Raw genomic sequence first — 72,089 nt, forward strand, 5'->3', positions numbered from 1 at the left:
TCCCTTGAGGAGACAGGCGGGCTGAAGGAATATCTGTGGCCTCCTGGTCTGGTCTTAGTTGGGTGTCTGTCTTGCTCCCTCTGCCTCACCACGTGGGGCCCTTCAGCTGTTTTTCCCTCTTCTCTTGTTCTGAAGGTTAAAGGATTAGAGCTGTGTTTTCAAACTGGATTGCTGTCCTGGCATGGATTTAGATTTTGGCCACACAAGAGAAACTAAAGCCCCAGCACACATGCAGGTGCACATATGTACATGCAAACACACACACACACACACACACACACACACACACACACACACACACACACACACACACACATACAAACATAGAAACCAGCACCACCGCTGAGCAGGAGGTTGTGGGGATTAGCAGGAAATACCACAAGATGGTGGCCAAAGCAATTTTTTTCTCTTTCTTTATGCTGCTAAATAACAAAATGAGAACAAACCAGAGGTGCTTGTACAAAGTTGTTTTTCAGACACCCCCCGCACCAGTGCTCCTGTCTTCCATTTCCCTTCGTCCCATCTAAATGTGCTGACCAAGTGTGTTGTGGCATTTCTAGAAAGAAAGAAAACCTTTAAATATAAACACGACGAGACGTGTGTGCGTGTGTGTTTCCTTTCTTAGCTTTCTGCTTTCATTTTATTCTCTTCTGATTTGCTTAGAAACTTATTGAGATGGTTGTATAGCCAAGCAAAGTTGTGATGAATTATTGATCGATGACAGCTTCATCAGAGCGCCATGTTATACACGTTCTTGGCATTTCTCAGCAGTGAATTTACAGAGAACCGACACTAATGCGCTCATGTCGTCCAAACGTGTTTACAAATTGGGGCAAGTCGGTAGACCTTTTCCTTTAAAAACAACAACAACAAAAACCTGACGTCCAGGTACTGACAGAATGGCCCTGAAAGTGCCAACGAGTGCAGAGGAGAAAGTATGTCTATGTGTATGACTGTATGTGTTTGGGTTTGCATGAGGGAACATACACCAGAGTTTAAAAAATGTATGAAGAACACAGCCTTTTTCTTTCTGAACACAGAGAAAGAGAGCAAACGGTTCCCAGAATGCCAGGGGAAAACACAGTTCAAATAGTGTGAGGGCGAAGGGAGCAGATCAGAGAGAAAGCTGTTTGCAGTTCAGGCCTACAAGGCAATTCTTCCCCCGACTCCCAGGTGAGAGAGCTGAAAGAGAAATAAACCTGAGGTACCAATTTGCTTAGTTTTGTTCAATAGATGGGAGAGCGCCTAGAGATTTTACCCCGAGTGCACAGGAGCCAGGGCCAGTAAACAAAATTACTTAAGGATGGTTACATATTCTCTCTCTGTCTTCCTTCATGCTTGAAGGAGACAAGCTCTTTGTCTTTGCTCCGGCCAACTTGTGTTTCATGCGAGTGGAAGCAGATAGAGCACAGGCGACATTTACTCTATCGTTTCAATCTTGACAACTTCTGGCCTGTTTCCCTTGTCTCTTTTACAAATCTCATTTTTTTCACTCAAATGAAGAGCAGACTCGGAAGCCAAATGGAAAACTTTATCAAAGCAGGTTTAACTTTGGCAGTCTGCGAAACTGCGGGATTAATTTACACTACACGCTGAGTTCTCTGCTGCTTTGCAGGTAGCATTTCTTATCAGCTGTGAGGTTTTATGTAGCTGTGTGTTGATTTTCATAATATGATGCTGATTTATGTGTAAAACTATGAATAACCTTTCATGCGCCATATTTTCTCCTCAGTGCACATAAACACAGACAGGCTCTATTCGAGTTTTAAATAATTGCAGCAATGAATATTCCACAGGAAAGATAACACGCAGTGTCGTTTCAAACCCCGGAGACACTTGATTTTCATCATGCTCAAGATAAAACTGACTGTGACATACATCGCAGGACACCAGTCACATTTTTACATTATGCCCTTCCATGCTAAACAGTGAAATGACTTTCCACACATCACAATTGCTAAACCTTGGACCTCTCTGTTTGCACCAGCCCCTTAGAACAATCCATTAATTTACCCAGATCAGACCATCTGCACAGATTTAATTATTCCCGAAACCATAACCATAATACAAAGCTTTGACAGGGCTATATATTCAAACCAATATTTATTTGTAAAAATGCCAGCACATTCAGTCAAAGCTGCAGAAAACAGGTCACAGTCCATTGAAAGGCCCTGCAGATTTATAAGTGCTTCCCCATTTAAGAGTGACTTCATTTTTCAGTACCTTATGTCCTCCTACACTATAAGTGTGTAGGTTTGTTTTTGTGAATATCCACAGTAGTGTTAACATTTCCCGTTGGTATGCATGGGCTGTATCATTTCAGCACACAACACAACAAACTAAAGGTTCACACAGATCTGAGGACATGAGGTTTCTATTGCTTAGGTTTAAATATTTTGATGAAGCTTGGATACTGGTGATGCTGGAGAGGCTAACTCATAGCTGTGTGATTGGCTGCAAAGGGGGAAAGAGATGGGGTGGAAAAATAGCTGTGAATAAGAGAGAAAGTGAGTAAATGCCTTAGAGACCCACAATGCAGAATTCAGAAGTATGGTAGCAGATGGCAAACCATACAGAAATCAAAAAATAGTTTTTGTTTTTCTTTGATTTTGCAGTGGTAATATTAGATGCAAATGGAACCCATACTACAGAATGGGTAGTCTCGGAAACAAAAGACAAACATTGCTTGAAGTTTGCTTTCCCTGGCACCACATTTTTTTTTTTTTGTTAAAATGAGTATTGCAGATTGCTTCACCTGTTTGTGTTCAGTACATTCATTTGTGGGAGCTGGAAACTACAGAGGAACAGACTCCAAACAATCATCTGTCAAATGCAGAAAAGGCCTGGAAAAAAAAACATCATTGTTTACACTTGACCAACATTACCAAAGCCACATGAAGAGTGAACAAAGTGAAAAAAAAACAAAAAAAATCTTTTAGGACACATGCACACACATGGGCACACAAAGCGATATCACTTCAGCATATAACTCCTCTCCGAGTTGTTTGATCCTAATTGCAATATGTCACCAAAGCCAGGTCCCAGTACCGCATAGTTGTTTTCAGAGTAAGAGAAATTAATTCTCATTGTGTGGCGGTTGTAATGTCACAGATGAGGACCACCCTGACCTGAGCTTGAACTCATCAGTTGAAATGAAGTTGTTCACTCAGCTGTAGAAGACAAACCATAGTTGCTGCGGATTAATCAACCCCATCAGGGCATGTGCAATAGAGGGCTTCTGCTGGAAATGACTTCCACTCACTTCCACTTTGACCCCAGGAAATGTTGGATTAGAGGGAGCGTGCATGAGTAAAGAGCAAGACCCTGACGTATGTATGATATACTAAATTATACAGAGACTTAAATGAGATGTCTCACCTAATATGTGGCTCAGGATCAGTGTGCTTTTATGTGTGAATGTGCTTTATGAAGTGCAGTTCCTGTCTGCCCTCATTTCTTTTGGTTATTCTGTCACTGCGTGCATGTACGGGGGAATTTTTACGAGGCAATTTCGGCACTGGGCATGTTATGATTTCCTTACAATTTCTATGGTGTGCCATGTGCGGCACAGCTGTTGAAGAAAGCATCCATGCAAAGATTATATTCTAACATTTTCTACAGTGCTGCTTTCCAGATGTCCTTGAAAATACACTTCACAAGAGAAAAAAAAAGAGGCAAGCTGGTTTTGGAAAGCGTTGTCATTTCCACTGGAGTTTGGGGTTGGTATTTGTCAGTCAGCAGGAAATATCCCCGCTCAATTTGACTGCTTGTAGGACAGCCAAACGGTGGGATTTTATATGTAAGAAAAGGCTATAATGAATTGCATTATCTGATGGTGATGTAAATTTTTAATTTGTTGTATGAAAATATTTCCACACTTTTCACATTAACACCCACCGTTAATTCGGAGATCCATTGAAAGTCCATTTAAACTTTAAAAGCAGTTGACTTTCGCTTAACTTACTTTTACCTCAACACTCTGTTTACCTCCTAAAACAAACTTCAGTCCTTTGCCTTCTATCCAATGCGACTGGCAGCATGTGTCGGTAAATCAGTGTAGCTGTGGATCCACAGGCTCAATACATTATGTAGCTGTCGAGGGATGTTGATTTGTCAGAGTCTTTAGAATTTCCTGGGTATTGAAAGTAGAGGCTTGTTGCTATTGTATGAAACTTTGATAGGCGGAAGAGAATGGAATATGATCCCGTTATTTTCTGGCTTTGCACAAGCCTGACCATATGATTTACTCACCGCCTTCTAAACACAGAAGGAGGAAGCGTGAGGAAAAGAAAAGAAACACGAGAGAGAGAGAGAAAGAGGGCGAGAGAGAAACAGGCAGCCTGCTCGACTCCTTGCATTTGCACGCATTAGAGTTAGCAAGACTAATGTTTTGGAAAACAAGAATAGGGAAAAGTAGAATGCAGCAAATGGCTCCGCGTGACTGGATTTGCTTTGAAAAGAATATGTTCGCTTCTGATTCAAGGTTCCCGATGATATATCCAACTGAAAATTTTTAATCTCACAGCTGAAAACTTTAAATACGAAATCTGCTCTTTAGGTTCACTCACACTGGCACTGGAATCACAATTGCCACAGCTTACAGTCTTAACAACTGATTATTCATCATCATTCAGACAACTTATAGTAGTGTTTGTGTAAACTTAGACAACATGCTTGTCTTAAAATACTTTTTATGCTTTTGTTTTCTTTGTCATTCTTTCTGCTTCCAAACATTTATTTAAGAAAAAAAAAATACTGACACAAACGGTTATTTCCACAAGCTGCCTGTAATACAGTATTTTTCCCATTACATGAAAGAATCAGTAAACATTGGCTAAGGATAAGTGCAGTTGGATTGTTGTTTTCCAAAGCTGTTGGGAGATGTTACAATGCAGGGAGCACTTCACGTCTCCATCCAGCACCAAATCTCATCCAGTGTTTGTCATACACACCATTGTTGAAGTACTTACAAAGATTGAAGATTATCTCCCCCTCACTGGGCAATGCATGTTTGCAGCAGAGTCTCACATGTATAATTCATTGGGAAAATAAATTGTCACGACTTTAAAGAACACAATGCATTTTGTACTGGGCAAGACTTTGCTTTTTACCCTCCAAATTATTTATTGTTTACTCCACTCCCTTGGGCTCTGGCCTGACCTTATACAACTTCTAATTGGCTCTGCTGCCAGGGTGCTCTGTGTTTACCCACCCCTCTAGTGCTATGAATGTCGGAGTACAAAATTAAACCAAAAAAAAGCCTTTCTTTTTGTTGCTTCAGTATCAGTTGATAGATTACTACGTATTGCTTAAAGGCACAATAGTCACGGCTCATTGCCAGATGAACATTTGACAACTTTAAAAAGTACTTTAGATGTAAATATTGCTTACTGAAAATAAAGTCTACTGTGATAAAGAGCAAAAATAAAATTTTCTTCTGAAATATTTAACAATAACAAATAATAAATATACACATACATAATGGTGATTGCTATTGGCATGGGAAAAAAAGTTAGGCAAACGTATAATTCCACACCCAGCAGACAAATGGGCAGCTATTGCATGTTCTATCGCTTGATCTAACTGTTATGATAAACTCAAATTAACTGATCAGTGTTTGGTAACATGCAATAGGGACTGACCTTTCATAGAACCAGTGATTTACTGATTAACTGAAAAATATAATCATTGGATTAGAAAGAAAGAATGTAATGAATAGATTCATACTGTATCTGAGAGAGTGGGAAGGCTGTAGCTGGCATTACACCGCAAGGCAAACTAATAATTAGGACCCAGACATGCTGTTTTACTGAGATAAATTTATTGATGTATGCAAATGATCACATTTGGGAACAATGCCTGTCCTGAACGTTTTTTTTTTTTCTTTTGTAGTGCCGGTACACTACACTACATGCTGTACTGTATATCAGCACACACACACACCGGAAACTTTCTTAGTTAGTTACCTCTGCAACGACTCGTTAACAGAAACATTGATTCAGCCAGTCACTTTGCTGCTAGCCAGCGCTATTAGCCATGTAGACATGGTCAAGATGAATTTCAAACTAGACAATGGCCTGAAAAAAAGGAAATATCCTGTGAGCAGCAGTTCACTGGATGAAAATGGCTAGTTGACGGCAGAGGGCAGAAGAGAATGGTCAAATTAGGAACAAGTCAAATTACAACCAAGATATGCAGAAGAGCATCTCTGAATGCATAGCATATTGAACGTTAAAGCAGATGATTTACATAGCAGAAGATCTCACTGAGTGCCACTCTTGTCAGCGAAGAACAGGGAACTAATGTTGGTATGGGCTAAGAAAAACAGACTGGGAAAACACTGTCTATTGCAATGAGTGTTGGTTTCTGGTGCACCATTCAGTTGGTAGGGTCAGAATTTGGCTTTGATCCCTCCTGCCTTGAATCAGTGGTTCAGACAAGATGGGTTCTGTAAAAGTTGGTGGGATATTTTCTTATAACAGTTTGGGACCCTTAGTTCCAGTGCATTTAAATCCTGAGTATTGTTGCTAACAATGTCCATCTCTTTATGACCACAAGGTAACTTCTGGTGCTTTCTTCCAACAGGGTAACACATTGAAGTGGTGTCTGTGAAGGTTCTGAGTAGTCTAAGGAGCTTGGAAAAAAAAGCATCTGGACTTCTTTAAGTTCTTTGAAGACATTTCACCTCTCATCTGAGAAGCTTCTTCAGTTCTAAGACTCTAAGGCTTAAAATCTGGGGCTCTCCACCATTTGACCATAGAAACTGAAGAAGCTTCTCAGATGAGAGGTGAAACGTCTTCAAGAAACTTTTTTTTCCAAGCTCCTTAGACATTAAAGTGGTCTGTCTTCTTAAACATGTGTTCCCTCTACTCAAATGGTCCCCACAGCTACCATGTCTCAGTTCAATAAAGCCCGTTTTGGCTGTGATGGAATGAGAGACTTGCATCATGGACCTGCAGCTGACAAATTTGCAGCAACTGCGTGATGCTATCATGGAAATAAGAACCAAAATCTCAGAGAAATCTGTCCAGCACCCCCTTGAATCTACTCCATGAAGAATTAAAGCAGTTCTGAAAGCAAAAGTGGGTCCAAACTAGAATGAATAAACTAACCAGTGAGTGTAGTTAGACAATAGGTTTCTTCTAACCAATTTCATGTTAGGAAGTGACACTAGTGCTTGTGTCAGACATGAATTGAGCATTACTTGAGTAAAAGGGAGAAAAAGATAATATTCATAAATGGGTATGCTTCAAACATATCAAACAACCGAGTGAGTAAACTGTATAAGCTAATAGAATTATCTGTGCTATTTTCCATCTATTGTTTGATGTGAGAACTCATCAGTCATGCTGCTTTTATACTATTACAAACACAAGAAGAGCAGGGGGAGATTGGGAGGGATGTTGCTGGAGCATCTCAAGCAGCGTAATTACATAAACAATAGTATGTGATATGTTATTAGGAGTGGAGAGGGGGAGTTTGGGGAAAGAGGGGCTGCAGAATCCTCTGAGTTCTTTGTAATTCCCTATTTGATAGTAAGGCTTACAGCAATTAAGATGTTTAATTTAAGGATTTGAGCGCTAAGGATTCAGACAAGAAGAAAAAAAAATAATAATCATGGGTTGTGGCTAAAGTTTGGGGTGGATCTGACTACATTTGAATGTTGATAATTCTCTTTCCCCCACTTCATCTCCTCTAATTCTGCTACACCCCCCCCCCCTCTCCCCCCAACCCTTGCTGCCACCACCTACCCCCGCCCGCTTCATCATCGTCTGTTCCTCCCACACCCACCCACCCCCCATCCCTCTTGAAGTCTCCAAGGGACTGAGAGGATATGAGGAGAGTTGATCGTTGCATTGCACTGATAAGCAAAAATGTTTCCAGAGCGTAAAAGAACTCTGTGGTGTGTGAGAGGGATAAACTATAATCTGCAACCACACACTGAACTTGACTGCTAATATTTGCATTGGAAATCAGACAGAAGTTATGCTAAGCTTTCCCCCATTATAGCTCGCCGTGTGTGTGAAAGGTCTTCCCCTCCTTAATTTGAATATGGCCTCTCATGCATCAGAAAAATACACATTGGACGAGCAGCGGATGGGATGACAATTTATGAGGATGCATTTTTTGAAATGATCTCTTTAAGAGGTGAATCCCCCCTCCCCACCCCCACCCCCACCACACACACACACACACACACACACACACACACACACACACACACACACACACACAATTTCTTTCTCTCAGCCCACCTTCATAGAATTCATAGAATAAACCTTCTTAAAAAGCTCAGTAAAATGCCTTACATGCAAAATGAAAATAAGTGCAATTTTCTTTTCACTTACTTGTTTTTTAGTATGCTCTTTATGTTTTGCTTTACGTTTTGCTCTCTTGTAAATTGAATTAATCTATTTTACATTTTTTGTTTTGTTTTTGGTTGTTTTTGTTTGTTTGTTTGTTTGTTTTTTTTTGGGGGGGGGTGTATTTTGTTGATAGTTGCACACCAGTAAACCAAGGTGACCCGATCTGAACCCTGCAACTCAGAAACCAGCACAGCAATCAGAATTCAGACCTACTTCTGTCATATTAGCTTATTTTCCCCTGCCTTTTTATTTTCCCTCTTAACTTGGATTATATTTAATAATATATATTTAATAATCCAATATCCCCCCCCCCCCCCCCCCCCCCCACACACACACACACACACACCAACCCCCTTTGCTAGACCCACCACAGGAAATGCATTCATTTGATAAACTCTATGTTGTGCAGCATTGATAAGATTAGCTATCAAAAGCCTTAGTGGTTCAAAGCATTACAATTAATGTTCTCATTATACAAAATCTGTGAATTAAAGGCCTTGTTTATGGAAGGGGAATCACACTGACGTCGTCATCATATCTGGTAACACTAAGAAGCACACAGCACAGATCGCAGCTGAAGGGGAACGCGACGGTATGAAAACTCTTTGATATGTAAACTGTTCTGTCATTGATACCAACCATTTTTCTCCTAATGCTGGTTAACCAACAACTGCCGTTTTTCCCCGTGCCACTGCCTTCATCAAGGTGTAAAGACCACTTACAATACACCTGCATCTAATCACTGTTTATGCCCGCTTTTAAAACTGTCATTGTGCTTTTCTGTCCCTGGTTTTAATGGGGACAAAACACGAAGTGACTTTGGACCACACAAGGAGCTTCCTATATGCTATAGTAATTTCCTCAATGACTTACCTTATAATCATTGTTTTTAAGTTGCCTGCCCAAAGGATGTTTATAATAACTCGATGTACATTGAATTTAATTATACCATCTGGCCACCTTTCACGCTTGAGCATAAACTATTCTACTTTTTCGTTATTAAAGACAGCATTCAATTAGAAAATGTTAAATGATGTCTCAGCCCACTTGAACACAGCACCTAGGTGGATTCAAACAGCATAAGAACTTTTTCTTGTCATTTTGAGAAAATCAGTTTTCAGCCATAAGTTGACCTTTATCTCTTTGGATTCAATATAGCAATGGATACATATGAATTACTCTTTGGAATCTCTAAAAAAGAGGCTTAATAATTGTTTAAAAATGCCAAGTGCCTACTGTTTTTACTGGTCAAAAGTCTTTCATGTCTTTAAAATTCTCTGTGGTAAAATATATCAGGTCTTTTCATGGTTTTATGTACTTGAGTGGACAGGCATTTAGAAAATTTCCACACGATCAGGCATTAAGACTTATACCATCTGAACGTGCTCTGTGCAGGCTTTAAAAAGTGATTAAAAAAATATTTTTATAATGTAATGCCATTTAGAATCACACTGAGAAAAAAAACTGTGTGAAATTGTGCAGATAATCAGCTAAATCTCTCAACATGAAAAGATAATTGCTCCAGAAATTAGCTGTACCTGAGGTCCATTTGTTTGGTCATGGCTAGTTTCATATACTGCAATGATTGGATATGAGCACCAATTAGAGGCAGGTCAGAGTTCTTGAAGGTCGAACATTAATGTGTAGGATAATTGAAATGCTAATTATGAACAGATTATAAAGTTATGGTGCTTTATAGGGGGCTATTTGGTAATTTGAGCATTGGTTTTCATGTAATAAAGGATTATCCGCCAGCAGATGAAAGAGGGCTGCACATTTTTCCTTTTCTTTACGTAATAGATTTTTTTTCTTTCCTTGTTTTTCCTTTTCCTTTAAAATGTATATTACGGCAGATAGGCTATACCATTTTTTTCCAGTTTTGATATCCATAAATTTATTTACGTTGTGGAAAATTGTCATTGGGTTTAAAAGCACGTTTACGATGTACAATGGAAAAAACAACAAACAGAAGTTATCTTGTTTTCCATAGTTATCTGCATCTTGAGACGCTTTTCTGACCTGATTTTAGATGTTGGTGGTGTTGATTCTTGTAATAGCAACACTGATATTACTCAACTGTCACCTTGGCAGAAAACCACACTGGCCCCTCTCTCACCTGCCCTCTTCATCAGCTCTCTGGCTCTCCTTATCAGCAAAGGAACTTCTGATTCGGGGCTAACTGAAAACCGTTTATTCACTGCTTCCCCTAAAGCCCAGCGTTTAGAGCAGAGGAAACCACAGTGTGTCTGTGTTCCTTTTGTCTAGCATGTACTTCCACGTGCACATCCACACACGTATAAAATATACCACCTATATTTCAATCGGACTTATTCTGCTGAGGTCACCCAAACAGGCTCTGTCCTCATTTTGAGTAGGATGCTCATGAAATACAGAATGAGGGATAAACAACATGATTATCATTCATATGAAAGATACACCGTGTATTTTGCCTTTCAAACAACTGTTTTGTCAGTAAGCTGATCATAAATGCAAAGCACCTAAAAACACCTAAATATTGCTAAAATTGTGATCTTAGCTTTGTTTTCAAGTTTGTACATTTTTAATCTGATGAATAAACAAATAAGCCTTATAAGAATGTTTTTTCCTCTACAATTTACAGTTTACAAATGCCATAAGAAAAGATTTGCTTCAAATAAGACTGATTTGGGCAATTTTTCATGCATATAAAGCTTAAACAACTTTTAAATCATGCATGCAAACTGTCATAGATACCCCGCCGCTTCAACCCAACCAACAGGGTGGAAAACAAAATTAAGAGAAAAAAAATTAAAAGATCACAAAGGTCTGTTGACTGTCCCCAGACCAATATCTGTCCTTTTTGTACTCTATTTCTCCCATCACATTCTCTCTTCTTCTGCACTCTCTGATATCTAGTAAAGGCAAAACATCTTAAGGGGCTTGGGCTGACTCAGCAGATCAGAAGAGAGAGGGGGAAAAAAAGCAATGCTGGTAGCTGGAAGGCTGGCTGTGTACATATGTGTGTACATGTGGTTTGTGTGTGCTTCTGACTGTGTGTTGTCAGGGAGGCACCGTGTCGTTTTTTTTTTTTCTTGTTGCAAATGTCTGTCCACTCGTAGCCAGGAGGTTCGAACCATGCAACCTCCCTCCTTCTCGATGAAATTGTCATCAGGAACATGAAAGCATCAAAACATCAAACAGGACCTTTAATTGTGCTTCTGTGTGTGTGTGTGTGTGTGTGTGGATGTGTGTGTGTGTGTGTGTGTGTGTGTGTGTGTGTGTGTGTGTGTGTGTGTGTGTGTGTGTGTGTGTGTACGTGCATGTGTGGATGTGTGTCGAAAGAAACAGCGTTTGGCATCGTGCGTTTGCAGGCCTTTGATTGTTAGTGGATGTTTCATCAGGCCCGCATGAATTTGTGTTCTTCTAGATGTAATTTAATGTTTTGTACAAACTGATATGGGATGAGCAGCTTCATAACACTGAAAAATTACTGACAACTTTACATAAAAAAATGGGACTATTCAGACAAGTTTGCAGCTATTTGTCCTGTTTTTTTTTTACATTTTCGATGTGTCTATCAGTAATGCCACCTCATCTGCATTTCTTGTCTTCCTCAGTGCCTGTTTCTGCCTATCATTCGGTCCCTCTGTCCTTCCGTTCCTCTGCCTGCGCAATCATTTGTCTGCCCGTCAGTATGTCTGTCCACGACAAAGACAGACAAGCCTGTGCATCTCTGATCACACCACTCCCACACACACCCACCCCCTAAACCACCCACCCACTAGTTCTGCCGAGGCGAGATTAAACAACAAAGTGGCTCGATTAATCCATTTGAAGTGATGTGGCATTAGGGCTTGGAAGGAGATGGGCTAACAAACACACTGTGCCGCAGCTGTGTGGGCTGCAGATAGAGAGTGGGGGGGAAGTGAAATTAATTGACCTCCACGGTAGCAATTAAAAACAAAGAGAGGGGAAAACAAAACAAAACACGGGCTTGTGCCTGTGAAACAACATGCTACTGCTTGGATGAAGAGATGGAAAGGGACCAGGGAATGAGTCTAAAGAGTGGTTAACTGGTTATGGGGGTCGATCGTGACTTGCATAGCTGCATGTGTCAACATCCTTTAACCTAACAACTATATAGACATACTGTATTTATAGTAATGGTAACAAACAAATGCACACTCCTCTTTGTCAAATGAAAAACAGAATTTGATTACCATCACATAATCACTAAATTTCTAAGAAAGATCTGAACCTTGATTTATAAAATGACAAATAAAGAATTTAAAGTTAGTCAGTGAGCATCATCTTCTACCAGGAAACTGTCTCAACAGCAAACCTTGTTCATACCTTTACATCTCAGCAGGTTTTAATGGATCAACAATAAAAAAAACACGTTTTTTGAATGCAATGTCAGCGTCTCTTCAGGCCTTTTCACACCAACCTTCTCCCTCAGACTGAGCACTCAAATTGAAGTACAGAAGGCCTCCCACATCTCCAGCTTGTTGTTTCTTGTGTAAATGATGTTGTGAGTTCAAGCATTTGTTTATTCCTAATCCTTACTTTATCTCCCCTGAAATAAACCTAGTGATTTTTTGGCAGCAGGGCCGGCAGCACAGCAGAGGCATGCCAGTGGCAGAGTCTGCCTTTGATCCTTCATCTCAGCCACACACCTGAGTGATGATGGCTGTGCTTGTAGCGTTATCCCCCTGTACTCCAAGTCTTTCATTACATATCCCTCCCATGAATGCTGTCATTGATGAGCAGCGGAGACACCCATGTTTAATTTGCTTATAGGCATTTAGTGGAGATCATTTCAGGAGCTTATGTTTTGTCTTGCAAAACTAAGCAGTGATGGGGGCTCTAGGGGGTTTTCAAACTCTTTAATAGCTTCTGTTCCATAAACAAAGCTCATGTTTGTAATGTACATATGAATAGATTCAATATACTTTGATCTCTGCCTCATAACGTGTCTCATTCTTTTATATCTAGATAATGCTGTCTGGATTTTTCACTAATGAAGTAAGTGTTAAGAATTTACAGATATTCTAACAAGCTTCATAGTTACTTAGCTTGTTTTCAGGCATTTTTTAAAAGGTCAACTCTGTACTGTTACATTAAAGAACAAATTTCTCCCCTAACAGCATAACTGTATAAATAAGTACCCTGTCTCAAGACTACAGTGGTAGGTAGGCGCACTGCCTCACTGCTATTGTAAAAATAAAGGTATAATAGTACACAAATATAACACGGAAGACAAGGTGCTAATCGGGTTTATGCTCCTATTTGGGTATAATCTGGGGGTTTTTGGAAGCCATTTACCCAGCATCACTGATTTTCGATTGTTGGAGTACAGAAATGCCGAACATTTTGACATGGGGAAAAGGGCAACATCTGTTTTCTATTCACATTCTTAATGCAGTTAAGCAAGCCTTATATTACACCCCTTGACTTCTCAGCTGACTCAAATGAGAAATATGTACTGAGCTTTCGCTTCTGTTTCCTCCCATTTAAGATTATGTCATTTTGATATACGCAGAGTGAAATATGGAAAATATCAGCCCTCTCCCTTAACAATTTAAACATTTTTCATTTCTTATGGCCCCTAATCTATCTCTATTTGAGCATCAGGCTATAATATTACAGACATATGTCTTTGGTCTACTCTCTGCTGAGAGGAGGAAATTGGATTTATTATGAACAAAATACTGAAAATAAATGTTTAGAAAATTGTATAAATTGGTTCACTTGTTACTTACTGTCATGCTGTGAATGACCTGAACAACATGAAAAAGCATGTTTTAAATGCATTTAATGACGTATTCGAGGGTGACAGAATTTGCACATTCAATATGAACTAAGAGTTGAAAATACATATAAATATATATATATATTATATATTACATATATATGTATTATATGTGTATATATAACTCTTCAGCATGGACAAAAAGCATGTTTTGGTTTTACTCATCTTGGCTCCTTCTTTGTGAAACAGCACCCTTTAGATGTAATCCAAACAGGTACCTCTGCTACCAAATAGCAAATGGTGTGTGCAAGCACTTATTATTTCAGCACTTAATAACAGACAGCCCTAATAGGTCCCAGGTGAATGCTATGTCTGTGTGTGTGCACATGTGCAAATGGGTGGGTGGGGATATGGAATGGGTAACTGACAACAGTCAAAGAGGAGAAAAAAAAATGAAAAGGGGTTAATTTGGTTTGGCTCAGGTGAGGTAATTATTCCTTTCCCCCACTTCACTGCACACCCATAATGATTATTAACAAGCTTAAAGTACTTGAGGAGCACTGGGAGCTGGTGGCTAACAACACGGGGCCCAGAAAAAGAGGAAAGCAGGGAAGGAAGGATGGATGGTAGGATAGAAGGAGAGAATGGGGAGGATGGGAAATCATTATGCTAATAAGGCTGGCCTTAATCACACAGTGCCCATGATAATCTGCTGGGAGGAACTCGGGTTACTTGGGTCACTGGTTTGTTCCACACCAGGCACTTTTTTTTTCCTTTATGTGTGTTTTCTCTCTCACTAATTTTACATTCTACTCTTTTCTCCAGGTTGCGGTTTTATCACTTCATTCCCCATTTCTTAAATTTAAACCCATTTATATTTAGTTTCCTTTCGGAGGGTCACAAGGTTGTAAATTACAAGTATAAACATATATTATAAAATGTGGCAGAAAAACAGTTTGGCTAGATTAGACTTAGTTCACTTGAAATAAAAGTGTATAAATGAAGGTAAGGAAAACATGGACATATTTGAATATGGGGCAAAGGTTTAATGCTCACTCGTATCCCTGGTAACACACATATTCTTGGAAACACAAAGGAAATGTAATTTAAGCTAAGGCTGTTTTTGCACATGAATTCAAAACAGTACCAGGAAAATTAGGTACTCTGTTTTTATCTCCCCTGTTTTTTTTAAATATAACACAACAACAGGAGAAGGTCCACACAGGTTGTTCTCACAAATGCAAATACTCAAGTGGAGGTGCCCAGGTAGAGCTTGCAAGAAACATGACACATTGCAATCGGAGTCACATATTCACGACAGCTACCAAAACACTGGCTCGACAAGGCCAATATGAAATGGGCTATACGTTATGTTAATAGGCCTACTTGCTTTCTTTCACTCATGTCTCCTGTCATCCATGCAAGGTTAAGCGGAAGAGATTCAAGAAAAAGCCACAAGGTCAGAGAAACCAAACTGCCAAGCAAGAAATCCTTGGCACTGGATTCACTCATGTGCCACTTGTGGATACATCACACAAGTGAATGCAGATTTATCTTATAAGTTAGCATCATACAGGGTGGATTTGCATCTCATCACTTTAAAAGCACATTTAGTCTTCTTTCCTTCCTTACAAGTTATGTTAGATTATCAGGATGTATTTTTGTAAATTCATTGATTAATCCAATTGATCCGTATTTCAAACAGTGTACTTTAAACAAACCTAGCAGGTACATAATTACCAACTCTCATACTTTTTCTCAAATATCAGATGATACCAGAAAGAAATTATCCTACATATTAATATATCCTGAATGTCTTTTATCAAAACTTTGGGGGAAAAGAAGAAGAAGAAGAAAAAAAAAATGTTTGTCTCTATTAAAGTTACATGTACTCAAAAGTTTAAAAGAAATAAAAATATGGTTATCTTTTAGAATTTGTTTGTGAATAATAATAATAACAACAACAATAATATTATTAATAATAATAATATTTTATAATAATAATCCCAAATGTTGTAGGAACACAAAAACCATAAGCTTAACAACACAGGTTTTCAAATCTCTGAATGAAGTCCCACATTTCCAGACGGCACCAGAAGATCCTACGGTTCACCTAATCTGCCTCCATGTGCTTCCTCTCTCTTTCTCACTACTTCTCTCTCACTGGGTTGGTATTTCTTGGACATCTGTTCTTGGCAAGCATAGCGGCAGCACTAGTACTGCACTCGGTCCCTGGAGGACAAGGAGGGATGTAGGCATAGAGGATGGAGGAAGAGAAGGAGAGATGGTGGGAGAACAGAGAACAAGAGAGTGAAAAGGATAGAGAAAAAAGAAGAAGAAGAAAAAGCTCATACCACACACAGAACCACACAGCAATGAAAAGTGAAAGAGAGAATATAGAAGCGAACCTGGCGAGGCAGGTTTTGAGTAAGTCTGCTAGCTGTAATTGGGAGACAGGAGACTACCACTGGGGACCAGCCCTCTAGGTCACACAACAGCACTGGGCAAGCTGTCAGGGACCAGCACGGTAGTTACAGGAATTGGGATGATTGAGATTTGTGCAGTATTCCAGAAAAAATACTTCTCATGGAAGGGTGGAGTGGAAATTAACATTTAAAACTTGCAATATCCAGTTCTCACTGAGGAGCCAATGTAACTTACAAAACACTGCATGCTAAAAAAAAAAAAGTAATTGGTATGCTTGTGGAAGTGAAGCTACAAAGAGCAGATAGCAAGTGTAACACTTCCTCTTTTTTAATGGATTATTTATTTCATTGTCATAAGAGTGCAGACTGCTAATTTCATCCGTTTCTTTTTCTTACATGTTGTATTTGGGTTCATTAAAAAAAAAAAAAAGATCTTCAAACCCTCAATTGCAGAAGCAACCTGAAACTAAGCTAAACACTCAGCAGTCAAAAAAGTTGAAGGTTCAAAGTAACTTTTTTAAACAATTACAGATGGCAGTTTGGAGTAAGAGAAAGGGAAGAAGACAGAGTGAGAGGTTGTCGAATTGTCTGGACATATAATTGACAGGGAAATCAGCAAAGGGAGTGAGACAGAGTGGTATCTTGACAGGCTTCAGGTTAAAATGATTAATTACCTCCAAGGCTTCTGTGGGCCTGGCAACTTCCTCTGGTTACTGAGGTCTTGTGTGCTGCGGGGGTTTGGGCCCAGGGCCCAAGGTGATGCTGTCTGACTTGCTTCTTTTTCCAATCATAGTGCAAAATCTGCCTTTATTTGCCTTTTCTCCATCCATCTGTTTCTCTCTATGTGTCTTTACCATCTTTCACACTTCTCTGTTTGTCTGTTCTGTTCTTTTTTTTTTCTTCGCAGGGTCAGTAACATCACACAAACACCTTTAAACTAAATTAATTCATCCAGCTGCAAAATAGACAGGTTTTTATTTTCTTCTTTTTTAAAAATCCAATTTGAAGCTTGAGCATTACTTTTTTTAGATTCAACCTGCCTACAATAAGATGGCAACGCAAGCTCATCCAATTTCATAAAATTAAATTAAATAATCACAGATGGCATAATATTTCAACCAAATATGGAAAAGATTTGCAACCCAACAATTTGTGTCCAATATTCAATGTGAGATGTAATTTAAACTTAGACTTCTTCACACCTCTTTCGGTTCTACATGTTACATGTTTTACATGTTAGGATATAATAAGAAATATTCCAGCCAGGTCTTAAAAATGATTTAAAAACTACAGCATTCACCATGGCTGACTTTTGTCCTGCGCCATTGCAATACCTTGATTCTTTTTTTCAGCCATTCTTTTGTTCCTTTGCTGCTATGCTTGAGATCATTGCCCTGTTGCAAGACTTAAGAGTTCACAGTTGACTTAAGATCCCGTGGCTTCAAAACAAGTCTGAATCATCACCTCTCCACCACCACCTCATAGTAACACAGTTACTATGAGTACATATTTGCACTGATATGTGTGATTTCTCCAAATCTGACACTATGCATTATGGCCAAACAACTCCAGCTTGGTTTCGTCTGGCTAAAGGACATTTTTTCAGAAGTCTTGTGTTTTTTGATGTTTCTCTAACCTTAGGGTGATGTTCCTGGGACATCAACTTCTAGGAAGACTGCTAAGAGTCTTGAATGTTTTCAATTTGTTAGTCCTTCTCACTGTAGAAAGATGAACTTCAAATTGTGTGTAAATGACTTTATAACCATTCGTAGATTGGTGAACAGCAGCAGTTACTCCTTTAAGATCATTGTTGACATCTTTCCTCATTGGCATTAGATTAACACACCTGAATACAGCAAACTGCCAAGACTTCTGCTTTTATAGAGGTAGTTACTGATGATCATTCATCAAGTGCATTGTTGTATTTATCAACCAACATCTGGTTCCTTCTCACTGTACTAAGTCCTATGGAAGCAATAAGGTCATTCTTCATTTTTCACACATTGCTTCTTTATTTTAGCGATTAAAAAAGCATAAATAATATAAATAAATATATGAATAATGTCAGGTGAAATGTGTCAAGTTTTTTGTTCATCAGAAGCTGTATTTACCTAATTTTAAGATCTGCTTAAATTTACATACAAACATACAGTGCAACTTCTAAGTTCAGTTTTTATGTTTCTACAGGGAGTGCAGAATTATTAGGCAAATGAGTATTTTGTCCACATCATCCTCTTCATGCATGTTGTCTTACTCCAAGCTGTATAGGCTCGAAAGCCTACTACCAATTAAGCATATTAGGTGATGTGCAACTCTGTAATGAGAAGGGGTGTGGTCTAATGACATCAACACCCTATATCAGGTGTGCATAATTATTAGGCAACTTCCTTTCCTTTGGCAAAATGGGTCAAAAGAAGGACTTGACAGGCTCAGAAAAGTCAAAAATAGTGAGATATCTTGCAGAGGGATGCAGCAGTCTCAAAATTGCAAAGCTTCTGAAGCGTGATCATCGATCAACAAGCGTTTCATTCAAAATAGTCAACAGGGTCGCAAGAAGCGTGTGGAAAAACCAAGGCGCCAAATAACTGCCCATGAACTGAGAAAAGTCAAGCGTGCAGCTGCCAAGATGCCACTTGCCACCAGTTTGGCCATATTTCAGAGCTGCAACATCACTGGAGTGCCCAAAAGCACAAGGTGTGCAATACTCAGAGACATGGCCAAGGTAAGAAAGGCTGAAAGACGACCACCACTGAACAAGACACACAAGCTGAAATGTCAAGACTGGGCCAAGAAATATCTGAAGACTGGTTTTTCTAAGGTTTTATGGACTGATGAAATGAGAGTGAGTCTTGATGGGCCAGATGGATGGGCCCGTGGCTGGATTGGTAAAGGGCAGAGAGCTCCAGTCCGACTCAGAGGCCAGCAAGGTGGAGGTGGAGTACTGGTTTGGGCTGGTATCATCAAAGATGAGCTTGTGGGGCCTTTTCGGGTTGAGGATGGAGTCAAGCTCAACTCCCAGTCCTACTGCCAGTTTCTGGAAGACACCTTCTTCAAGCAGTGGTACAGGACGAAGTCTGCATCCTTCAAGAAAAACATGATTTTCATGCAGGACAATGCTCCATCACACGCGTCCAAGTACTCCACAGTGTGGCTGGCAAGAAAGGGTATAAAAGAAGAAAAACTAATGACACGGCCACCTTGTTCACCTGATCTGAACCCCATTGAGAACCTGTGGTCCATCATCAAATGTGAGATTTACAAGGAGGGAAAACAGTACACCTCTCTGAACAGTGTCTGGGAGGCTGTGGTTGCTGCTGCACGCAATGTTGATGGTGAACAGATCAAAACACTGACAGAATCCATGGATGGCAGGCTTTTGAGTGTCCTTGCAAAGAAAGGTGGCTATATTGGTCGCTGATTTGTTTTTGTTTTGTTTTTGAATGTCAGAAATGTATATTTGTGAATGTGGAGATGTTATATTGGTGTCACTGGTAAAAAAAAAAAAATAATTGAAATGGGTATATATTTGTTTTTTGTTAAGTTGCCTAATAATTATGCACAGTAATAGTCACCTGCACACACAGATATCCCCCTAAAATAGCTAAAACTAAAAACAAACTAAAAACTACTTCCAAAAACATTCAGCTTTGATATTAATGAGTTTTTTGGGTTCATTGAGAACATGGTTGTTGTTCAATAATAAAATTATTCCTCAGAAATACAACTTGCCTAATAATTCTGCACTCCCTGTATTGTAGCCTCTTTGAGGAAATGTTATAAAACAAGTTGCATGAAATTGAACTTCAGAGTAGATACTGCAATCTGAGAACAGCAAAAATGAAATTACAGCTGGGAAGCCCAACAAATGTGTTTTCACAGCACAATGTGGAGCAAATACGGCATTGGACTTATTGTATTTTTTGACTATCAGCTCTGGATGCAAAATCCTTGATTTAAAAAATGGAAGGAATAAAATTCTGAAGAGGAAAGAGGTGCAGGGGAACTATGACTACTTATTTATTTATTTTTTAATTATTTTTAGTGTGTGTTCACCTGTGTTTAAACAGCATGACTGCAATGTATCCCTTTATTTTCCCCTGCAACCTCCCTTTCCTTACACCCACAGACACTAACACACAAAACAGACACACACACACTTCTCCAATCTCCCTCTTGAACGTTTTCCTCATATACCCTCATACCTCCCTATTATTTTTCCTAGAAGAATTTTAGGTTTGTAATTTATTATTTGCAAGAGAAACTGTTATCAGAGTCAGTTTACTATCGTGGACCACTTCATTAATCACCTAGCCTTCTCTCTTCATTTGTTACCAGATAGGTTGTGGTTCACTGGGTTCCAGGCACTGATATAAATGTGAAGGTAAGAACACCCCCAATGTTTATTGAATAATAAGAAAATACAATCCACTAAAAGAAAACATAAAAGTTTTGTGATATATAAAGAAGAAGAATACTTTCTTCTCTTTAATCCACTAACCGAAGAGAAGATAAGTTAAGTACTGTTAAGCACTGCATTAGAACATGTTGAAGAAAGTACATTTAATTTGTGTTTCACGTACTTACATTGTAAGTAACTGCACTATCGGTGTGACCCTAGCATATGGGACTGATCAGGATTCTGGGGGGGTGTTCACAAAGAAGTGCAGCAAACAGAACAGAGATCCCATTTCAAGTCTGTTGTTTTGACAGAGTAGTTTCAGAACGAGATAATAAAAATATTATATGGTATCTTTTGTATGATTTAAGGAAAAATGTTTAATACTTTAATATACTGCAGTGTGGGATGTTTAATACTCATCCAGTAAAGCAAGAGTTTGTAAATACTCATGGCAGACATGTAATCACATCTCATGAAAAAAAAAACAATATTTACCACAAAAATAAAAAATGCAAGTTGAATGTGCTTAACACTGAAGATCTTATTAATAACAAATAATAAAATGCACTGAAAATATTGTTTCATATATATGTATACTAAGCCAAAGATTGTTAGCCAGAAAGCTTCAGTCTATGTAACCAAACTCTATGTTTTTCTATAACCACTAATCCATGAGGGATTATGGGAGGGTTAATAAAATGTGGTCTTGAACTGTCAGGGGATAATTTTATTGTGATATGCCATGAAGAACCGTAACCAAATTAACCATCTAACTATCAGCCTGACTGCCTAGTTAAGAATTAATTAACTGTTGTTTTTCTGTTTTGTCTCATTTTCTTGGCTTTTTATCCTATTTGTTTCCGTACAACTCTGTGGCGGGGGTGTGATCTCTGGCTCTGCTGCAGTGGAGAGGTGGTGCAGCAGGCTCAAGGGGCAGCGCCAGGGTGGCCAGTAGGGCAGTTGCTTAGTAATCATGATCTCCCCTTTTCAGTGACGCTGGGACCTGAGGGGAGAGATGAGTGTGGAGTGGGAAATCAGCTGGAAAGCTGACTGACCCGACATCGAAATCAAGAAAGAGAGCATTGTCATATAAATAAAAACCATTGCAAACTGTCACCTGAACGTTGTGTCGGTCCTGATAATTTCACATACTCTTCTTACTCTATGTCTTAGCAACAGAGAAGCAACTGCAAGACTGGGTATCCAACTTTCATCTCATTGGATTTTAGATTATAGTTTTTTAAAGGAATCTCTAGTCAAATGAACCACCTATGTTGTTTTATATATATATATATATATATATATATATATATATATATATATATATTTAAATTTACAGTTATTTACATTTGTAAACTGCATGCTTTTCTTGACCAGTTGCAGCAAAGCACGACTGTCAAATGGTAAATTGTTCTAAATTGTTCTTAACAGAATTAGGAGTAAAGAAAAAAAATTACCAACTCTCAACTGCATAAGTAAGTCTTAACTGCATAGTCACCAAGTAAAATAAGGTAAATTGTTTGAGTAAAGCTCTAAGTTTACTTGAAGTAAATCTCAAGGTTATTATCATGATGTGATGTGTCAAACATGATCTTTGTTTTTCTGCCTTGGTATGAGAGCTAAAACTCTGACTGGAAGTTTAGAGGGCTCAGTCTGCTCATATCAAGGGGTCATGAATTCATTCATAGTCACACACATAGACTTGATCACCTGGGATGTGATAATGCCTGTGTGTGACTGTTAGTGTATTGGAGGGAGGAGGTGGAAGATGAGACTGACTGTTTGAGAAACAGATCTAAAATGTGATATTTTTACATGCCTCCAATATGACATGATGGACTTTTAAAACGTGATACTTGCTGTTAAAGGAACAATCTAATGGACTCTGGAGGAGAGCAGCTCAAGAGATGTTAAACTTTAACAGACTATTCTAATGATAGGATTTATTGTGCAACTGGAATTGAAATAAAACTTTAATTCCCTTCACTAAGTCAGTCTGTAGTCTGTGTTGCATAGTCATTATATAGGAAGGGTGGGGAAAGAGGGAATATTGGAGGGGGTGTTGCTTGATAGTAGAATTGGGACATGGGAGGAGGGTGGTGAAAGTGGGGAGGGGTGTTCAGTGCAATTCCCAGGGAGCTCAGAAGCTGCAATTTTATAGAGAAAAAAAAAATCTCTGCTGCTTTCAGTATGCAAAGGTAATGAGAATCTAATGAGGCTTGACTTCTTTTTTTCCCCTTCAGCGTTAGGAGCCATTCAGCTCTCAACTCTACAACAGGTTCCCTAAGGAAAAGCATGCAGGATGGGAGAAATCCTTAGGCCTTTCTAGTCAGGGTGCGTTGATGGATAGATAGAGGGATGAATGGTGGAGGTTGTGAGAGAGGAAGGGAAAGGAGGTGTGAGGGGTCAAGGTATGAGTGCGGAGTGGAGTGAGAGCAGGAAGCAAAGACAGACAGAGAGGGGAAGGGATTGTGGAAAGTAAGGGGTATAGTTGGAGGACTGTGGGGCTTGAGCCAGCTTGACAGGAGTGTGGATAACCTCTTTTCACAGCAAGGGTGTATTGTAAGTTGAGGAAAGCTGGTGAAGCAAAGGGGATCGTAAAAGAAGTGTTTGGAAAGGCAGAACTAAACAGTTAAATTTACAGTCTTTGATTCAAAGTCAAGCTCCTGTCACAGCAATTGTTACTCATCCTGATGATGTTATCTTAAAATGATATCTAGCCTGAGGCAATAAATGAATGAGCTATGAATGAGCCAATAATAATAAAATTGGCCTTGATTATTAATAATAATGTAATTCATTAGTGTCCAGGATGTGTTCTAAATAATCTGATAAATTGTATTTGTGATGTCTTTACTCTGATGTCAAAAAGCAGACAGGCTTTCGACTGTTCTTAAAATGAAAAATAAGGCATGAAAAAACTGAAACATTTTAAATCTTATGTGTTGAAATAAACACAAGAGTTGATCTGAAGGAGACAAAATCATCTCTACCATTTGAAGTATTATTGTATCAAAGTCGTGAGAGTGCTCTTAACTCTAAACTTGTTTTCTGTCTGAAGTGAGTTACTGTTTTTCCTCCTTCTATACTTAATGAGGAGGCCTAACTCATGAACAATTTTGCAATTTTGTTAGTTTGTGGAAAATGACAGTAAATCACATGAAATGTGAAGTTTATTCCACTGGTGAGTGCCTGGTTTTACTGGCACTGCATTTTTTACTAACTGGCAAATCATAACATTGTAACTAATGGCTGGAGTGAAATTGCAGTGCTTATTCTGTTACTAAAGCATCATTATAGTGCACCATGTTGCCATATCCACCTATGTTTCTGACAAATATGCAAGTCTGTTATTATTAATTAAATAATTAATTTTGCTTTCTTGAGTTATCTGATCTCCCATGAATACACACACACACACACATACACACATACACTATATATATATATATATATAGCTGCTTTATAGCTGCTTTATATATATATAAAGCAGCTGGATAGCGTAGTGGTTAGACTACACGCCTTTGGAACAGAGAATCGCAAGTTCAATTCCTGCCTGGGGCGTCTGTATCCAGTAAAGGTCCTAAGGCTAGACCCCTTATGCTAAGCAAGCCTACCGCAGACATGAGCGAGACAGATAAATATGAAGGCATGCCGGCTCGGATGTCGCCCGGATCAACAAGGTCCGCGTCAGGTGTTGAGGAACCAGGGCACCCTGACGAAAAGTGGGCTACTGGAACAAGAAGGCATCGGTGGGCAAGAGACGAAAACAGGGCGTTGTTGGAATGCTACTACGCAAGTAACCCCGGCTACATGAATAGGATGAGGGACCTATGGATTCTTCGATACCCAACATCCACAATGACGGCGAAACAACTAGCAGCTCAGTGTTCCAACATTCGAAAGAAGGGACTGCTCTCACAGCTAGAGATTGACGAGGTACAACACAAATGTTACGGCAAGGAGGAGTCAGGACGCCAGGTCAGGGGGGAGATATCATCACCCCCACCCGAGATTGGGTACATAGCCCCAAGTGCGATAGGAGAAGGATCATTGAGTGCGAGAGGAACTGACCTGAAAAATAGGATCATGGCCAAGCTTGAAACCTGGATCCCCCGTAGCCGGTTACCAAGATTACGTGAAGTACCCTCAGAAGGTCTGCTAGATGATGTTAATGCAGCACTACGGACAATACCTACAACCACGATTGCCGACACTAACAAGCTGATCTACAATACGGCAGCAGTGATCAGTGGCTACAAGTTGAACAGCCACAAGGGGCAGTACCCTCCATGGAGAAGGAGGCTAGAGGGCAAGATCAAAGTAGCACGGAGGGAGGTTAGCCAACTAACGGAGTTGCAGAAAGGTGCGACAAAGAAGGTGCATAAGAAATACAGCAAGCTGTCCATACCCGAGGCCTTGGAAACTGCCAAGCAAAGACTCACAGCCTTGGCCAGCCGCTTGAGAAGGTACACCAGAGAGATAGAAGGCAGGACCACCAAGGCTGGAGACGGAGCAATACTGGAAGAGCATATGGGAGAAGGACGCAACCCATAACGGCAATGCTCAGTGGCTAGTGGATCTGAGGGCAGACCACAGCGACCTCCCTGAACAGGGTCCAGTAACCATCACAGTGGCAGATATCCAAGAAAGGGTCTCCAGTATGAAGAGTTGGACAGCACCAGGGCCCAACATGGTTCACGCCTACTGGCTAAAGAAGCTGACTGCACTCCATGAGCGTCTGGCAGCACAAATGAACCAGCTGCTAGTTAACGAGAGACACCTGGAATGGCTAACCGAAGGTCGGACGGTCCTGATCCCCAAGGACCCCAAGAAGGGACCGGTCCCCTCCAACTACCGACCAATAACCTGCCTCAGTACTACATGGAAGCTCCTGTCAGGCATCATATCGGATAAGATGAACAGGCACATGGGTCAATACATGAGCGGGACACAGAAAGGAATTGGCAAGAATACCAGAGGCGCAAAACACCAGCTACTGGTAGACAGAACAGTCAGCGGAGACTGCAAGACCAGACTGACCAACCTGTGCACTGCCTGGATTGATTACAAGATTACATGACTCAATGCCCCACAGCTGGATACTGGAATGCCTAGAATTGTACAAGATCAATGGGACCCTAAGAGCCTTCATCAGGAACTCAATGAGGATGTGGCGTACAACACTAGAGGCCAACTCCAAGCCCATAGCACAAGTCACCATCAAGTGCGGGATCTACCAAGGAGATGCTCTGTCCCCACTGCTGTTCTGCATAGGCCTGAACCCCCTCAGTGAGATCATTAACAAGACTGGCTACGGATACCGACTACAGAACGGAGCAGTTGTCAGCCACCTCCTGTACATGGATGACATCAAGCTGTATGCCAAGAGTGAACGAGACATCGATTCACTGATCCACACTACCAGGCTATACAGCAATGACATTGGAATGTTGTTCGGACTGGAGAAGTGTAGTTGGATGGTAACAAAGAGAGGGAAGGTAGTCAGAACTGAGGGGATTGAACTACCAGAAGGCAACATTGCAGACATAGAGGACAGTTACAAGTACCTGGGGATCCCGCAGGCGAATGGGAACAATGAAGAGGCCGCTAGAAAAGCTGCAACCACCAAGTACCTGCAGAGGGTCAGGCAAGTCCTGAAGAGTCAGCTGAATGGTAAGAACAAGATCCGGGCCATCAACACGTACGCCCTGCCCGTGATCAGGTACCCTGCTGGGGTAATAGGCTGGCCAAAGGAGGAGATAGAAGCCACTGACATAAAGACAAGAAAGCTCCTTACCATGCATGGAGGGTTTCACCCCAAGTCCAGCACCCTGAGGCTGTACGCTAAGCGGAAGGAAGGGGGCCAGGGACTGGTGAGTGTCAGCACCACAGTCCAGGATGAGACAATGAACATCCAAGAATACATTGGGAAGATGGCCCCAACTGACCGAGTACTCAGTGAATACCTCAGGCAGCAGAAACCCAAGAAAGAGGAGGGAGACGAGGAACCATCATGGAAGGACAGGCCCCTGCACGGTATATACCACCGGCAGATAGAGGAGGTGGCTGATATCCAGAAATCCTACCAGTGGCTGGACAAAGCTGGACTGAAAGACAGCACAGAGGCACTAATCATGGCAGCACAAGAACAAGCTCTGAGTACAAGATCCATAGAGGCTGGGGTCTATCACACCAGGCAAGACCCCAGGTGCAGGCTGTGTAAAGATGTCCCAGAGACAATCCAGCACATAACAGCAGGGTGCAAGATGCTAGCAGGCAAGGCATACATGGAACGCCATAACCAAGTGGCCGGCATAGTGTACAGGAACATCTGTGCCGAGTATAACCTGGAAGTCCCGAGGTCAAAATGGGAGATGCCCCCAAGGGTGGTGGAGAATGACCGAGCTAAGATCCTGTGGGACTTCCAGATACAGACGGACAAAATGGTGGTGGCTAACCAACCGGACATAGTGGTGGTAGACAAACAGAAGAAGACGGCCGTAGTGATCGATGTAGCGGTTCCGAATGACAGCAATATCAGGAAGAAGGAACACGAGAAGCTGGAGAAATACCAAGCGCTCAGAGAAGAGCTCGAGAGGATGTGGAGGGTGAAGGTAACGGTGGTCCCCGTGGTAATCGGAGCACTAGGTGCGGTGACTCCCAAGCTAGGCGAGTGGCTCCAGCAGATCCCGGGAATAACATCGGAAATCTCTGTCCAGAAGAGCGCAGTCCTGGGAACAGCTAAGATACTGCGCAGGACCCTCAAGCTCCCAGGCCTCTGGTAGAGGACCCGAGCTTGAAGGATAAACCGCCCGCAGGGGCGTGCTGGGTGTTTTATAGAGAGAGAGAGAGAGAGAGAGAGAGAGAGATCGCTCTTTGTGGAGTGCAGTCAGCATCTTCAGCCAGTAGGCATGTAGGCATGTCAGGGTATGATGCTGTCCAACTCTTCATACTGGAGACCTTCTCTTGGATGTCTACCACTGTGATGGTTACTGCACCTTGTTTAGGGAGGTTGCTGTGGTGTGCTCTTAGATCGGCATCAATCTGGATGCTAGATATCAAAGATTCATATAAGCCCTTCTGCTGGGGTTACTTGCATAGTAGCATTCCAACAGTGCACTGTTCTCATCTTAGTGGCTAGCACTCCTGTCAGCATATATATATATATATATATATTGTAGGTTTACTTTTCTATTTCAATAAATAAATAAGTTTGTTATTAAACTGGTAGTTATATACAAACTGCTTGAAATTAGCCTACTGCTGAATAAGTGTATGTGTACATAGATTTAATACTGTTGAGTATCACATTTCTCGGCCCCTGAGATTAGTAATCAATACAAGTTGAAACAAACAAATGTTTTTATGTGAAGTCTTTTGCATGCTATTTTTGAAGCCAATTTCATAGCTCTTAATCCTCTCCAGTGAGTAATTAGTGCCATTTTGAAAGGGTTACTTTAAATCCAGTTATAAATAAAATCAGCTGATCATTCTTATACTACACTAGGGGTTAACCTGTGCAAAAAATAAAAATTTGACTTTACCATAAGGACAAAGACCACTTTTTATTCTTTGCACTGTATATGGCTAACCTTTCTCCTCTCCTTTAAACTCTGCTGAAAATGTTAGACTCAGAGTTTATCAAGAAAATTAGCCCGATGAAAAGATCTAAGATGGGCAATTCCTCTCTTTACCTTGTGTTACTCAGCCAGGCCAGGCTGACTCTTCATCTCTAATTTCCCCCACCACCTGCTCCTTCTTTACTTTGACGTTTAAAGTCAGAGGTACAGTTGTGCTTTCAGGCTGCCTTAATGAGGTCTAGTGGTACACTGGTGATAGGACTCCTAATGAGTGAGACAACTGTAAAAGAGGAGGCATTGGGTGGTGGTAGTGGAATGAGGGAGGGATGGCTATTGAGGGAGTGTCAGATGAGGGTAGGGAAGGAGAAAGGCAGAGGAAAGAGAGTTAAAGACTGTACCAGGTAAGCATGTACGCTGCTTTAGATCTTAAGTGTAATTTAATCAGGGCTTTTTTCACAAATTGTTTGAGATATTAGTTTAGTCCTTTTCTATGTGTGGGTGCGTATGTGTGTGTATGTAGGAGACCTCGGGCCCTTTCGAGAGCATTTTGCTGGCGTCCTCATTGAGAATTGATTGTCTTTGTTGTGGTAATCTGAAATTAATTTGCACTTGAACTCATCTTTCTTCTTGGCTCAATTTTAAAATGCTGTAATAATTACGTGCACCCCACATGAAAACCAAGAACTAAGACACTGATATGATGAGCTGGAATATTTTAATTCCCCAGATACTTAAGAGCCCCCACCCCTCTGTTTTATGCTCACTCTCTCTTTTAGCAGCCCTCCCCCTGTCCTCACTCACGACTTATCTTGCAAGGTAATAAAACAAAATGTTCCCCTGCGTGGGGCTTAAGCAAAAGGTATTTGCCTGAGGGGGAACAGTAATAAGCGCTGTATTGCTACAGATTTACCCGTGTATGTTCTCAGTAGGTCATCTTGTGCTCTTGAATGACGTTAAACTTTGGTTAATGCAAGCTGATGCCTGACTGAGTGCTGTCACTGTGAAGTCACTGTGATAATGAGCAGAAAATATTACAGTGTGCAAAGGTATATGCAAACACAAGGATATTTAGTTGCCAGTCTAACAACTTAATTTCCCCTTTTCATAAATTTATTGGAGTTGCATTAAGGTTGCTAAATTTCCCAGCAGGAGCTCAAGCTCATTCACACAAACACTTGTATTTGTGCTATAAACAAAATTTGTTTTGCATTAGTCCATCCTGACAGGGGGTATTTGTACTATAAAACTATTTAAGACTACCTGCTAACATCTGCTATTGATCTTAGCTGTGTGTGTCAACCTTTGTTCCCAGTGTGAACTGCTAATAACCTTATCAGACATCTTTTAGTTTTAGCCCACGTCTGATGTTTGTTGTGAGGGATATTCAGTGGGAGGGGGCGTATTATCTCACTAAATTCTGCAGGAACCATCTTCAGTGATTTCCTGCAGTGCTGCCTGGTACTTTAAGGGCCTCACAGGTCATTGGCCTTGGGCTGAAATTCTTTTAGTGTGACACCTCATGTGGTAATCACAGAGATAAGCAAACAGAGAGTTAGACCCACTGCCGAACATAATTAGTAAGAACAAACATTTCTCAGATGGTTACATTATTGCCTTTACTGATGTGTGGGAACTAGAGAAATTTTGCTTTGAGTGCTGAGATAAGTGTTTCATGTAACCATGCAGATTTACTACTCGTTCATTGTTTCTACTGAAACATGGGTGGTTTAAATGCTCAAAAACTTGTTTTTCATAAGAAATGATTTTTTTTATCTACTCAGTGCATGATGAGTCAAATATATTTAAAAAATAAACAAAAATCTTTTGAACAAAAAATGGAAGAACAAGAAGAATTTTCTAGTACATTGTTTTTTTTTAGATGTTTATGAGTGTTTCTGTAAATGGTAAATGCTAAAATTCATTCTATGGTTAACAAACATGGGAAACAAATAAAAAACATATATATAGAACATTTATGTAAAACTTTAATGTCTTTGGACTGCAACAGATGTTCAAACAGTACTTTGTTTCATACATTTTAAACACTTCATCTACTTCATGGCAAAATTATAGTCACCAATTAGCTTAATTCACATCTCTTTGAACTGTTGGAGCAACCCACAGTACTCAGACAGGTACAAAGTGAAACTCCACGCAGAAAGGCCCTAGCAAGGTTTCGAACCAGGAATCTTGAGAGGCAACAGTGCTGACCACTAAACCACCATACTATCCAAGTCGCAGGTTTTTATTGTTGTTACTACATAATATATATTATTTTTAAGCAAGCCCATCACAACCTGTCATGGGTAATCTCATCTCCTGTTGTTTCTCACTCTTTCACCTGTCTTCTCTGTCTGTCCACTCAAAATAATCTAATGATACAAAAACGCCGTGCAAAATATGGAAAACTCCGATTGTCTGTCTTCCCACTGATTGAAGGCTTAGTGCACGTGTGTGGAGTATCCCCTACAGTGAGAACTGCTGTCTGCTGACAGAAATGGCCTGCTGCTAAAGCCATTGCAATAATCATAAAGATTAGGTTAACAGTTGGAAATGGCTGGGGAAGACAAGTGTTCACAGTGGGCTGTTATTTTTGCAATGGTACTCACAAAAATAACAACCTGCAAATGTAGACCTGTGTGTGGTTTACACATAACCCTGGGGACCATGTGTGTGAGCACTTCCAAGTTTGCAATATATGTAGATGACAAGGTGTATTTTTTGTTTATAATTATATGATTACATTTAAAGTAACACGTCTAAGTTGCATATACTACTTAAGCTACACTCTGCATTATTCTCCTTTGTACAGATAACTGAGGTCCTTGTAATATTAATCCAACTAGATAATAAGCAGATATGTGCAGTCAGTCACACTTTCACATTTTGATTATTGAGGTTCTAAATAATTTAATTCATTATGTGAGAAACAGCTAAAAGTATGCTACAGTAAACTGCATATACAGAGATACAGAAAACTATGGTGGAATATATGCACCCAGTTTGCTACAACAGTACAGTGCTGTAGCAAACCCATCTCAAAGCAGTACACAGAGAGACTTGTCATGCAAATATGTGTGACTGATCTCTTCATAGAGCTCAAAGAACAAAGTAAAAAACAAAACAATGCTTACCAGAAACAAAACTTGTGAAGATGATTTTCTCTCACTAATTGAATCTGATGGCGGGACAGAAATAGAGAAATGTTGTTCATTTGTTATACAAAAACAAATTTTATTATACATAATTCACTTTACGCACATTTTGTTATTGCAATTCACACCGTGCTACTCTCTGAATTATCATTCTGAATATGCAAGAGCTTTTAATAATTTAACATGTCAGTGTTTATTTTCAACATGCCATAGCTGAAATAAATTTGTTTGAATTTTGTCTCAGTTTTGCGTTTTCCTCTTTTGATATTCGGTGTTTTCTTCTCCTTCTCGAAAGTGTGTCATTTGAAGAAACAGCTTTTCGACCCTTAAATAGATCAACAGTCGTCTTGAGTTAGAATCAGAACACATTTGAATCACAAAGTTTGAACATCTTTTCATTATAAATAAACTTTACTCCTTACAATTACATTTGTATGAACTATCTTCTGAACATGGTTGAATTTGAATATATGTTGTTGTCTCATCTAAACGCTTGCTGGTATCCTTTTCATCACTTCCCCAAATGTTTTTTTTTTTTGTAAGCATGCCTTTTATGTTCTTCACGTCTAGTATGTGATCAGCAGCATTTGACTGTTGCATATCTGACATAAACCTCAGCAAGTCTCCAAACAATAGAAGCCATAATTTTCTTCCACTTAACACTGCCTGCTTTCAGCGATAACATCTAGCACGCATAGCTTTTGACTTGTGCGTTACTGACACCAACCACAGAAAGAGCTTGCCACATTTTTTATGCACTAATACATACTGCAGTTTCTCATTTCTATCACTCTCGTTCAAGTGAAAAAAAGAGACACAGAGTTGATAGTATCTTCCAGCCACAGCTGGGCTTTGCTTGTGTTCGCTAAAGGCCACATTTGTTTCCTGAAAAGTCTGATACAGAAAATAGGAGCTACCACAATACAGACACTTGTGAACTGTGAGAGTGTGCTGCTGCATGTGCATGTAAGTACATTCTACCAATGCGAGAGCAAAGTTGTATATTACTTGCATGCCACTGATCGGTTAAAGCTTCTTTTCTTCCACAGTATTACCACAGTATAAATAATGCACAAAACAAAATTATCTATGCTAAAATGAATTCCAAACTATGGAGTCAAAACAAAGAACGTTTTTAATTATTCAGGTAAGTTGATTCTGGCCTCTTTAGCTGAGTTTGATACAAAAACAACATGTAGCAAACAGAGGGCAAGGCATCAACAACTTCTACACTGCAGATAAAAAGACAAATAAAGCAAAAACTATGTAGTAGTAATGCAACAGTGCTTTTGTTACACCTTTCCTCCTTTTATCTGATGTGATATGGTTTAAAACATGTGTGATTTAAAATTCACCACAACAAAATCATTTGAAGAATAAGATTTTTTATTTCAATTTTACAATCACCTTTTAAAAATTGTAAATAATGAGACGTGAATTTAGATTTGATTTAGTTTAGAGGAGATTTCTCCTTTGTACGTATTAGTAAAAGATTTAGAAAATACATGTTGAAAATAGTTACTTTGATGCACTGTTCAAAACAAGCAAGGTTTAATACATATATCACAAAACATATTAAAAATATGTCATATAAAATAGCATAGAAATTATCTGTGAAATATGTGCGTACATACAAAGTATAGCCGTCTTAGCTTCATTCTCACTCTTTGCCAACATGGATGTGTTTTACACTTACCATAGATTGAAAGCCATGGAACCACAGCATGGTGAAAGGGTAGGGATGGTAGATTGTGTGAGCTTGTATGGATTTGCTCTCAGTTGTCCGTGCAAAGGCTGTGACTGACCGATTGGTCGAGGCATCAGGTAGGGGCCAGGGCATAAGTCAGCTGCTAAAAATTGTGTGATCACTAGTAGGTTTTGTCTGTTCTTCACTTCCTCTACATGTCTTTATCAGACAAATATACCCGTTCAAAATGTCCAGTCTATGATGTTCATTCAGATGGAGGCTCAGACATAAGTAACTGTGCACATGTGCACATGAAAAGGTATGCAAAAGTAAACACATACTTTCGACTTGATTGCAAAAACATGCAGTACAGATGCCTCGGCAGGAAATTATGACATGGGGGATTGCTTGTGTCATTGTCAGAATTGTCAGAATCGGAATCAGCCTGAATCAGCTCTTTGTGACAAAGGTGTGCCTAATTTACCCACCAGCAATCCAATCTGGTGGGTACACTACCATATTATCCAGCTGCCTGTGTGTTCTTGTGTTCTTGTGCAACTTTAGGAATGATGTTAAACAATTGCAGTATAGTTTTATTAAACCATGACAGAGCCTCCATCGTGTTTAACAAATGGCTTTAGACACACACTGTCTCTTTCCTGATGTCCTTCATACATGTTGACGATGAGAGCTATTGAACAAAAAGAAAAAAGACAAAACAGTCCGGCTCCTTGGAAGCAAAAACAAAGAAAGCGGTGGGTACTCGAGGCTTCTCCAAATTACTGTAGTTTGTGTGTGTTTTTTTGTGTCTTCTGGTGTACGTTTCTTCATGTAAAATACATACACAAGTATGTATATGCATGTTTGTGCTAATGTCGCTTATTCAAATGTAGTCTGTAGGCACAAAGGCAGTCTGAATTGAGTATCTGCAGAAGCATGCCACCAGTCCTTTGTTATCCATCACATGAAGTGACACTGCCGACTTCAGTTATTGATGGTGTGTATGCTAATTCCTTTTCTATCACTTTAGAGATGAGAAGTTGATACTGTGAATAAGAAAATGTGGATGGCAACAAATCTGCTCATTTACTTTTATGAATAGTTTCTTCAAACTATCCTGAACTGTCCATCGATCTTTCCTGATGGGCTTGACAAAATATGGTCATACTACACCAATGGATTTTAAAAAAATTAAACATTTTAAAGGGGAAGGATTTTGATCATTTCTGTAAGTGTAAAGATGTTCATTTGCAATGCATTGTCAAACTATTTGTGTAGTGAAATAAAAGTTTAAGATAAGCCTCTTGTATAGGGTCCTTAGTAATTCCGCTTTGTCACATGGGTTCAAATGGATCTGTAAACAAAGTACGTAAGTGAGCTTGTTTGGTATTGTGTTCTCATTTGCCCAATTAGACCAGCAACACTGTGCTCTCCCTAGGTGCTAACTTGCTAAATGGGAAATTACACCATAAAGATAAGGGAGTGTCGGAGGATAGGGTCTCAGAGTAGTGCTTTCAGCACGACTGCGCAACACAGCCTGAGCAGAATTAATGAACCCTCTGTGGCGGGTTCCTGATGCATTTTTAAACAGCTCCTTTTCATTCCTGCAATGACATTTTGATTGCATTTGTTTCAGCAATAACTTTATGAGAGAGAGCAAGGATGACAGACACAGTAAGGGAGCGAGAGAGAGAAAGCTCACATCCCCTAAAAATAAATACATCACTGTTCCGCCAAAGTGACTCTGACATGAGTTGTACAGACAGATATCACATTTAATATGAGGACAGAAATAATGGGTTTTGCAGCAAACTGTAATTTGATACCAACTGGTTATTAATACTATGAGTGATTGTCATGAATTCTAAGAGCAAATGCACATATGGCCTCTTACTGAGACAAAATCATTTAAATTGTTAATTCTTTGGAAGTCTAATGCAAAATTAAAAATGAAAAATCTTGTATCTCCATGTGTGCTTTTTTTGGGGAAAGTTGACCTAATCAGTTTATTTGTGTATGAACTGATATGTCAAGTTTCCAGCAATGCAATCATAATGCACAGAGCGATACAGTGTATGTTTGATGATGAAGGCAAGAAAATGGTTTTAATGACTTCTAAAATTTATAGCGAACACAAAAGAAAATGTACAAAATATTACAATACAATACAATAATACACTACTGTGAAAGGGTTACCCTGATATTTTAATTGATGAGAGCCTCAGTTTGGGTCAATGATTTTGCAAGGTACCTTGGGATAATAAGCACCACAATGTCTGGTTACAGATTGTTTTTAAATTCTTTTAATTGCATCTTCCTCACTCTCATCAGGGGTGATGACCCTAGAAGTGGAGTACGGGGTCATTCTCTTGCAGCATCCTTTGAAGCCCAAGCACCTACCTCTCTCTCCATCTCACCAGCACTTTGTGTGGCCTTGAATTGCAAATTGTTTTAAAATACGCATAATGAGCAGGGTGAAAAAAAAAAAAAAAACGTTAAGGATCTTTCTTTTTTTACTTCTCTCACTCAGGCTTTAGCACAATGGAGTGAGTTAAGATTACTCAATTAAATTACCAACAATTATTCTACTTACTTCTACCAGCGTATGCATAATGAAGGAGTGAGCAGAGTATGACCAGATTATAATGATGATAACTTAGGCTATTGTTTGAAAAAGGAAATATGTCTAATTATATGCAGGAGTGAAATGTTCACACTGGCAGAAGATGCACTGATTGTATAAATGCCTTTTTTCCTTTGATAGTTGGCTCCCATGGATACAAATCCTTGGTTCTTAAAATACAGCCAGCCAGATTGGCTATCTCAGGTTTTGTGGCACATTAAGTAACAGCATGTTTTACAAGAATATTTAAGCTTATTTAGACTGAAAACAGCTTTGAGTGCCATTAAATCTCAACAAAACAACAGAGAACAAAACACCTCTTACTTCTGAACTAAATAACACAGAACTATCACTGTGTTTTGCTGACTGCAGACCAGTGCAGGCCAATACTGTTAACATGTTTTAGCAATTAGTTGATAACCATAGCAATTACAATGCTTTTTTAAAGGACATAAACTGTGTCTGGTGGGCTGTAGGTAAGAATCCACTGAGGCTCTTTCCATTTCTTGGCTTTTATAATAAAACCTTCTAGTATAGATGAACCATAAATGGTTAAATTTGACTCATTGGTCGGATTTCTTTTTTTCGAGCCGAACACTTCATGTATCTAAAAAACTGAGCTTGCTGGAAGAGTGTCACCCCAGAAAAATGCAATGATTGAATTACTGGCTGATGAGCAAATTGCAGACTATCAAGCTATTAGTCACCAACAGAATTCAAGTAGCTACTTGTAGCATCAGTGATTGCTGTAAGGTAAGGTGTTGCACAATGTTAATCAAGGAGCAGTCTTACAAATTCATGCTTTAAAACCAAAGGTTTTAACGTAGCTGCAATAACTGAGTGCTGCAGAGACCTGCTTGCTCCAGCAGTGAAAAAGTTGAACTATGATGTTGTATACTGGTCCAGTCTAAGCAAACATAATGGAACCAATCATGCATTTGAAACATTTGGCATCTGGGAATGTGTATACCTAATGCACTAATGTGCAGTATGAAACTCCAGCAACAGCCGTCGCTGCTAAACCATACATTTCAATTGACCCACCTGAATCGCAAAGGTAAACACTCATTTACAAAGCTTGCAGATTTATCAATAACACTTAATACTGCTACACAAGCCAAGAGGTCAAAGCTCTGCCACAGCAAGCTTATTGTCTCCTCTCCAGTTTTGTAAATCTAGAGACACATTCTCCCGCCGTTATCAATAACTGACTCGACATTCCCTTTGACATCTACACACTGGACAAGATGGCTACACACCATTCTGAGAGGCGATTAAACCCGTCTTTGGGAAAGCCACAGTGACATCATTGGTGGTTCAAAAGCCGTCTTTAAACTCAAAAAGAGCATTAGAATGCATTTCATGCTTGGCTCACTGAAAAGTGCAGAGCTGAAATTTACACCTTATTTGATGTCCGTCTCCCTGCTGTTAATTGGTAAAAGGATCCCTGACCCTTTTGATCTCCTCCACAATCCCCTAAATGCCCAAGTCTGCTAAACTGTTCGGCAGGAGATATACCAGTTGCCCAGCAATGTAAAGAGTCTCTCTCTCACTCTCTCACTGTCCCCCTCCCCGCCCCGCTTTTTTTTTTAACTCCATCCTTTTCGGCTTTCTTGCCTTTGGTTTACGTCCAGGCTGTGGAGAAATAAGAGATGACAGTTGTTACAGATATGCCGGTTTAATTACTTGTCAGCTTATAGCCCATATCTCTGCTGCCCAACGCTGAAGCTTAACTTTTTCTAGTAGCTTAAAGCATGACCAGCCTCCAGTGCTTTAGTATTTAGCCATAAAACCCAAGAAATCTGAAAGATAAAAAAACCACGAACAGCTTTTCTAATTTTATGGGGAAGAGTGGGCAGTTTTCTGTCACTGTTGGAATTGGCTTTCTCTCTGTTCCCCTCTGTGCAATAGTGACAGAAGAAGAGGGGGTAAAAGAGAGAATCTTGTAGAGAATGAAATTACATCACATGAAGGAGTGCATTGGTGTAGGATAAGCAGAACATTTCTTATGGTTTGTGTGCCACTGTTGACACTTTTAAGTCTGTTTGCAAATTGATAGATGTGCTTGAGCCTTTTTTTCTTTTTTCTTTTCTTTTTTTTTCTTCTGGAGGAGGGCCATCCCAGACTCTCAAATCCAGTTAAGGGTATTTGGGAAACACAGCGGCTTATTTTTCAAGCCTCCCCACTTCGATCATGGCGAGTGTAGATGGCTGTGCCTCTTTATCTACATAGTATTGATTGCAGAAGTCCCCAGATCTTAAATGGTAGGATAAACACCATTCTTCTAAAAGATATTTCCTAATTTAGTGTTTTGATGACGGCACTCAATAGTGGTATAGAAAGTGTCTGTCCAAAGTCTTCCTTCAGTTTTCAGCTCGTACCTGTGAAGAACATCATGAACAGCATGTTTTTATCTTCATCATAAGACTGAGACACACCTCATGTTCTGTAAATGGGAGCATCATAGGATTAACGTGATCACACGTTCATCTTTTCCTGTCGTTACAGCAAAAACAACTAAATGTAGGCTCAAACCATCCGTCCCTACTAGAAATAAAAACTGAAAGTTGGCTAACATTTAAGAAAATTAATACAATTTGAGAAGTCTTAGACATGGAAATGTTCACATTTTGCAAGGCCAAAAATGATAATAATTGGAGAACAGCTATGCATTTGCTTTGGATGTCTGTCAGCATGACATTTTCTGTTACACATTAAGGTACGGCAGACTCCAGTTGGGGGCGGTTTTTTGAGGAAACGGAATGCAATTTTACAGAGCCACACAGGGACAGGGATAGATGGCAGTGTGCTGAAAGAGCAGCAGCGTTTTGGACACATGCCTGCTAAGGGTCCATTGTTTAGGGTTCCCTGAATGTTTATCCCTGGCTTTGTCTCCCACCATGATACATACTTTCCATTGAAGCAAAACAGATTATTTGTTTCCATAGTTTCACCATTGCTCAGTTTTACCGCAAAACACAATAGGCTTAAATGGGGAAAAATTAAGAAAAAAAAATAGATTAAAATATTTCCTATTCTTTTCTACTCAGTGAAAATTATACTGACAGTTCTTTGTTTGTGAACACACACACACACAAATATATAGAGAGGGCCTTTGGAGAGACACAGGTGAAGGTTATTTAGTGGTGTTTGGTGGCTGCAACAATAGTTGACAATATCACTCTGGCTTTGTCTTCTGTTCCCATTATTATTTTCATTAATTTTCTAAAATTCTTTCAAATCGAATGGACTTAGCATAGATATATGGAAATATCTGCTGTCGTGTTTTCATATAGTACTTATGCACTTTTAGCTTCAAACAACATGGAATTGAAATTAGAATGTGGGAAAGTACCAGAGTGAGCATTGCGATAAGAAATATATAAGTACATTGCAAGTGCACACTAAGGAATATTTTCTGACCAGAATCTATAGAGCACAATCTCCTTTACTATCCTACAAACATTGCTGTCAATGTGTATGTATTACATATTCACATAAAACTGTATCATCGCATTACCCTCATGTCTCATTCTGCCTTATAGCCAGCTCAGACTTAACCCACAAATCGTGCTGATGATCACCCTGCATCACCTGAGCAGTAAGGTATTATTTTTGGCATTATTTTATGGTCATCATTTCAATGGATTTTAGAATGGATCATAAAGCAAAACAGTTTGCGGTTCTCTCACGGACCCTCCACCTCATAATGAAAAGCCGGGATCACCTGACTGCAAACTCTATTTACAAGCTCACATAATTCCATTGTGGCAGTGCTATCAGAGTAAATACACTTAGCCCAGTGATGCATAACCATGTAATAAATGAAAGCAAGATGAGATAGAGGTCACATGACTGCAGAAACACCTTTTAAAACGCTTATTGTGCCTTATACCTGATGTCCAAAACATGTTGTAGGTTATTACCAGTTGTGTGAAAGATAATTAATAGATCATTTGAATGAGAAGCCGCCTTGCTCTCACAGTTGTTAGCGCTGACCTTCTCAGGTACTTCAAGAACACCATTCGGAGTGTTATTTTCTATGATCAGAATTAAATTGGAATTCTGCCTCGAAGGGTAAGTCTAAATAGAGAGTACTCTGTGGAGAGTATGAGCCACACATCTTATAGCGCAATGAAATGTTAGCGAAGAATCATTCCTTACCTGCTTTATATACATAGGGATGCTTAAGAAAAGAATATTTGTTTATTCCTCGTATGAAGTGAGGTAAAGTTGTTTTCTTTAAAATGCTCCAACTTAACCAAGGGGATACTGGATCCTGCTAAAAAACAAACAAACAAAAAACCCACCAAATACAGTATAGCCAGCCTAAATAAATCTGATGAAGAAATATGGAAAAACTACAGCCAAGACACACCGACACCAGAACACACATATCAGTTTCTTTCTTTCTCTGTCCAGTGAGTGACTAAGTGAGGGAGCGGGCAAGAGATTCTTTTAATATTGCTTCAAGCAAAGATATCCCATTTAGACACCGTTCAAACAGTTATTAACGGTATTGATTTATGTTTGAGCGATTGAAAGCCAGGGGAGGGAGATGAAGTCAACCATCATGACCTCTTGCCTGAGGAGGGAAAGTGTCCTGACAAAGATCACAGCTGTCTCACGTGTGAAACTGTTCCTGCCTGTGACATCTTAGATTACTGGAAGCAGAGCACATCATGACAACTCTCAGTATATAATAGAGAATTAGAATTTACATTGTTTTTGCCCTATAGAAGCACACACACACACTTACACAGATTTTGAGAAAGATCACAATCTTCCTAAATAACAATCTGATCATTTAAGACTGCATGGTGAAAAAGAGATTTATTTCTTATGTATCCATATTAAAACATTAATTTTAGCTATCCTATTAACATTGGAAAGATAGTGCATTATTAACAGTAGTTAATGGGTAACAGTGAGCATTAATGAAAAAAACAATCTCTGCTGAGAAGGATTGTGTATGTGTGATAACAACAAAGTTTTTATGCAGCACAGCAAGCAGTTATAACAAATAATTAATTCAACATTAGCACATTATTTTTTTATCCCCTCTTTTTAAATTCTTGAAAACGGCAGCTGACAGTATGCCTCTTAAAGAGCAAATTCAATATCTTTTTGGCAGTTTCCCCATCTCAGCTTTTTGGTCTACATCCCATTAACTCAACTGGAGGAGCTTAGCATACCAAATCTTTTCTTAATTATTTCTTATGCATTCCTCAGAACCTCCCCCAGATTTGTAATCTCGCCCACCCAAAATATGTGTGGAGATGGCTAAAAAACAGCACAATAGAAGATCATCTATTTCAAAGGCAGAACTGAGCTGTTAGAGATCATAAAACATTAGTGCAGTATGTCATTAGGTTATTACGAGCTTATGCGGTAATTATATTAAATAAATTGCCACGCAACCATTTAAAGAAAGTAGCAGTTTCCAGAAATAGGATTTCATAGCTCTCTCATGGTTTGCCCTCAGCAACCAGCCACAGGACCAAAATGTAAATTAAGTTTGGTGACCAAAGAAGAGAAAAGGTTTGCTTTATTTTAGAAAGGGAGCTTTGGAAAAAGTATTAGCTTTACTATGTCCTCCTCATTATCTTTCAAAAGTTGGTTCAGCTATGCAATATACGTCTTAAACATTCATACAGTTTGAACAAAACATTGATGATGTCAGACATTTCCACTGATTTGCGATGAGTGCGTGTTTGGTGTTATGTTGTGTCGGCGGTGGGTCAATTGTGTATTTGAACATAGTTTAACTCTTCTCAAAACTCCATGAAGACCAATTTTGAATCACCTGTTTGAAGAGTCAAAGTTTGCCGGTGTTATTTACATCTGCTATAAGAAAAAAAACATGCAGTAGACTAATTGCTGGTTGCAGAAAATCGTCAGACAAGTGGCATTTCAGGCAGCTATCCTTGCCCTCCACGAGTTATTGAGTTCTGTGACTGAGAAAAAAAAAGAAGAAGAAGTTACTTTTCAGAAATCAAACACAGCCAGCGAATTCTCCACGGTCAAAAGGTTAAGCTTTTGATCCGAACAGAGAAGTGCTTTGAGGAGAGAAGAAAATAAATATTGTTAACTGAATACATGTTTGCATTCAACCTTACCTTTCTGCAGAGCACACACTCTTTGAAGTCTTGTTTCTTCCGAATCACTCCCATCTCATGGAGTCCAGGAAATTCCCTACCATACTAGTGCCTAGATTAGAGGTAGTAATCCAAACTAACCCAAGAAATTCAAAGAACAGACTCAAAACTAATATTTGAGCTCATGTCTCACAAGTGAGCCTATTGTTGGTTTGTGACTCATAAAGCGTGGGCTGTCATGTCGGATCTGCTTATGATAGATAGAACGATTTAGATATAACTGCTGATCTTTTACAAACATGGAGAACACTGCCTCAAAGAATTCTCATGTAATGCTCATTATGCCCGTTGCAGTGTGTGTGTATGTGTGTGTGTGTGTGTGTGTGTGTAGGTGTGTGTGTGTGTGTGTGTAGGTGTGTGTGTGTGTGTGTGATGGCTAGCTGGGTGCATGTTTTAATAATGTGTTTATTTATATGTCTAACCTCACATGAACAACACTCCTCCATATTCAGTGCATGTACTCACAGACCGCACAGTTCATCTTGTATGTATGTGTGTGTGTGCGTGCGTGCACTCATGTGCGCACGCGCGTGTCACATTGCTGGCCTCACTTTCAGGGTCGGCTAGGCGCGAGAGCTCACATTAGCCGGAGCCCATAGAAGATGATTCCAGATGATTCCTCAGCACGCCGCTGTCAGAGGAGGCCATGATGAATGAAAGGGCTCCGGTGGGCCTCACTGTTTATTTAGACCTCTTGTTTCTGACACAGTTCCCGCACAAAAAGAAAAAAAAAAGAAAAAAAAAAAAAGAAAGGCCAGAGCTGAAGTGTCTCACTATTAAAACATAACCTTACCAGACAACAATCAGCCACCAGGAGCTTTCACCCTCCCCTTTTCCCCCAATCCAACAGAAAAGCGTGATTGTTCTCCATTGTGGAACTTGGGACTGAGATCTGTTCAAGACCAGCAGTAAGGGGCAGCCAACTGTGGCAGGCTTTCCAGTACATTAGGAGTATATGAAAGAGCAACTGACCAGGCTTAGATTGATACGGCTGTGTCTGCACAGGACAACATATGGGAAAGCAGTAATCCACTCTCTGTGCTGGAACTGTGGGTATTTGTCTTGGGGATTTGAGTATGGGGGAGACAAATATTGATGGCTGTGCAGTCCTGGAAAAGGGTACAGACAGCTGCTACTACTTTCCTGATGTGTGCCCCAATAAATAATTGTTTCCTATTTGTCATAACCTCTTTTTATATCTTTACTGTTAGAGAGCTGCATGCAAACTTCCTCCCTTTTATAAGCTACTGCATTCATAATGCAATGCTGCTTTTGATCTTTATGTAGCATTCATGTAAAACATTGCCTCTTTTGCTTGTTGCTGTTTTCCTCCTCTTTTTTTTTTTTGCATCATTTCAGGTTCATCTTGTCATGCCTCCTTCTAAGCATATGTTTAACCTTTGGTTTGATTGTCTGTTAAGATCATGACAAATCAACATTTCGGAGTTGTAGCGGGATCATAGACAAAGTAAATAACATTGCTATTCAAGATCGGTACCATGTTAAAAATGACTTAACCCGAGATGCTGTGCCTTAAGATATCAGGTTTGCGCTTTGTTTTCTTTCCAAAATCGTAAATATGTTGGGGGAAAGATGGAAGGGCTGACGTTCTTTCAGCGGGAGAAAAAAATAGCTGAATAGGACGTGATACAACAATGTGTTTTTAAGATACTTCAAAGACGCCTTTCATTGGAGGGTTTTCTCGACAAGCTCAATTCCCTTGAAGAATAAATGTTGAGGAATAGAGCATGGCAAAAAATACGATCAGCTCACTACAAACATGCATATTCAAACAGCAAGAATTGACTCCAAATCTCTTTTCACGGGGGAGAATGCGCCTGTTTCTCTCACATTTATTAATTCAAAAATCCTATTCAAGGCAAAAGAATGGAGGTGAGTATAATTTTGTATTTTGTCAAATGTGATCAAATTAAACTGGAAGCAGAATGCATTCTGTGTATTTATATGCTAGTTTTTCAGAAGTGGTGTCCTGGTTTTAAATCCCCAAGTCTCAAGTGGGCACATCACAAAACCAACACAGTTTGGCAGCAAGCTGGCAGTCTTTGCTTGTATGAGGCCCAGAATTTAATGAGCATGAATAATGAATACTACTCAACATGCTGGTGACTGAGTAGGCTGCCAGTTATTAGGTCAATGAAGGCCTTGTTTAGCAGGGAACACTCACTGTCTCACTGAATGATGGACTCCCACGATCCCGCAGATACTACACACTGAAAATAACTTTTCTAATGTGGCAAATCAGTGGTTGCCGACAGACATATCACACCAAATTTAAACTGATTCCTTCTTTAAATTTGAACCAATTTTAATCAAATCCTGTCCTTTCTATTTTGAGCATAATGGTATTGTATTGAGTGTAGCAGGAATATTTTAAACTCAGAATTGCTAACTGATTTCAAGAATGTTAAAACTTTGAATAAATAGGGTACTATCCGCTACCGAACCATAGAGATGTCTACCCTACATTATTCCTTGAAACTCGACATGCAGTTCTCAAGCTGTGCTATTTATGTGATTGTCTAACTCTGCTCATCTTCAGGGATTAGATTATTATATCTGTATTTTCATAGAAAACGTAATTTATGTTTGGATGAATTGTTCCCGGTATACGGTATCATGCACCACTTGAAAACATTAGTCTGTCCTCTATCTGTTTCTTCAGTGATAAGTGTATTATATGAGTTGTAAAGTACATGCTATCTAGAACAACCCGTTAAATGCCAAATTCCAATGCAGGGAGGTGCATTTTTTCCCCCTGCAGCTATAACTCCCATGCAATAGATGCTGTGCTAGGATTTAAAGGATAAAAAGAGTGAGGTGAAGAGAGAGAGAAAAAAACAGGAAAGAGGGAGAGCATCCAGCAAGAGCCATGGTATGCAGATCAAATGCTCCAAATCTGTCAATCAAAACAGCTGTCATCTCAACAACCACAACATTGAACAATCTGATGATTAATTATTGACAGTCTCCGTCTTTGTTGCTTTCTCACACCTTATCTCTCTCTCTGTCTGTCTCAGTGTCTTTCCCTTCTCTCACTTCTTTTCTTTCACAAAGATTAGACACAGGCTCCAACATGAAAGCTGCCGACCTGTGTTTGGGTCTGTCATAAGTGATTTTGCTGCTGGTGCCACAGCCCCTCCTTTTAACGGGATATCCTCTCTCTCTATCTATCTCTCCTTCTCTGTCTGTCTCTCTCTCTTTCTCTTTTGCTCTTTCTGTCTTTCTTATCTTCCTACCCTCTGTTGCTATAGCACCTGCCAGGTCGCCACAGGGACCCTCATATCTCCACTCATCCTCCGGCTCAACCCCAGTGTCGATTCTATCCAACCCAGCTTCATGTCAGAGAAAAGCAGGAGTAAGACCCCTCGCTGTTTAACACTCCAGAAGTTAACCGGGGTCTCTCTCACTCCTCTTCCTTCCTCTCCTTCTTCATCCTGCAGAAAGACACTATATTCTTACAACTGGAAATAAAAAAACCAAACGGCAACATGTTTTGTTAGATGATGTTAATAGTTAATTTCATCTGATTTTGAGTGTGACAACATTCTGTTTAATTACACACTTTCAGGTTTGGATGCCAGGAAGAGTGACATGAGCTTTGGGTGAATTATCTTATCAGTTATCTGTTAACTGTGTAAAACTGGATATGCTTATGTTTTCAATGTTAAGAGGAGTTTTGGCAATAAATATGGCATAGTCTACCTTAAAGCTAATACTCATGTTTAGGAGATTATGACAGTGTGTCATTATAAGCCGAATTTGTTCTTTTACTTTACTATGTTTTAGTTAAAATATTCCTCTTAATTCACAGTCAACACCATCAAGATTTATATTTAGCAAGATGACATCAGTGTAGTAACCAACTTAATAATAACAAGAAATAATGCTAATAATAATTTAAAGCATCATTATTATTGGTCCAATAGCAGCCACTTAATATACTGAAATGTCTTCAAGACAGGTTAAAAAATATTAATAAATAGGGAGTCTTACTGAGAATCTTACAGCTGCAGAATTAGTGCAAAAGCAACATGTGAATTTGATCCTGGTGACTGTGTTTTTACATGTATAGGGAAAAAAGGAAATATTAAGTGTAACTGTCTGTTTTTTTAATCAGAAAAATACAACTTATTTTACTCATATAAAGACACGTCACGTTTTTGCCATTTCTCAAACTACCAAAAGAAGCATCTGTAGGGAATTTTCAGTTACAAGCAATGACTGTTCCAAAGTTGGCTAATGTAATTGTAATTATATTGTGAACCAGTTTGAGTGCAAAACATTTATTTGTAACTTTTATTTTTCTAAATATTTTTTTATACAGTGAATTATTACTGCTTCAGCCACTAACTGATATCCCAGTGATAATTATACACACTAATGTAAAGACAAATACAAATCAGTGTCATTTAAATACTTTCTGAAAATAAATTGACGGTCCTTATGACAAGGGACAGCATGATAAAACAGAACAGCATTTCTGTTTGTCAGGTATTTAAAAAAACAAAAAACAAAAAAAAAACCCTCTCCCTGTCAGATGACATCCAGTCACGAACATAGTGCTCTGGGCCCTGGCGGAACCACAGCCCATCCAGGTATCAACCCCTTTTCCTGTCTCAGGCCATATGTTTCTACTATTTCTGTCAGTAAAATCACATTTACAACAACCGCTGCTGGTTGTTTACAGAAGTTAAAGCTCCTCTGATACATCCCTGCTTATGTTTGCATGCTTTTTGGCCCCATAGATAATACATGAGCTTGCTGTGCTTGCTTTTTTTTTTTTTTTTTTTTTTTTTTTTTTTAACGAAGGGGAGATGCTGCCATATGCATGGAAGAATAAACGAAGACCTAAACTGACAGCACCATCTGCCAAACACAGTTGACGTCAAGAGAATGGCCCCCACTCAACATTTTGCCCGGCTCTCAGGAGGATGCCACATTGTCATCAGTGCTAATACTAAATATTAATAATTTGTTGACCCCAAAGTGTTTAGAAATCACTGATGCAGACACACATCACCACTGAACGGCATATGCAGATGTCAGGTGAGCGCCACCGGACTGTGCTGCTTGGAGTGTGTATGTGTGAATGTGTGGTGTTTTTCCTGGAGCTCAGAGACTAGACGTCTTCTACCAGGACCATCATGAATATTACATTGTTCCACATACCCACATAGCTCCTCCTATCTGCCTCTCATACACTCACATGCACATTTTCACATACAACTATCAAAGAGAAAATGTATTATGTTAAATGCATTAAAATGTATTAATTTTGGTCACACACATACATGAGTAAATACATATTTTCTTATTATTGCTGAAAATTCAAATTTTTCACTTAATGCAAAGCATTTTTGGGCTCATTTTAAACGTCTGGTATGAGTGTTAAATCAGGAAGCTGCAACACTACTGCAGGTACAGATCAGTGTTTACACTTTGACCAAAAAATAAATTTGACCAAAAAATTTGCTCAAATACCTTTTTTTAATCATTGACATTTGCTTGATTTGCAAAATAATATGTAAAATTACATCATAAACAAGGACAAACTTCTGTCTGAATGTTCTGAACATTGAAACTGTTGTTGTTCTCACAAAGTAGTTCCCCGCATTAAAGCCCTGTGCTGACAGTTACAGTGATGCATGCTTTCAATTTTATTAAAGAAGCACCTGATTAGGTAATATTTACACAATATTTATTAACTATTAAGTAACAGTATTTAATATTTACATCATGTAAACATTTGTAAGTAAAGATGTCCGTGTCTATATTGTAATAAACATCTATTACAGCATATCTATAAAAGATGCTTCTACGTTGTAACAGGCCATATTTTAAAAAAACACTGACATTGATAATGATTCCTGATGGACTTCTCAGACCTGACATATCGCTCCAGACACTAGATGCATTTCACCTTGGCATCTGCTGTGATCACTTCTGTTTTCCTCCCATACATCTTTATTAGTTTGTAACTGATGGGGACACCGCGGGATGTCACTTGATGAGAGGCGCCATGTCAGTGAGACTGATTTATTCCCAGCATTTGCTCTGCGGTCGTGCCAACTGACCTAGTCCACTCCGCTCCGCACTCTCAGACCCTAACATCTTAGACAGCTCTGCTTACCCTCAGAATAGGTCTCAACCCACAAACATGCAACTTTATATGTAAAACACCCCGCAAATCATTTCATAGATATTCAATTGAAATTTGCTTGAGATGCAAGACGGTGATCCGGTGAGTGATTTCACATGCCATCAACAGAGCTTTGATCATGAATTATTGCAGTACAAACAACCACACAATTCTGTTTTAATCCTCAGATCACAAGTCGGTTCATATGGACGCGTTTTAGATGTTTGACAGAATATAGTATATAGCAAGGCTACCAGCTCAGTGGATGTCTAGCATCAGGCTTATATCATGTTACTAAAATCTTTTGAATGCTGTCATTATGTTCAAACATTGACTGTAAATGGTGATGGTAAACAGAGAAGCCTGAGCTTTTTCTTTCTTCTAATTGACTGAAAGCTGCAGTAAAGTACCTTAAAATGTTTCTTGTGTGTGTATATACATTTTACTTGCATGTGTCATTTTACACAAAAGTCCCACTGCAATCTGTTACGGCCCCAAGTTTATGTTCAATTGTCGTCTCATGCCAAACAGACCAATTTATTTGTTTTTCACCTCAGGTTGATGTCTGTCAGAGGACAGAATCATTAAAATGATTAGCATATAAGTTCCTAACGACAGGAAAACTTGACTGCCGTTGTTCGGGGAGCAGCGGTTCTATTACCGAGCTAACATAAGCTTTCTAGGCATTTATTCTGTCCTCCCATTGATTGCAGCAAATCACATGGCTGAAGTGTATTTGTTGGCAGACAGTAGTGGCAGACACAAAAGCATGGATGGGTGTCAGCTTTTAATTGTAACTGTCTTGCAGAATGGGTGTTGTTTTAATATCCTGTATAGATTTTTATGTAATACACTTACTTGTGCAAGGCAGCCCTGAGCAAGAATCAATTCAGCCCAAAGGATACCGTCCTCCTCCCCTTAAGTTAAAAGCCAATCTTGTTTTAATGATGCATGAAGAAATATTCAAGCATTGACATTTCACTGTCAGGTTTCTTTAGAAAAATCAATTAAGATAATACAGCTTTGACCCAGTTATCCAGTTAATGCTTATTAGGGATGTAATATGATTTACTGTCAGCATTTATAATTCTTTGCATCTCATCCCATTAGCCTTGTGACTGTTTCATAGAGCGCCGTACAATGGTCACTTCTAGGAAACTACAGTCACTAGGAGCAGATAAAATGAAGTGGAAAGGAGTAATGACATTGATTGGGATTGGTGGGCAGGTTAAATGCAAGCCCCCGAGGCATTCTCTCACTCTCTGTCTCTTTCTCTCTTTCTCTCTTGCTTCCCCTCTCTTCATCTTCCACACTGTCTACCCCCTTCTGTCTTTTCTTTTTACACCAACCATAACATGATGGAGTGTATGAGGAATATTGCCCAGCTGCAAAACTACACATTTATCAGTATCACGGGAATTCAACGGGGGCATTTATTGCCATTTAGATTAGTACCCTTAATTATCCATGTTGGCTACCTGTTATGCCAATATATTTAGTTTATGTGCATTACTGGGTTTTTTTTATTTTTTTCAGACTGTCCCTTCATGCCACAGATTCACAAAAAATTACACCCATAGTATAAATAGTTTATGTTATAATTTATTTATCCTCCATATCTACAAATAGTGACATCCAACTTTAAACTATGAGCTAATTATTCACAAATCCTTACAAAGAAGTGCACATTTGCTGTCTTTTGGAGATTAAATTCCACATGCAAAGAATTGTCATTGCTACAGAAACCATGTAGAAACAGGAAATCATGCAGACATCAGAAACCATGGTCTGAATTATCCACCAACTGCACAAAACATTTCTTCTAACATAACATGATGCCTGTAAAAGAAATAAAAAAGTGAAAAGAAACATATATCATGCTGAATTAGTACTCCTGTGCACAGCGGGAACAAAAGGCACTATGTCTCAAGGGGCACTGTCAAACATCATACAAGTCTCCATAACAGAAAATGTTAAACCTGTTTTACATTGCTATTTTTTTTCTTTGCTGGATATGCCAACATTCTGTGTTATAAGAACTAATTGTCATGTTGGAAGGAGAAAGTCAGGCTCTGAGTCATCCTTCTGAACTCTTTTCAACTTTATGGCATTTCATACCTGACAGTGGACCAAAGAGGCTACACTGTCTCTACTTAAAACAGTAATGGAATGGATTTACATCAGGAGCTACTGATCCAGGAAATCTTTGGAGACCAGTGGCTGAATAAGTCCTAATTTAAGTTCAGATTCCAATAGTAAATGTACTACAAGTGTTTGACTGTAAATAAAACAATAAATAAATGCAAATAAATATTTGCTTGCCTTTTTAGCAGACAAGTATTTTTTTTGTGTGTGTTTGTTGTCAGCTTTAATGCAACACTACACAGCCTTGCTACTATCTTTCTAAAGTCCAGGGGTTAAATGTCGTAAAAAAAAAAAAAAGCTGATGCCATTTCACTCTGCCCTTTTAAATATTCGAAGAAAAGGATGCACTATATAGGGGATGTTTTCCATCAGCACTAAATGAAAATGTACCAAATAATTCCGTGTAGGAGATGGTGCGAGCAAAAAATGATCCCACGTTTATATTCTGTAAACACGTGTAAAGTAACTATAAATTTTCTATTGTACCTCTCAAACCAAATGATTTTGTAAACACAATGTACATAGAGTCAGTAAATCATTGTATAGCCTACAAAGCTGTTGCTAATTGTAGTTTTTCAGAGACAAAACAAAACAGAGCAAAGCTGTGGAAAAGTGTACAAAGGGCTCCTGTTGTTTTCATTTAAGATACATATACTCAATTACAGTACTTACAACCGAGGAATATGAAAACGGCACATTTAAACCAACTTGTGTGAGCGAATTCCCTAAACGACGCTTCACTCTTTATGCACTCCTGTTTCACTGCTGTTTTGTCTTTTGCTCTACTTCGGCAGTTATAGGCCAAAAAAAGCCCACATCCCTCCCTACCAATCTAAATGGATATCGGTAAACCATGGACACAAAGGCATCATCTGCCTGTTTGTACAGAGCAGCAGAAGCCACTTTGGATCCTGAATCTCAATGGGCTCATAGTGCCTCCGACGCCCATCTGTTCCAAGCCAGCCAGCGAGCCACTAAGCAGCAAACTTTGATCCCTGTGTAGATTTTTTTCCAAACCCATCCGGATTTTCCTGCCCCTCAAGAGCCATTGTGCGGCTGCCCTGGAGTACAAATTCTAGATTCATTATGAGTGTGGGCGGCAACCTTTGTATTCCCCAAAGCACAGATGTATGCACACAACATATTGCTATTTGGTAGCATAAAAGCCTAAGCCCATTGTTTATTGTTGGTTCATATATTACAAGTAGCTCTCTAATGCAGAAAGCAGAGCAGTTGCCATGAAGTACTTGAGCTTAACATTAGCCATTAAAGATGTACTTTTCTTCAACATCACTGATACTTGACCTTACCACCTATTTGTTTCATCTTTTCATGTTGGTTTATTGGAGAAAGCTTCAATTAGACTGTTGTTTAATCCGCAGATGACTACATGCTTGCATAACATTCTACATTTGATCAGGGGTGTTTTTAATTAATTATTATGTACCGTGTGCACCATTTTTTAACAAATCTTGCTCATTGTAACATGCACATTTTTTTTAAATATTACTATTTTTTTTTAAAGTAAATAGATGTTTTGCTAAACTAATTTTTTTTCTTTTTGGTTGGCAGAATATTTTTTGTCTGCACCTACTTTCCTTTTGGGAGAAAAAACACCCAGGACAAAACAAAAGCATACAAACAAGCAAACAAACAAACAACTGTCAAAATTATCATATAGAGAATATGGGTGTTTCAGAATTATGTGACAGGCAGGCATTATTCTAAAAACACATTATTATGTAGAAAAATATCGACTGATGAAAAAAAAATCACATAGTGACACCTCTAGATTTTCTTCTTTTTTTTTCATTTTTAGAGACATGGCAGCAACATTAGCATTGGTCATTAGTGGCAGACACATCCATGGAGTGTCGAATACAGAGGCTCATACGCAGACCCTATTTGGTTACCTCTGTGACAGGCTTGTTCAGGACACCAGAAACAGCTGTCCTGGCCTGTGTGAGCCGAAATAATTAGGCCTGTCATCTCAGTGCTCTGATTTCCCCTTCAGCCCGCTCCACAAAATGCTAATATTTTGCTTTCATTGTCACATTCACCTTGACACGGATATTGCCTTGGCGCATAACTGGATGAGATGACTCTAAATTTGCATTGTTCGTTCTAATAAATTTGCTTCCTCTGTACCTCATGGCAGGACCCATCAGATAAAGTCTCCCGGAGTGTCATCAATCATGGCCCAGGCTGACAGACGGCTTTCGCCTTCATTTGTTACATAGAGGAACATGCTTAATTATTTGTACTGTAATTAGTTGGGAAAATGTCAGGAAATGTCAACTCTCTGTTCACTGTGGAAGGGCTCTGCTTGAAAGCCACAATGACTGAAGTGTCATTAATGCCACGTAACAAGACGAGGATCAGCTGGGGGAAGCGAGAAAGAGGGGGGAGGCTTCTTAGAATGTAATCATGGAGAGAGTTAGAGGAAGACACAAATCAGCAGTGCTAGCTAGCATGATGGGCATCTTATTAGCCAAGCAGCCAGCTGCATTTTTCAACCACATCTTGTTTCCCCTCGCTTTTCTCACACTGGCATGAAATAAAGGCAGCAAGTGGGGAAAAGAAATGAAGTCAAGTAAACAATTCCGGCTTCCCACTTGCTGTCAAACCAGCCGTACTTTGCTATGGTATATTGCCTGTCATAAACAGGCAATATGCCAGATACAAAAACAATGGAGAGGCTTCTTGTTTGAGCCCTCCTTGCTAAAGCAGAACTTTTACAGTGCAATTAATGGCAAGTCACACTGCAGCCAAAGAAATGCTATCACTTAACTGGTTAACAGGGTATATCTGTCGACATAATAACAGCCTTGGTCTATCCCTGAAGCAGAGCCTGTAATTCTAATATATCTCTAATAAAATTACTTCATCACATTTCCTTCCCTTAATTATACAAAATAATTATTTATTTCAGAATTAGTGGACAAAGTCATTAAATAACCTTCACAGCATATTATATCACCACTAATTATTGCATTCGGCTTCTAGCATCTGTGAAATACATATTTTAGTGCCTATTTGTTTTTGCGACAATCGGCTAATCTGTGTGGACAAGCCACTCGAACACTTACCCAAATGGCAAGGTAATTTACACTTGTTTGAAAAGAGGGGAGGAGACAAAGGGAAATGGGAAACAGGAATCCCGTGAGGGACATCTTTTGTTTTGGAGGAAAATATGTAGCATTATGACATCCCAAGGGGGTTTCAGTGGCCATTCGTCTTTTCAGGGCCTCACAGTGGGAGCGTGGCAGAGCAAGGCTCAGCCTGCTACCTTGCCCACCGACAGGCACTGATGGTCATCCAAGAAGCTCCTTAATTAGCCTGCAATCTGGCAACGACCCGTGTTCCTGAGATGTGGCAGCCCTGTTTAAATATGATGCCAGATGCAGTCCCACCTTCAGCATGTCATCTCATTGTCCTAGGAAGCCATGGGGAGAGAGAGAAAAGGAAAGAGAGAGCACAACATCCCACAACGCAGCATGTGTTATGGGATGTTGTGCTTATTCTCTCTTTCCTTGTTCCTGTTTTGCTTTCTGTCTTCTTGCACTGACACACCCAGCAGAGAGAGACAGACATCGGGACCTGAAGTGCCCTCGACCTTGAGAAGTGACACAATGTAGGCTTAAACATTCCACACAAAGTACTCCAGAGTTTCACCAGAAACTATACAAGTGCAGTATATGCAGCCACGTGCGGGCATATATGCAGCTAAACAGAAATAGGGCTGTGAAGTTTTAGTGCTTCCGTGACAAAACTTGATAAGATTATGTGCTTTTGCATCCACTTAATTTTACCACCATCGATAGATCTAACCCTGTGGCTTAGGCGCATTCCTCCAGCTCCGACTACTTTCCAGGACAGAAGCTATGTGAATACTGAAGCTAAAACTGGAAAACTGCACTCAGAGAATATATTAAATCCAACCAATTTTGACCTCCTTTTTAGGCAGACACACTGTAATACTTGATATTAGACTAATCTGTGATTCAATATGTAGAGCATGAGCAGGCATTATCTAAAATGGTGTAAACATGTCCCAGAGCCTTCTAAGATTCCCGTCTTATAATAGTTTTATTTCCGAACATATAAATACTGGATATGTTGTAATACTAACAGCAGCGTGTGTTCAGTTTTTCTGCTTTGTGCTTCCTCTAGGATTTAGGCTGTCACAGCACACAACTTTGTGTTGCTGCACTTATAGTAAATGTGGATGAGCTCAGGTGGCTCAGATTTATTTATTTGTTTTAATGAACTGCTCTTCTATGGCGGGCAACCTTCCTGAAATATAGTGGCATCACTGAAATCAACCGAGTGCATCCTTTAAAGATCAGAGTGTAAAAACCTTGCTTCTTAAAGTGGGATTATGGAGAATGAAGAAGAATTACAAAAGATGCACCTAAACACAGCACACTCTTGGCTAACACATGAACAGCTAATCAGTGCGCCTGTTTTTGAATTCATATTAGATTTAATACTGGTGTTACTAACACACCGAAACCCCCATGCCTCCCACAGAAAAAAAGGAACAATCCAGAGCTTGCACTTGTAGTGTTTCTCACCCACATTATGTTCAATATTACCCTTTTTTTGAATGTATCTGGATCCATCTGTTGATGGATCTATGCAAATTGTCCATACATCACCATATGTCACACAGATTTATCAACAGGGACAAATGGCATCAACTTGAATGCAAAGTTTGTATCTTGAAACCTCATTTATTTGTTGCTGCGTATGGAGAAGGGAGATAATCTAATCAATTTTCAGAGGCAAAAGACGATGCAAGAACAAAAAGGCGAGGTAGAGGATTGAATACAACATTAAGGAATATTGAGACTATCCAATTGTTTGAGCCAATGTAAAGTGCCAAAGCCTCTTAGAACATGGTAAGTCTTTATTCAGTAATACATTATCATGCATATTTCATACATGGAGATTACTAAAATGGAATTGTGTGTCTTTCTGTTGTATGTCTTTATAATTACACCTTGAAGCCATAGCTGATTTTTTTTTTCTTCGTTTTCCCTCCATATTCATGAAAAGCAGACTTGTAATTTGATAAAGAGAAGCTTGTGTTCTCAACTTCATTCAAACAGCATCATGGTGCTGTATTAAAGTGGGCATCTGTGTTCTTGTGGCATTAATCTCTTCAAGCACATTCCAGCTGCTGTGATGTGTGAGAGGGAGATAAGTCTTAAACAGTCTAAAGCTAAGCAAACCAGACAACTCTATTATTGGCTTCATAATTGCTTAATTAAACTTTTGTCACTAATCATTATGAGGGCAATAGAGCTGTTATACAGGCTTTCTGTCGAGCAGGAAAAAAAAAATCAATAAACTGTGTTGGGGAGCTGATCCCCCCACGTCTCTCTCTCTCTCTCTCTCTCTTTCTCTCTCTCTCTCGCACACACACACACTCTCTCCCTCCCTCCTCAATCTTTTTGTCCTCCGCAAATGAAATTCATTGCTGCCGGTTAGTGATCTGTAGGGCTGGAGCTCGACTGATATGAGCTGCCATCACCATTTGAATTGAGGGGTATTCAGTAGCACATGAATATGAACAAATGGCAAACATAAATCTCTTGCATGAAGTACACCTTCTATCCCTTTATTATGGAACAATTGACCCATCTAAAATGAATTCTAATGCCAAGGAAAGCATTTAGATTTAAATTACACCGTGGGTCCCCTGGACCTGAGAGATGACGGCATAAAAAAGATTAATATGCTAATTATTTTTTTCCTCCCCTCTCTTTATTCCTCTTTTCGACATTTGCGTAGGGTTACTGTGAGCCTTGTAAATAAGATGACTGTTTTGTCAAGGAATGACTGCGAGGTTCCTTTCCGTAAAGTATGTTTTAGATCACTGACATGTGACATTATCTTTAGTGGGGTTCTTTGTGCATTTTTCCCTTTATTGAAGCATTTTATAATGCGTGTGTTCAGATGTGCGTTCAGTATGCAAATAATTATTTTCTTGCTGCTGACCCGGTAAGTCCATCAGATGAAAATATAACACCATGCATACTGCAGATTTCCCCACCTCTCTCTCTCGCTCTCTCTCTCACTCTTTTTCCCTGTCTAGCTCTATGGGAAATGTTTAGTGTCCCTCCAGAGCAGTCTGAAGCATCCTTAGATTGGCCATTACAAGAGCCACTGTTCATTCCAAGGTTCTGCCAAAGGATCACAGTTTAAATCATGTTGTGTTTTATATCCTTTAATTGGCCTGGCTTTGAAAAAACAACTTTTAGCTTTGGATGTGTTGCCATAGGCAGCCAATTGGCAAGAGCGCAATAGGGGCAAAAGCCTCATTTCATAATTTGTAGGCACTTTAAAGTTGGCTAAGCCTCTGTGGTAAATTGAAAAGTGTCCAAAATGTAAGAAGGGAAAAGGGCTTTTTGACTGTGCATCACCATGAGAATACTTGACGATATGGTGCAATATGTGCCTTATCTTGCAGTTACTGCAGATATTATGTACTGGGAAACTTCAAGTGACTTATAAGCTTTTATCAGTGTCTTTATATGACATTACTTGATCGAACCAAGTTGTAATTTTACACCACTGCTTCAAGTCCAACAAGATTTCATTAGATTGCATTTACAGTGTTTGGAAACAGCAGTACTTCCTTGTCTACTAAACGAGTGCGCCTCAGTGCACTTCGATTGGACTCAAATGGAGATATTGAGACCAAATAGGGAATTAAAATGTAGAAATCAAGCAAATCTTGGCTCCTTGGTAGTCTAGCAGTGACAAGCAGACAGCACAGGCCAGAATGCCATCTACAGTTTGCTGACAACCATCTTTTTTATTTTTTCCTTTAATGCTGCCTCTACACTGTTGCTGCATTCCCAACAAAAATTACATGAAAAACTCTTCAAACCTTGACCGCCACTGTAAAGCTTTATTCCACTCTTAATTTAACAAAGACAAGTCACAGTTCCTTACAAGTTTCATTTGTAGCCCTGGTACATGCAAAACAGATACAGAAATACTATTTTAAAAGATGAAGAAATGAACCTAGCACTTCAAATATTCTGGAATACAGTCACTAACTAATACTCAAAAATGCCATGTAGCTTTTAATGACTTTACTCTGGAACACCAATTATTGTATTGCAAAACTCATTATGAGAAATATTAATTATAACAAACAAGAGGGAAAAAAAAGTTATCCTTGGTTAGTCTAAAAACTTAAAAATTTTCATTTAATAACTTAACTTTCGTCACTTAATGAATGGCATTACTTTCTGCAGCTCAGCTGACAGTGAGAGACTGTGTTAATGAATTGCTTCGAAAGCATCAGAAGACAGACTTAATTACAGAGCCCACAGTTCTTGCATTATTATGCCATATATCCCCAGCTGAATACAATTCACCAGCTAGATAAACAAATTTCATGGCAGCCTTTATGGCAGTACTTTCTGGCCAACCATTGATACCAGTGTTTATTCGCGGGGCTGCGTGAAGCGTGGCAGGCATGAAAATGTGGCATTAAAAGTGAAATCCTTCATTTTCATCTCATTAAAAAGGGGGGAAAGGGAGTAAAATGCAAATACACAGCAATGTGCATGTACATTACTTACAAGTCTTCCGTAGTCCTTACAATGCTTCATTATGTGGTTAAGTGAACGAATGAAGAAAAGTGGTGTGATGGGGCACTGTATGTGGTGACTGATTTAAAATTACTGGTTTGTCACATGAACAAAAAAAATTACCATATGATGTTTAGACAGAGCATTGTAAAAGAACCAGTTCCACAAGTCTTGCATCGCTGTTGCCCTTCAACCCTGGCTCTATAAGTTCAGAAATGCAAATCTAGCATTAGGAAACTTACATGCATGTAACATATTTTGGTTCTGAGAAGATTTATTTCTGCTCCGTCACCATGTCCAAACAGCTGGGGCATTGTGCATTACATATGTGTGTTTGTTGCACCTGTGATCTTCTGTGCATTGTGACTAAACATACACAAATGCATTCATCCCAAAACTCTTCCTTCCTACTTTCTAAATGTGTTTATGTGTATCCAACAGGGAAAACACTGTGAGCACTGGCAACAGTGCCCACGCCCTGTGGCCCCGCCATTCCTACACCACTCATTTTCAGTCTGGGGAGTTCAGCCTTTGTGCAAATATCCATTTCTGACTCAAATAATACAATGACTCAACAGGCCGCTGTATTTTACACAAATCCTATAAAATTATAGGGGAATATGAGTCCAGAGGAAGTATGCACTTCATTCTTTTCAGGGTTGGTTTTTTTTCTTTCTTTTCTTCTTGATTGATGTTGTTTAATCACAAGAAACATAAAATATTAACAGGCATGATTATGTTTTTTATCTCAAAATATTGTCCTTTCTCGGCTAAAAAAAAATTGATACATTTGTGAAATTCAGCATTATCCTTTGTTTTTTTTTAATTTTGCTAAGCATTTGTAATATGCTCTGTTCTCCGATTATTATTTCATTCTTTCTTTATTCTGGATTATTTAGTTAGTTTTACCTGAAATGTTACATTTTAGTTTTGGATGTGTGTGTGTGTAAGTACAACAGACATAAGCGGAAATCATATAATAGCACGTTTGTTTCTCCTGTAATCTGTAAGTATTCTTCAAAGAAAAAAAATGCTCACTTCGTATTGAAACATGTAATTGCTAGCTTGACAGCTCACAAAGGTATACCCAGGTTTTTGGCTTGATAGAAGTAGCCTGGTCAATTAAAATAATTATAGTATTTCTGTGATAACTGCCAGGTCTGGGAATTTTAGAACATTTAAGGATTTGCAGTTGCATATAATTGGAGCTGTGAAGTCCAACTCCTTTTCTCATAAAGCAACTGATTATACAGAGGAGTACACAGTGATTTGGTGAGGGTTAGCTTTAATGCAGTGTTTCTTAATATGCAGGTAAGAACCAAATCTGGAACAGAGGTCTGCATGTGACACCATATTTAAATATTTTTATACACGCGATGTGAAAACAAAAAAAAAGATCATATGGGTCCATATACATAATATTGTTTCTGTTAATCATTCTTCCTCAGCCTTTGTGACTTCACATTCCAAAACAACCAACACAAGCCTTCAGCAGTCCCATCGCAATCAGCCCGGTCCAAGGCCTGGATCAGTGTTGAGCTATTAGCGCCAGTGGCAAGCCAGCCATAACACTAGCCATAGTTGGAGCGATAGCCCCATTTCAGTGTGGGGTCAGCGACTCAGCCATATTGTTAAGATGATTGTTCTGCCAGCCTTCTGTCATGGTTGATGTGGCTGGAGCGCTTGGCTTGGTAGTGTCTGCCTGGATCCTCACTGCCTGGAAAGAGGCTTTGCTGTAGGCAGCTCCGAGGCTTTAAAACCCTTATTGTCTATCTTTCCCCCGGCTAACCCTTTTCTCCCTCTACTCCTGCCGTAGGATGGTCTGGAGTCAGAAGGGAGAAAGAGAGAGGGAGGCAAAGAGGGAGGAAGGCGCCAAGCACATTTGAGGGCCTGGTCCAATGTATCATGATCAGCATAGGCTTTCACAGGCAGCGCTTGCCTGCATCCCGAAGCATTGTTCAGCCCCTTTCTCCCTGGCAGCACTTTCGTTTGAACAGAATTTTGACACTGCAGTGGGGAATTCTGCAGATTAAAGGGGACATATTTGGTACACTTCCTTCTTGGCACTTTATTATCGTTGGGGGAAGGTGCAAATTTTTAATCAAGGCATTAAATAGGAAAGGGGACTTTATTTTCTTTGCCTTTATTCTGTCATTCAAAATAGTATTCATCACAAAGAAAATATTAACTATGCACTCAAGATTCCATTTCATAATATGTTTATCTGTACATTTTTGCAAGGAATAGACAAAAATTTAATTGTCCTCTTTTTTTTTTTTTTTTTTTGGTTATACCTTTTTCCGTTTCTCTCTTTAAAGTGTATTTTAAGATAAATCATATGTGTGCTCTCAAACCTTTTCAGTAAAGTGCAGGTCTTCTTCAGCAGATAAGACAATTAGGGACAGAATGATGCCATTAGCTTCAATAGAGCAACGGGACTTTGTTTCATCATGTCTTCTGAGTAACACACAGTGTTCAACTCTCTCTTCTCACTCTCTCGACTCCCCGTCTCTCTGTACAAAACACACTTTCCTCTCCATCACAGCATCATTGTCATCCAGGTGTAGTTAACCCTTTCACATGGCTCATAGGTGTGCACTCATGATGCCTCATCTTTTTGCTTAATGGGGCAGCCCTCATTGCTTTTTGATTGTTTAAATATTTGCCGTGCCGCTGGGTGCGAGTGTCTTTGTTTCTCTGTGTGTATGCATATCTCTATTATATGCATGTGTGTGCAAATGCTGGGATTCTTGGAAAGAGCTATTCATTTAGGGGCCCTCTCCTCTACTCAGCTGCTCCCTGCCTTTCCCAGTAATTAGCCTAGTGTGGCAGCCACCTCTCCCTGCTCAGTCTGGAAGAGACACTTGACACGGCAGACATCAGAGAGATTTTTCAGGAGGCTCTCCCGGCGCCCCAACAGCTCTTAATTAACCACTTAGGTATCCCCACTCGTTCCCCCGGCCGGCACTTTCCAAATGGTAAGGAGGTTCTGTGCCACGGATCTAAACACCGGGGGAAGCGTGCTATCAAAAGATCTGGGTAAATGAAGGCTTGTGTAAATTATTTTTAATGATTCCCTCCTGGCACATCATTATGTTTGTAGTTACACACAGGCACTTCTGAGACGGCTCATCTTCGCTAAGGTCATCAGCAGGACCAACTGTAACTAGCTGCTAGTCTGTAAATGGCTTATTAATTAGTGCTGTGGTTTTACATAGCTGTGAGCTCTGATATATAGTGCAAGGATCGTTATTGTGGGGAATCAAAAATGATGATGATGATGATGACGACGATAACCAATCTCCAGGCTATTTATGCAAATTGCTCTCTCATATTAGAAAATCATTACCTATCCAAACACTGCAACGCTCAGCCTGTGTGAATTGCAATGATGGATTTTATGATAATTGCGATTTAATTTTCTGCCTCTCCCAAGCTCTCTTTTGTCTGTTTGGAGTTTGAAAATAATTCGGTCATTGTGAGCGCTATTAATTCTGTATTAGTTAAAGCTGAGTGGATGGGTTTATTCAATTTCCCCTGAATTTAGATTTGTAAGTGATCATCATTTTAATTTTTTTATCTTTTTAAAGAAGATCATTAGGTGCTTTTTTTAGGGAAATACAATTTAAGAATTTTTAATAAAATCCTCATTGGATGACTGTTGTTGCCAACCTCTCAAAGGAGTTATTAAAATAATAGCTGTTGCAGTTGCTAGTAGCATCAACATAATTATGAACCACCACATACACATATCTTTAATATATTTTAATCCAGAAATAACCTTGTGCCTTTCTCGTCTTTAAACAGCACAGAATAATGTTATACTGACAAAACAACAATGAGAGTGATCAACGAGTTTGAGCAGCCAACAAGCATTTTTAGGAAATTTCTCCAGCACACAGATACTGAGAGGGTTGAATTTAATTATATGCCAAGCTCTGCTCCAACAAGTGCTTTGTAGTTCAGCATTCAAATCTCACTGGAAGTTTTCAGACAGGCAAAGCCAACTTTGCATTCATGAGGGGCACAAGTAGTACAGCAGCCCTCCATAACCTTGATGAAATGTGCATTTCACCCTAGGCTATTAGAGGAGAACATAAAAACCCCAAATCATTACACTGAAGCAGGTTTCTTTCCTGACAACTTTGAAACAGCTCCATGGCAGATCAAAAAAATAGATTAGGCTTTAGTATTTATTATTTTTTGAAAGTGTGAGGGTTAGAGAGATAGGTCAGTCTACAACTGACAGTGAAAAAGAGGGGGGGAAAGGATATTTGGTTGTGCTTTTACACATGTCATGAGCAGGGGGTCTCTCTGGCTCCATGTATTGGATCACCCTGTTCAGCCCAGCCGTGCTTCTCTAAAAGCCTTTTGGTATGCTGACAGTATCCATGCTGCAATCAACATCTGCTAATTTCTGTCTATTAACCGTATTGTCATAACACACGATCATGATGTTTTGTTTATACGGCTGAACTGAGACTTATGACCCTAATCCATCATCTGCTTGTCATATTTTTATGTGTTGTCTGTGCAGTTCCCTGCTGCCCAAAGCAAGCATATTACAAGGCCCTGTTTAAGTTATTGGCCAGCTGCTAGAGCCATGCCCAGCTGAAGAGGTCATTGTGTTTCTCTGTTTTTTTTCTCTCTCCACTTTTCTCTCAGAATACCACACTGTAGCACAGTCAGTGCCAAACATAATACAAACCGTATGTCCTGTGAAGCTATCGTTTGCATCCGCTGTGTCTAAATATATTAACAGGTTCCATATATTCCACATATTTCCCCATTCACAAGAAAAAACAACATAACATAACATAGTGGATACAATGGGATCCTTTTGATTTTTTTTGATGTCTTTTTGTAGTTCTTCTCTTGGAAGAAAAATATGTTTTTAATATCTTTACTATCTATATTAAAACTGTGTCCATTATAAAAATATACAAGCAACATCTGATAAATTTGCGCATCATATCATATTAACATAATAAACAAAAATCCAAGTGTTCAGTTCTTTAACTTTTGATTTTTATTGTGCAGCTGGTTGAATTTCAGGGCCCTCAAGGCTCAAGCTTGTGGCTGCCATGATGTAATGTCATGTGCTTCATGGCAACAGTGAGGAAACAGCTGGCATTCAAGATGCAGACAGCGATAGCTAAAGGTGTGCAAGAGCTCCTGGGTTAACATGTCAGTTGTCACAGGTTGGACAGCCTCTGTAAAGAAAAACATTTGCATTTCACCCGATCACTTCAGGAAACTGACAAAAAGGAAATATTTTGTGATTATTCTGTATGATCTGGTTCTATGATTATTTTTTGTGCATTGATGTTTTTATTTATTATTTTGTGCACCATTATTATCATTTCCCGCAACCTGAAGCCTTCAATAAAGATATATAATGCTCTGTATCTGGTGAAACTGAGAATGTAGAAAAAGACACTTTTTTTTTTATCATGTATGATATATGCACACGGTTTCTGCCAATTGTAAGATGAACAGGCTTTGAGCCTTATCCCATTATGAAATGAATGGGCTTAGAGTGAATGTCCTCTTGAGGACAGTCGATGCATATCACCGCAGACTGAAGAGCTTTTCCTTTTCCCTGCTCGACACCGTGTTGATAGACACAGGCAGTATTTTTCCTTGTTAAGAAAGGGCCTTGTTTATTCTGCAGGTAACGATCCAAATCCAGCAGACATTTGCCCCACAGGAAGGGGTGCGCTCACTCAAGTTTGTCATTTCATTTCTACTGTGAAATCCATTAAGGCCAAACACTGAAGCTCTCTTTTTTTCATGCTTGTAAAGTGTTTGGCTCTTTTTTTTTTTTTTTTGGGGGGGGGGGGGGGGGGGGGGATGCGCTACGAGTAGGATCTCCTTCTGAGGAATGAACATTTTTGAAAAAGTGTTGAAATGCACTGATGAAAGATCATCTGACAAGATAATTTAAAAAGTTTGCTCTGCCTTGTTCCACAATTGTATGTTACACAGGAGATTCATATAAAACATGGCAATGTGTATGGATTAGAGCCTGCATATCATAGCTTTTAACAGTAATTGTATTTCTATGTAGGAGTTGGAGTATTGCTTTTTTTTCACTTGTTTCGTGCCTGTTTTTACTTTCTCCGGCACATTTCTCGTCAGCCACAAGAAATTAATCTGAGGGAAAATAAACAGTGGAACCCAACAACTAATACAGTTAATTGTCTTAGTGCTTTTCTGGCTGGCCACTCGCTAACAGCTGGTCGTACTGGCTCATGGCACCACTTCAGCCAGCCTTTGAGATAATAACTTTTGCATCTGCCAAAGAAGTGGCTGTTACTGCCCACAGAATTTACAACTCACAAGTGGAAACACAGACTCCGACAGAATTTTCTATGCACGGGTCTTTGAATTTTATTAATGTAATGCAAACACAGTCCTTCCAACACATTAAATTGTTGATGTTATGCGAATACACTCTGGAATTGCAGATCCTCATTAACATTATTTGCATGTTAATCTGCATCTTTTTAATTAGTGATATTATTTATGCACATAATTTTTGCCTGGTGATGCCAAGTCGCAGGCACATTAATTAATCTACAGAGATGCCAAACTGTTTTTCCTCCACTTTTATTTGTTTACACCATGTTCTGGATTCAGGGCGAAGTTGGAAAGGGAAAAAAAAAAAGCAAAAATGCCTAAAGATGAAGAAAAGTAGAAGGACAAGATAAACTAAAAGTGCTTTTTGTTTTCATAATTCATATTGTAACATTAGCCAAATGTCACGTGTGTATTTTTTTTTCTTCTCTCTTCCTCTCCACTTCCCTCTGAGATGGGTTATTCAGTTACACTACCTTGATGTATTATTAAAATCCATAATGGACTCCTGAGGCTTCCCTTGCTTCTCTTCTTCATTTACAGAATATAGTCAGTGTTATTCTAATATCCCTACAACACTGTCATGCATAGGCAATGAGCCCTCAGCCCCAACCTCACCACCTACCCAGCAGCCCCCTTGAGATCATCCACCTCTACACATAGACACTAGATAAACACTACAGCAAGGTTCACACAGAAAGTCATAAGATGAGACCTCGCTGATTATACTTTATGCAAACCAGATGGAAGAGTCATTGTTGTTACTGCTGCATTACCACAAACTCTTTTATCCATAATCAAAATTATCCAGAGGCGTGCAAAGCAACTATTTAAACAAAAAGATACTCTCAATGTAGAGTAGCTCAAAAATATGCAAATTCATTTGATATGTATTGTTTTTTTTTTTCCAATTTCCAGGATATTATGCTAGGAACTAACTACCTATGAGTTAGCCCTTGGATAAAACATGAACTATAACTTGACATGGTAACACTTAGTGTGATGAAATGCTTCAACTAGTGGAATTAAATTTGGAATTAAAAACACAGTAAAATGGTGCAATGCAGTAATGATTTGTATGCTGGAACTACATATTTTCATTGTTTCATTCATTCATTGTTGTTTTGTTTTTGTTTGGATTTTTGTAATGTGTGCTTCACAGGAGATGGGATGAAGAACTGGTTTTAAACTAGTTAGATTTAATTAGTGGTATTACACCAGCTTCTTAATTCTGTGATCAGTATTCAGTGTTACATGTAATGTGCCACAAAGTAATGCAATACTGTTACCACTTTACATTTTTTGATCATGTGTTATGGCACTCAGTAATGTATTAAACATTACTCGGAACTTTCCTTTAAAGCTGCACATTACTTAATCACTTATTGCAGTTATTTGTTACATTACTTTTGTGTTACTTCATAAAATGAACTGAAACACACTCTCACATAATTACCATTTAACAATAAAACCTGAGTCTGCAGTTACACACACCAACACAAATACCTATCCTAATTAGGACAAATATATGATTTTTCCTTTAGTTTTTATGTATAAACATAAATCCAACAAACCAAATAGCCACAGTTATTCTACTGTTGAATCATGTAGACGTGGAAATGGAGGCCACGATGCTACAAGCCTAACTGCTCATCTACTCACTGCCTTTGTTGCAGTTTAAAACATGCTCCGGCTGCTGAGCTCAGCTCAGTTTTAACATCATTCTGGGTTTTTGGCTAGTTTTGCGTTAGATGCTTGCCGAGAGGCAAAGTTATGTTAGCGGTATTCTGCAACTGTTTCTGTCCTGCTTTTCACCATTGAACTTTTGCCCTTTTGTTCAGTGTAAATAAAAGTAATGTCCATATCTCCATTCCTTCACTATTGTCCTGCTCTCCTCAAATCAGCTGATTTGCACGCAGGAAAAAAAGTGTATGTTTGTTTGTCTTTTTTGTCCACAGAGAACTGAAGAACCTTTGTAAAGCATGTAACAACTGTAACTGTAAAGTACTGTAAAGTTACTGAATTTATTATAAAATTGCATTACATCACTGCATTAAATGTAATTTACAGTTATACGTTACTTTGGAATTCATTACAGCCAGCATTGACTATACTAAATTCAGTGATCACACTTGAGTTGCAGGTATCTTGTTACTTGTGTTGCACAGCTTCTTCAATTATCTACATGATATAAAGCAAAAAAAAAAAAGTGTTAGACAGTTCTAAATCAATTGAGGTTGAAAGAAATATGAACATAACTTTTATTTTTATTGCACAAAAGGGCAAGGTTTGATGATAAAGTGCAAACGATATCCAAGTCAGAAACAGCTGTATTATACTCCTAATACATGACTGGCTTTTTGCAACCATCTGCACAGTTCTTTGCTAGCATAAATAACTGAGAGTATGCCGACCCCAACCCAACAGCCAGAGCCTGGTCTTCAACAGGTAACAAAGGTTGTATCATGCTTGTATGGTGCTTGTATCGTTGTATCCTCCTTTTTGACCTGCAAATTTTCTACAGTAGAATCACTGTGGAGATCACTTTGACATGTCTTTTTCAGCTTTGCTATTTACTAGTATTGGGGTCATACTTAAACATGAAAAGAAAAATCCTTTAAATCATATGTTTGTCCTAATTAGGGTAGGGATTTGTGTCAGTGTACGGGACTGATTTTTTCACAGAGCTGTTCATGTTGCAGAGTAATGCAAAACTAATGTCACTCAGTAGTATTTCATAATGGTAGTTGTATTAGGAAGTTTTTTATACTGATATAGTAAATATATAAAATTTACTTATATACATATTAGTCACCCATTGCTCAATAGTAGCGCTATAGTGCAATTATATAATGCAGAGGCCCAGTTAAGAATTCTTTCTGTATTGTGCGTGTCTGTGTATGTGTGTGCACAGCATGACTGAGACATATCATTTGGGCTTTGACCAGCAAAAGTAAACTTTTCCAAACGAAAATCACCTTCTGTGGAGAGGGTGCATCTGTAAAGGCTTTGCACTAAGGGTAACTTCCACAGTGGGTTTATCTGGATTACAAAGGGAGAAGTAAGATTGCTTCTACTGTTTGATGTCCAAAACTATGGTTTATAGGTTGCATCTGTGACTTTTGATACTGAAGCAGGGGATGTCAAATATGATTTCCACAGTTGGATCAGTTTCGCAGTGTCCACTATATTGTTTCCTCATGGTTTAACATTAAAATGTAGATCTTATTTCTATTGTCTGTTCTATTAACATGCATTTTTACTGCCGCAAACTACTGTGTCTACGGTATAACAAACATGACAAAGTTAACCTTTCTAAAAGCTTAATAAAGTGACAAGTTTGGGTCTTAGCCATGAATAATTACCCTGATCAAATCTCATCTAAGACCCTCAATTCGTAACAGCTCCTCATCTTGCCAGTACATGTTATAATAATACCATGCCTAAGCTCTCAACTTCTTTTGTACCGCCACTTTCCAAAGACAATGAAGTTAGTGACAGCAGTGAGGCAAATCCTTCTGAGGGGTTTGTGTGGAATTTACAAGCTTACAATGCATTGTCAGTTGCACAACTGATACCGCAGGTAATTTGGCATATCATGTCCAGGAACCAGATCCTTAGGAGGGAATGACGAACAAATTAAGAAAAAAAGACAGAGCACGACAGAAATCTTGTGGGAAAAGGGCAGAGTAAAATCTTGGCATTCCAGTGACCATTCACATGAAACCGATAAGTCTGAAAAGCCAAAAGACTCCCATTTTTCTTTCCCATGTCTCCACCTCACAGTGTGTGATGAAAGTGCCCTTTGTTTCTTGAGCAAATTGTGGAATAATGTTAAACAGTGGAATAACTGATGTGTGGTAAAGATGTCTAATGCCTAAATATGCGCTGAACAAAGATCAAACATCATTGCACAAGACGCAAAATAAGCAAGCAGATGCACATGACTTCAACAGAGCAGACCTGTAATACATGTATGCGAGGAAAGAAAGTTCAAATATTAGCTATTTAAAACAAGCTAACAAGTAAAAGGAAACTTGCAGACCTTTCTGTGTAAAGATCTAGAGTGACTCAAAAGAAGATTTGTAATTACTGCAGACAATTATAAGGAACAATATCTTCCACTTTGAGTGAAGGAGACCAGTTTAAGTTTTCTGTTCCCACTCTTGTTGCAGTGATTATAGCACTGCACACTGAGATGTCCTCTTGACCTCGGTGACAGACAGAAGGTTAGCCACATTATAATCTACAGGCTTAATTTCCCATGTCAGGGGAGGACCCTAAATGGATTTTTAATCCTAAACTAACCATGCTGCACATTGCATATAGTGTTCAGGTGAAAAGTTCTTTCTACCACCCTATCATTCTGGGGCAAGTTGGGTCTGTAACCTGAATCACTGGAAAAATAATGCGCTAAGCCCCTGGTACTGTATAGGCGTTACACCACAACAATGTGTTTCTTTCTTTCTGTTGATGCCTCGGACTCCTCTTTGATGCAGCTCTGAAATGACTGAGTGCCATAGGCTATTTTCTCCCTGTTCGGGCAACTCAATAGCTGGTCTGTCTGGCCTGTTTGTTTTCAGCTAATTGCCTCAAGATCTAATAAGTTAGTGATGATGTACGTCGAGTCACCCATGACCTCTGCCAAAAGAAATATTATGTCGCACTAAAACGTGCACAGGGACGGAGAAGGGTCTCTCTCTAGTCAGTCGAAATACTTCTAGCCTTGAAAGCCTTAAAATGTATGGGTTGGTAGACAAGTAAGGCCATGATAGCCCTGAAACTGGGATGTTATGCAAAGTAACAAACGCTGAGGCAGGGATGACAATGACGTTTTCAGTTTAGGAAACATTGATCCATAAAATAGACAGAGAGCTAGTGTTTAGACCTTTGACCCTCACTTTATAGTTTTTTTTTCTGTTTCTAAAATTATTATTTATCACCAGTAAGACTTATACTTTTTTCTGCTTATCTCATGTTACTGCTTTGTTGCTGTAATTTAATGAAATAAGTAGAAAGAAGCCAAGAGCAAGTATACATAATTTCCAATCTTGGCATACTTTAAAACCCCTTTTAACAAAATCGCTTATTAGGAAAAAAAAGTATCAGTGAGTGAACACAGTATTGCTTTACAAAGCATCCAGTCAGTCACTAAAACTGAGGTTACAATCAATCCGTGGCTTAAATGATCACTAAAATACCTGTTTTATGTATATATATATATATATATATATATATATATATATATATATATATATATATATATACATATTTTACAATGGCGATTATGGTGCTTCTTTGAATGTCTAACCTTTTTAAAATCCAACAGTTATAATAAAAAAAAAAGACTATAAATCTAAAGATTTTTAAATATAAATCTAGATATGTGAAGCTCATGCTTAAATCAGCAGTTCAATTTCAGTGTCTTTGTTATTGTTTATAAAGAGGGAAAGAATGGTTGAAAATGCTGCTATAAATGCTGCGCTGACCATGCGTTGCTCATGCATTTTGATTGCATATATTTCTGTGGGGGTATTTTCTTTTTTTTCCCTGGCAAAGTATCTATGATACCCCACCTCCTCCTGTTTTATTTTCTAAATGACAGACAGCAGTCCAAGCCAAAAAGCCATTTCACCTGCGTTAATACACAATGAATAATTTATAAATCCCAATTATTTGGTATCATTTATGCAAAGAGTGTCACACAAGGCATACATAAAGCATTAAGGATGGTTAACCCATAAAGGAATGGGAGACTAGGAGAAGAGTGGAAGGTCACATCTGAAAGTCAGGTTGCTGTTAGTTTTTCTATTTTTTGTTTTTCCTCTACAGTACCTTACTCACTGTCTCTGTTCATAGTGTTTTGTAATGGGAAAACCAGCTCAACAACATGAAATCATGATATTTCACAATAAATAATACCCACCGCATGGTCCTGGGTAGCATGCTGGTGCACTGTTTAGCACTGTCACCTTGCAGCAAAGGATTCAAATCTAGCGACTGGGTGGGGGCCTTGTGTGTTGGGATTGCGCGATCTTCCTGTGCATGCATGTGTTCTCTCCAGGTACTCCAGGTTCCTCCTAAGACACGCTTGTTGGATTTATTTGGGTTTTTTTTATTGGCAATAGGTGCAAATGTGCGAGTGAATGAATAGGTGATCTGTCCAGAGTATACTCTACCTCTTGCCCCGTGACAGCTGGCAAAGGCTTCAGCCTGTTGGATAAGTGGTTAAGAAAATCGATGGATGGCTGGATGGATGGTATAGGCCTGACTTTACAGCTAAATATATTCTGAAAAACATAGCTGCAATATTCCCTATAATTTACAGGAAATTATCACATGTCAAATTCAGGATAGCTTATAAAAAATAAGACTGTCAAATTATAAAAGAGATAAAGGGTACAATAATAAAATAAGAATCTTGTTTATAATATAGTGGGGTCCCATAAATTTCAAATTATATTGCAATATTGTACTAACAGTACTTGATTTGCTGTGATCTCCATATCTAAACATATGCAATTACCATTTGGGTAGCACTGGTGCTTCCCAGGAGATGGACCGTCCCCCCGTTGTCACTGACTATCTCCCCCACTAATCCTGTCTTAGAAGGGTCTCTGTTAACAGGGATAAGGCATTGGCCTGGTATCCTAGGCTAGTAAGCTAAAGCTTATGTACAAAATGCTATTCAAGAGACACTGCCTGCAGCTACTGGAACTGCGTAGATGTCCATATCATTCAGCCAGCCTAAATATGCAGGAATTTAGCTGTGGCTAAATCTTGGAGACTGACGTGGACATGTTTGCGATAAGGAACAGGCCCCTATGCGGGAGCCTTATTTGGAATCAAACCGATGCATTATAGAATCTGGAACATAGAGATCTGGTCTTTCCCTCTGACAAATCCACAAACTCTTCAGCAAACATGCTCCTACTACTGAAATCCTCTCTGCTTTGCTCATGTTTTACTGTGCAACCAATTATGATGCTCATTCAAGCTACAGAAGCAACTGCATCAGTGGCGCTTACAGCAATATTTCTACAGTATGTTTAGAAGAATTTGTGCCTCCTGAAAGTCAAAGCTTTTGATTTAAAGTTCTATGTCAGTGAAGACTAGTATCATAAATTTGTTCAGTTTTTAAAGCACTGTGAAGAACTTGAAAAAAGTTCAACACTTTACTTTTTTTTTGTCCCTGACTTAAACAGTTGGCTGAAAGTTAAATCATTATGAAGGGTCATGTTATTGACCCTAACCCTTTATGGCAAAGTGCTTGACACCAAACCTCATTCAATTTGCTCCTTCTAGTGTGAACAAAATACTTCTCAGTTTCACACATTTGGGTGGATTAAGCTTTTAACACTTGGTGAAATCCAGCACTTATCCTGCAAACACTTGTGAAGTGTATGTGACAGTGGATCTATATTAAGTGTGACTGGGCAAGCTCCAAAAGACCGGAAAAGGCAACACATCTGTTGTATCGCGTGATAACTTTGAACAATGCTCACACACTCTGGTTTTCAGTGACAAATAACCAAAATGTCACCAACAAAAGCGCATTTGTAGCATAGCAATAAATCGGCATCTTATTTAAATCTACGTCCTAATAATTTAGCTTTTTACCCAGATGCTATTTTTTGCCTGAAAGTTATATAAACTGATATACTGAGCTCACTTTTCATGTTT

This window comes from Simochromis diagramma, unplaced genomic scaffold (genome assembly GCF_900408965.1).
Source record: "Simochromis diagramma unplaced genomic scaffold, fSimDia1.1 OVJJ01000618.1, whole genome shotgun sequence".
Lineage (NCBI taxonomy): Eukaryota > Metazoa > Chordata > Actinopteri > Cichliformes > Cichlidae > Simochromis > Simochromis diagramma.